This window comes from Eumetopias jubatus, unplaced genomic scaffold, assembly GCF_037043125.1.
Source record: "Eumetopias jubatus isolate StellerSeaLion01/CBP00866 unplaced genomic scaffold, mEumJub1_p1.0 scaffold_1, whole genome shotgun sequence".
NCBI classification, from domain to species: domain Eukaryota; kingdom Metazoa; phylum Chordata; class Mammalia; order Carnivora; family Otariidae; genus Eumetopias; species Eumetopias jubatus.
In genome coordinates, this window is record NW_028274807.1 from 100,638,071 (window position 1) to 100,710,159 (window position 72,089).

General features: G+C 36.1%; 1 non-coding gene and 3 pseudogenes across 1 annotated transcript; 2 read left to right on the forward strand and 2 right to left on the reverse strand.

Moving 5' to 3' along the window:
* The first annotated feature begins 14,113 nt into the window (after positions 1-14,113).
* LOC148165039 (glyceraldehyde-3-phosphate dehydrogenase pseudogene) lies at positions 14,114-16,844 on the forward strand (annotated as a pseudogene).
* A 4,474-nt stretch (positions 16,845-21,318) lies between these two features.
* Positions 21,319-40,224, forward strand: LOC114209025 (large ribosomal subunit protein uL23 pseudogene; annotated as a pseudogene).
* On the reverse strand, positions 29,570-29,672 carry LOC114209178 (small nucleolar RNA SNORA1). The gene has a single exon (XR_003609275.1). It is a non-coding gene; the product is annotated as a small nucleolar RNA SNORA1 (small nucleolar RNA).
* An 8,505-nt stretch (positions 40,225-48,729) lies between the features above and the next one.
* On the reverse strand, positions 48,730-49,606 carry LOC114209065 (ferritin light chain pseudogene; annotated as a pseudogene).
* Between the last annotated feature and the right edge of the window lie 22,483 nt (positions 49,607-72,089).

The following is a 72,089-nucleotide window of genomic DNA, read 5'->3' on the forward strand; positions in this document are numbered from 1 at the left end:
TCTCATTCTCATGCTAGTTTAGAGGAATAGAAGAATGGATGTGTGTTAAGTAAAACTGTTTGTAGGATAGTAATAAAGACACCAGAAATGAAAATTGAGGTACCATAAATCACATATTCTTAAAGAAGTGTGTATTTAAGTTTTATCTTAGTTTTAGAGGAAAATCACTTCAATTTCATACAGTCAATATAATAACAGAATTGGTAAACTCACTACAAAGAAATTAACTTAAAAAAAGATCAAGAAAAAAGAGGTGAATATAAGCTGAAATAAACAAAAACCCAGTCTGTCTTTTATCAATCTTTGTAGCCTTTTAAATGCCAGTTAATAAGCTTTGGTTTATAAAATGTTATTATAAGAACTGGCAGCCTCAAGGGAAATCTTCGCCCCTCCCTTAACTCTCTCAAAGAATCTCAAGTGGGTGTCATTCCCAGAATGAGTTATTACCAGAGATAAATTTTATCTGAGTGACCTGTCTGTGTGACAGGGTAAACATCTAATTCCTAAACATCTGCTCCTTTTATTACTGAAGAAAGAATTGCTTGTGAATTGCCCTCCTCACCTTTGAAGCGCCAGACCACAATCCCATTCCTTAGCTCAGAATAGCATATATACCTCATTTTATCTTTCAGTCTTTGAATCTCTTACATATGGAGTTCTCATACATATAAAATTAAATTTGATTTTCTCCTGATAATCTGTCTCTTGCCAATTTAATTCTTAGACCAGCTAGAAGAAACTCTGAAGGACTTAGGAAGTTTTTTCCTCCCCAACCCTACCATATAACTGAAAATCCAAGAAATGTCAAAGACTAAAAAGTCATTATGTGAATCTACAAGGGAAATAAATTAAAGCCAAAGTTCATCTGACTCTGAGAATTATCATAAAGAGTAACAAAGAATTCAATATCATTGTATATCACAAGCCGAATTTTGTTTCACAATTATGCAATTATTTTGGCAGTATCCTGGCATTGCTAATTTTGGTCTTTGCAAACATAATGGAGCCAAACTTTTTACCACCAAAATTATAATAAAGCATAAATTTTTTAGCTACTTCCTTCATTTATTAAGATTTGAAGAATCCAGAGACTACCATGCACACTTTAATGTGATTGGATTCCTTTATTTTTATCCTTCAGCTCCTAAAAAATGCTTTCAGAGGGTGATCAAATTTGTGTCCTCCCAAGTGAAAATCTCCTTGGTTACTGGAGAACACTGCTTGAACACTATTAGGAAACTAAAATTTGGAACCAAAGACACAGTAGGAAAAAAAAATCACTATATACAAATATTTAAATAGGAGTGGGGGTTAGGAGAAAAAAGCACCACACTAAACAAAGGAAAACTCCACTGTGGAATCTTGCAGTATTAATTAAATACAGATAACTTAATATTCAGGATAACTTCCATTTTCACCAGAAGCGGTTAAATATAAAATGTGTAAATGATGAGCTAAAGTCTTGTGAAGGCTTTTTCCCTTAGGTTTAAGAATGGGTTAAGATTTCCAGCTAGGGAAATTGTATTGTATTATATCTCTGAGTCATGGTAAGAAGTATGAGATGAATTTTTTCATTGAACTTCTGTCAGCTCTAAGCTGAAAAAAGAAATGAACACATCAGTGAACAGGGGGTGGAAGGAGTGGTTATAGTGCATGATAAATGCAGAAAAACACTTTTTCTTCCAGTGTATTGCAGATACTGTTCAGCAGTTTATCTGTACAAAAATAAAATGTGACCCCTTTAAAACAGCCAAGGTCAGTAAGTATTGGTCATGTAAGTTAAAGTTCCCTCAGCCTTTTCAATCTTTTACAAGATTTTTCCCTTCTTCCTAAGAAGAATAAAGACCTTTACAGAGGGTTTTGGAGTCCATTAGAATGTCTCATTCAGCTTTCTAGCTTCTGTGTGTATTTCTACCAAAACTGTTATTAAAGGAAATTTTAAAACACTCTGGATCATTTGGAAAACTAAGGACACCTCAAGCTAAACAACAAACTTATTTGTTACAAATTTTATGTTTCAAGTACTCATGTGGCAACTAAGTAATTTTTTGGTGCTAAGTATATGGACTGACCTCATTTTCTCCATAATTTTCAAATCTCTTCTTAGAGTAAGGAGGGACTCCACAAATATAAGCTGCATGAGGCAGATATACATATTTGAAGGTCCCCTTTTGCTTTTCATTTAATTTATCAAAAAAGTAACTTAAAATTTATATATTTAAATTCAGCAATTGTTAAGCTTGTCTACTTATTATAGCTTGAGATATTAATTTACTATCAGGTCACTGTGCTTGACAAGATAATATAACTAATAGCTTAAAAACACAAGTTCTTTAAGGGAAGGCTCCCCTCCCTCTCTCTCTCTCTCTCTTTCATACTCTCATATTCTGTTGTTTATTGCATGCCTGGAACAACCTGACACATAGAAGGTCTCCAATAAATATTTTTGGGAATGAAAGAATAAATGAAAGAATGATTGACTCAGGCATTAAACCTATACTATACATAGATTCAAAACTAACCTGATAATTTAGTCAAAAGGGAAAAAGGTTATTTCCAGAATATGAAGAAGCCAAAACTCTGACTTGGCCTCCAACCCAAAATTTCACATTTGGCTCATAATATTCCTGAGACTACAAGCTGAATTATTTATTATTTTATTTATTTATTATTTATTTATTTATTTATTTATTTATTTATTTATTTATTTAAATATGAGTTGAAGAGAATGAGAGATATCCACTGAGGACTGAGAAATACCCACTGTGGTCCTTGCACATCTTTGTCCCCTATAGCTGTTGTTTACCTTCCCTGCCTCATCAGCACACATGACCTTAGCGTTGAACTCTCCCTCTCTCTCACCTTTGATAAAACCCAAATAGCCCAAACAATAGTTGCTAATCTGCAAAAATAATTCCTTCCTCTTCTGAGTGTAATCTCTGACCAACGAGTGTCAAAACTAGCCTGAAAGAGTCAGCCATGCCAAGTTAGATTCCTGGCTCCTTTGGAGCTCTCTCATGCCTGGTATTTTCAAATAATGATTTATGCTAATAGTTCTGTGTTTGACTTTCTTCCACAAGAGAATCATCCATTTTAGAGCCAGAGTAAGCCTTAGATATATGTGACTATGTACACTCAACTTATATAGGTCAGTACACTGAGGTCTTAACCTTTGTGAGGAAGGTAAGCCAAGTAAATGTTTTCATGTTTCTCATTCTCTGACCATCAAGCTCTGAATACTTAGTATAAAGTATTGCATACATTTTAAATTACAGAGAAAAACAAAAATTTTACACTTTAGCTTTTTGGTTTTTATTTTCATAAAGAATTTTTTAGTTTATTTATAACTCTTCTCAATTTTTTTATATTTAATTTCATTGTATATATAATTTCATTTTAATATTAGTTTTTTGTTTTGTTTTCTTTAGTTCTGGGCACAAACATGTGAGAATAAATTACTCTTTAAAGGTACCTGTGTCTTGGCTTTTATAAGACCTCCTCATGAAGAGGATGAGCACTTTAGGTGTTCTTTAGATGAGAAGCCTTTGGTGTCCGTTTTTCTAGAAGTATCTCCAGCAATGCTTACAGCCAGTCTAGAGACACATGACATTCATTGACAAACATATTTCTTTACTGACAAAGGAGAAGCTGTACCCTCTGGACTCTGCTTGGTCCACCTTACTGTCTATAATAGGAAGCTGAATCAGGCTTCCCATTAATTCTACTACTGAAGCCAAGACCAAGAGGGTCCCAGGAGGTATCCCCAGATCACAGAGAACAGTCAGCAACAAGAGTGACCTCACCCTTTGGGCCCTGAGCACCTGGAGACCAGGCTACCACCACATACTACCAATCAGAGTATTTTTGAGATTAATCCTTAATTAGTCATTTACCCAGTTACTAAATCTATCGGGTTTTGTTTATGATCCAAAAAATAAACTTCCCTAGTTACTTGTATTTTCCTGAAACTAATCTGTACTTTCTTCTCCCTAAACTCAATCTCGCTCCTTCTAAACCTTTTACCATGCTCCCTAAATCATTCGTTCCATTATAGGAAACATTAAGAACAAACACATCAACAAAAATTGATTTAAAAAAAAAAAAGCAAAACAAAAAACCCTTCATTGACTACTTTACTGAGAATCCCCCCTCCACCTTCTTGACATAACTGGATCTCAGTCCCTACCTAGAGCTACCACTGATTTTCCCAGAGCTTCCCCGAGTGGAAGCTTTTCATGTCACATGACTTAAATATCAAAGGAAAGGTAGCTTCCTACTCTTCCTGAGTGCTTCTGCCAGGCTCTTTCCATATAATGCTCATATTAAAATCTTCCTCCAATGACACTGAGGACAGCCTGAACTTTACCTCATTACTGTCACTACCAACCTCCTGATTATTCCATCTCTTTCAGAGAAAAAAAATTTAGCCCTGGCTTTGGTGCTCCTCTCTACCACAGTTCTACTATTCAATCAGAGATAACCTGAACAATAGTTTTAGCTTCTTAAATTTCTCATTTTCTGTTCCTATTACTTCCTCTATTCCCCTTTAGCCACCTAATCTCATGGCTACACTAAAGCACTTTTGCAAACTCTAAACTGCTCCATTTCTGAAATTTAAATAAGAATAAAAAATACCACTTTCTGAAAACTGTCTCCTATCTCCCTTTAGGTCTCTCTTATAGTCACCCAAAAGACTTTTTCTTCAACCTCACAAAGGCCCCAGATTTTATTTTCCCTGTACCATCTCAATCTCTCAGAACCTTCCTGCATCCACTCTAGCCTCATCAATATCATGATATGTTATTTCAATCCATTCCTTTTTAATGTTAACCATTGCTCTTTGGTATCTTTCTGACCCAGCTACCCAAGAGAATCTAGTTCTGCATCATTTCATCATTCAGTATTTTGTACCTAAGCTTGGGATGTTCAGCAATTGCTGTAAGAAAAAAAAAATACACAATGCTACAGATTAATGTCCTATAAAGTCACAGACAAGTTTAACCAAATCCTTTAAACCAGGAAATAGAAATACTGGGTGTACAAAAACAAGATTTTCCAAGGAATAGTAATGAAAATGTTCTAACAAATAAAGAAACAAAAACCTCTTGTTTTTAAGGAAATCATTTTCCCTGACTTCAACCTTCATATGGATTCTGTTCTAAATAATATAACTGTCAATTATTTATTCTAAATAATATAACTGTTCCAAATAATATTGACCAAATAAAATATAAAACAACAGCAATAATAGCAGCATAGCAATGGCTAATTCTTGGAATTAAACAATAATCATAATGGAATATAATTACTAGGTAACAATAACATGTAGATTTAGAAAGTGGCAAAAGTTGTTAAATTCTTCCAGTGCTTTTTTATTGTTCAGGTGGAAGATAGAGTAATAAATTTTAACCTTCTCATTGTGAAGTTTTCATGTCAGAAATTTAAGAGTAACCACTAAAAGTACAGAATATATAACTTCTGCAAGCAAAATAAAAACTAAAAATTAATAAAACTTGAACCATATGAGAAAAAGAAAAGAAGGAAACATCCAACAAATGCATATTAAATAGGGAAAAGAAGGGGCGCCTGGGTGACTCAGTCATTAAGCATCTGCCTTCGGCTCAGGTCGTGATCCCAGGGTCCTGGGTTAGAGCCCCACATCGGGCTCCCTGCTCAGCAGGAAGTCTGCTTCTCCCTCTCCCACTCCCCCTGCTTGTGTTCCCTCTCTCGCTGTGTCTCTCTCTGATAAATAAATAAGTAAAATCTTTAAAAAAAATAGGGAAAACAAACAAAAATGCTAGAAATAAATCTAAGTATATCACTATATGTATCAATATGGATGAATATTTTTAAACCTATGACAGTAAGGGAAAAAAGGTAGTTACAAACACTACAAATCATATGACATTCTTTATGTAAATTGTAAGCACTCCCTAAACCAAATACACATATATTATAAATAGTATGAAAAATTTTCACAAGAAGCATATATATCATTTGTTGAGTAAAGGAAAGGAAAGTAGATGGGCTATGGAGTAGGGTAGACTTTTATTTGTATCTGTAAACTTTTTTTTAAAATACATCAGACAAATAGGGGAGTGTGCCAGTATTAGTCAAATCTTCAGAAGAATACATTTACAAGTGATATATTATTTTCTTTATAAATACTCCACATATTTTATCATTTTACATTTAAAAACAAAATCATGAGTTTTTTCAACTAATAAATCAATAAAATTAACGTATCGAACCAAAGTTTAATAATAATGTATAGAAGTGTATGATGCAATTCCAAGACAAAAATCAAGACATAAAATTGACTCCAAATAATTTTTCACTAAATATCCAATTTTTGAGATCATCACTGAATCCAAATATTTGGTAATAACAATAATCTTTTATGGACTCAAGTGTACACAGCGTTGCATATTTCTGATGAAATTTATGATCTAGATTTGACTTCCTTAGTTAATAGCCATTTGTAATCATTTATTTAATTCATAAGCATTGTTAAATAATTTGTCATTCCAACTGCTTGCTTTTATTTTGGGGCATTACAAAATAATAACCAAAATAAATTCCTGTTATAACTAATCTCTCAGATTTCAAGATTAATTTGCCTGCCCTAGGTAGGGTTGATAGGGAAAAATGACAACATTTAATATGATGCTCTACTTATCTTTAATAACTCCACCAAAAAAAATAGTAAAATAAGTGGAAAGCCAACTTACAAAATATTTCAGGTGTTAGTCTCCTGAGCACAGGACAGGAAAAGAAAGGCAGAGATAATACATCTGAGGGCCAGGAGACAAGGCCATGGTAATAATCTAGAATGTACATTTAATAGTGTCAAGCAAATAAACTGAGTTCAATTAAAGATAGTTATATTGTTTCCTTCTATTTTTTATAAATGGCAGACTATTTTTATACACGGATAAAACCGACATTTGCTTGACAAAATCTATTTACTAGGTAAACTTAATCTCCTAGTCTTTTAAATCTTTGAAATAAAATACATCACATTAACAGTATCCGAATTAGGGGCACCTGGGTGGTTCAGTTATTAAGCATCTGCCTTCTGCTCAGGTCATGATCCCAGGGTCCTGGGATTGAGCCCCGCATCGAGCCCCGCATGGAGCTTCTCCCTCTCCCAATCCCCCTGCTTGTGTTCCCTCTCTTGCTGTCTCTCTCTCTCTCTCTCTGACAAAATATAAATAAAATCGTTTTTTAAAAAAAAGCAGTATCTAAATTAATAACCAGTATGTCCTTATTTTTTCTCCTTTGTTTAATTCATTTTAAGAGCTAATAGTTAGCTTTTAAAATCATGCATTTAATACTACAAGTATTTCATGGGGTTAATTTGTTTTTAATTTCAAAACATTTTAGCTATCGGGAAAAAAAAGGCATAAAATTGTAGCTTTCAGTGTCTTAAGCAGAAGTTTCATGAATCAAACATACTGGAAGATGAGAAAGTCCTTACAGAATTCCTGGATGAGGCAATAAAAACTTAAATAGTTATGGGACAAGTAGGAAAATGAAATACTACCGTGAACACAAGTAAGAACAATGAAGATGGAGAGGGACTATGATGATAAGGGGGCACAGGTCCTGTCAAAAGGGGCTGCCACAACTTAGTTCCAGCCGACTGCAGCCCTGTTGGAATATGGTTCCAGGGACCCATATGTTCTAATTGCTTTTTTCAAATAATTGCTGACATTCAAATATTGAGGTAAATGTAACAAGCTTTATCCAGTTATAAGGCAACAAGTGTTTATTATTACAAATTTCAAAAACACAGGAAATGTGTTTGTGTGTGTGATTTTTAAACACAGCTTGGGAATAGACATCATATATATGGGTTTTCGTTATAAAATATGTCCTTCATTTTCTGTGGAGTCATTTTAATGTATTACATCAAATTTGGAATGAAGAAATTCAATTCATTTGGCACCTGTATTTTGATCACTTTATTTTCGATACAAAAGTGATAAAACTGTTAAGTTCAAAAGTTCAATAATCTTACAGATCGTATTTGAAGAATATGAAATATTCTGTGTGGTTTTAAGGAAGGCTTCCTGTGCTAGTAGCATTTTTCTGTCTCTCACTTAGTTTCAATCCTGTAGCCTAGACCTGTGGACATAAAGTGCTTAGAATAAGTGTTCACGATTATCTCATCTGTCTGCCTCATACACACTGAAGAAACCCTCTAGGCCAGGATTTGTCCTTTTACTCATGCAGGAGCCACACCTACAATGAGATGGAACATTGTACAAATTGATAGGATTTCATCATTGTTAATCACTGGATTTGTTCTCTGGTTGGAAATAGAACACATAGCATACTCCTAGTAGGTGTCATCTTTGATGGCACCCTTGGGTGGAATGATCCACATAGACAGTATCAAAAAAGCTTACCAGTAGGATTATAAAACTCCACAGGTGACCAACCTGTAGCCCACATTTCCACTTCTTTAGTGTTTACTTTTGATGCTTTAGTTGTGACTAATATCCCTTTGTCAGTCATTTCTGTATAAAAACTTGTTCCCCACTTAGCTCTATTGTATTCAAACAGGTAACATAACCCAAAGGAGATTTGTTTCTGAACAAAATCCTGCAGAAAAAAATGATGTGACTTCTTTGATGCTTTCACTTGAAAGTTATTTTTCCTCATTTTGTGAGGGAAAGTATTATTTGACTGTTAGTATTATACTCCCCTTCACCCTCTTTGGAAACGTTTTTCTTCGCTTTATCTTGGCTACAAATGATCTGGCTAACAGCTGTGTCTAGATAAGGAAAAAATCCCCCCCTCACCCGCATGCTATTCTACTTAACTAAAAATCTTTCTTTTCAATTAATATATGGGTATTAATAACAGATATGTGAGACTCTATAAGCGGGTAATCAACTGAGGGACTATATTGTATACAGTAACTTTCAAATATTTTATAACAACAAAATTTTGAAATCCAGTCTCTGGTAAAGACATAAATGGTGAAAACAGTACTAAACTAAGGGCATGCAGAGGATGCTTCAAGTTCAGGGGCACATCACTAAGTACCGTTCTGACCTTGGGCTTAACCACTCTGAGACTGCACTGTCCTATTCTCCATGATGAGAAGATTAAAACACTTACTGCTCGGACCACACACTTAGGGAAAACATATGTGCAAGTAAGACAAAATACGTGACAGAATTCTGTGATAAAATACTATCTAAACACAATGAATCCCTACTAATGAACGCTAATCTGAGCTCTCCTCATCCAAGCCTTCCTAATCACATCTCTCCTGGAAGGAATTATATTGCCAGAGGCCCCACGTCACAGAATGAATTCTCAAGAACTGAGGCTGGACTTTGAAGCCAGCAAAACTGGCATTCAGCTGTAAAGCACAAAGACACCATGACGTCTGTATCTTGGGCAAGGACAGACACTAGAAGAGTGGCCAGTTCTTATCAAGCAGGAAAGCCCAAAATCAGAGCCTCCAGAAGCACAGCAAAAAAATCAAGAGAAAGTTTTCAGGAGACAGGGCCTCAGGATTTTCTAAGAGCCAAGTGTCCAGCAGGAGGAAATCTTTGTTGGATACTTACAGCAGGGATAGTGAGATGGTGAGAACAATTTGACAAGTTTGATGTAAGACAAGAAAAGGTTCTGGACAGAATTCGGCATTCAGGTCCCAACTCAGTCTCTCCAATATTCTTACACAGTAAATGCAGGTCTACCACTGATTTATCCATTTAGAAAGAAGTATAACCTTTTTGAGCCAATATCAATTTTCCCTATTAATCTGTCGTATGGATTTATGCCTCTGTCAATTCAAACCAATGACAGCTGTGAAAAGACCATGAGAAGGAGGGTTAAAGGGACAGAGTAAAAAAAGTCTTAAAGCTAATTTGTAGTATGTTGGTATTAAAACAAAATATTGTACTCATGGTATTTGTTTACTACTTTCTTTCAATTCTACCTCTTCCATAACTGTACCCCAAAGTGGTCTGTGTGCACAAATAGAAAACAGAGTCCTAGGTTTTAAAATATCATTCAGGTTATTTTTTTAAGGAACGTTTTATTAAATGAAACAGAAGTAAAGCAATAGAACATTTTGATCCATTCAGGCCATAATGTTGAATTTATTTAAAAATAAATTTTCAAATAAGATAGTTCCTTTTTGTTTTTTTTTAAAGATTTTATTTATTTATTCATGAAAGACAGAGAGAGAGAGAGAGAGAGAGAGAGGCAGAGGGAGAAGCAGGCTCCCAAGGAGCAGGGAGCCCGATGCAGGACTCGATCCCAGGACCCTGGGATCATGACCTGAGCTGAAGGCAGACGCTTAACCATCTGAGCCACCCAGGCACCCAATATAGTTCCTTTTTGAAAGAATTGATGTAACTTCTAAAAATGGTGACGCATTAAAAATAAAAACAGAGGTTTATGCCAAAGAAATCATGATAAAATGACTGGAGCAATTTGTTGCAGCCATAGGTTATACTGACATTTTTCTTGGTTCAAAATTTGCCAGGTTATCAAGTTCCTTTTCTTGGGACATTTTATTCTTAAATTCTTTTTCCTCTAAACAATGATATGCCATTAACTCTGATTATCATAGATAAGAGATCCAGATTTTTTTTTACAATATAGCTATCCAATTGTCACCATAACACTAATTGAGCAATTTATATATTTTTCCAATTATTTATTCTGCTATCATTACCATATACATAATCCCCAAATATAATGTCTATTTTTTATCGTATCTTATTCCACTTATTATTCTTACTTTAGTATTACACTTTTGAAAACTGCTTTAGAGTTCATCTAGCATGTACATCAGCACTGTCAAAGAGAAATATAATGTGAGGCACATCTATAACCTTACATTTTCCAATAGCCTTATTTAAAAAATAAAAGGTAAAAAGAAGTTAGAGACATTAATTTTATTTATATATTTTATTTAACTCAATATATCTAAAGCTTTTTCACAGGCAATTACATTGAAACATATAATCAAATATGAAAATGATAGCTAATGAGATATCATATGTTATTTTTTCTTATTAAATATTTGAGATCTAGCATGTAGTTTACACTTAAAGCAGATCTCAATTCAGATCAGCCACAGTTCAACAACTATATGTGGCTAGCGTCTACTACATTCGACAGTCCAGACAGAGACAAGGAAATGCAAAGGAAAACACAGTAATAAAAGTCTTGACAGAATACCATCTTTCTGACAGATATTATAAAGAGTCATATAATAGTAGCCTTTAAGAGCTTTTCAGGATCAGAGTGGCATGCCTCCAGGACTTCTTTGGGGGAAATAACTTTGGATGGGGTAAAACATACCCCCTTACGAGGTAAAAATCAAGCATCTTCTGATGAAGCTACTTCTACTTACTGTTCTTTAAAGCTTAAGTGAACTTCTCTTGAATCAGGCCCAAAAGCATATAAAAAATTTCACAGTTGTCTCATCTAGTAATTACCTAGAAAGTTTGTCGGTATTGTTTCATAAAAATATAAATTGTAATTCTGTATTCTCTGTATTTGTTTTGAAATTAATTTTACTCATCATAGATTTTACTCATCATAGGCATCTTCAGCAGCCTGATTTGATTAATTTTTTTCTAAATAACGTAAATTACTTCCTGCACATCTACCCTATCAGTCCACCCCCTCCCACCCACCCCCGACCCCAACTAGTTCAAACTTTACAGGGAATAATCCTTTTAAAATATTGTCAGATACGGTTACGCTTTTGCTCAAAACCTTGGAAGAAATCTTGCTCATTCACAGTTAAATCCAAAATCTTGACAGTGGCCTACATGACCCACAGAGCTGACCTGTTTTTTAACCTTATCTTCTACCACGCCCTTGACTCTTTTCAACTCCATCCAGACACACCAGCATTATCACCCCTTCTCAGACACAGCACTTAATGCTTCCTCTGGTTAAATGTGTTTCCACAGATCTGCACAGGACTCTGCCCTCAGCTCCTTTAAGTCTTTTCTTCAGTGTCCACTCCTCAGTAGCATCTAATCTGGTAACATTACATCATCTCTGGTCACCACTCATCCCTGTTCTCTATTTTACTCTTCCTCAGACACTTACCACCATCTAAAATAGTCTATTTTTATATTATTGATTTTGTTTGTTGATGTTTCTCTTCCTCTAAAATATAAACTCCAGGAGGGTAGCGGTTATATTCTGTTTGATTTGCTACTATACCCCACTAGCTAGAACAGTTCTACAACGCAGTTTATCAAACTGATAAATGTAAATTTTTGACTAACATATATATTTAAAATAACATGATAGGGGCGCCTGGGTGGCTCAGTCGCTTAAGCGTCTGCCTTCAGCTCAGGTCATGATCCCAGGGTCCTGGGATCGAGCCCCACATCAGGCTCCTGGCTCAGCGTGGAGCCTGCTTCTCCCTCTCCCTCTGCCTCTCCCCCTGCTCATGCTCTCTCTCTCTCTCTCTCTCTCTGTATCTCTGTGTCTGAAATGAATAAATAAAATCTTTAAAAAAATAATAAAAAAATAAAATAACATGATAGAAAATGTATACCACAAATATCATATATTTTTTATTTATCTGATTATATTTATTTTGATGGTCTAAAGAGTAAGAATGCATTTTATACAGTATTTATAGCCAATATTCCAAGGAGCAAAAGCTAAACAAATTAATTAATTAAGCATGATTACACTGTAGACATGCAGCCTCTTAATCCTTTTAGCACTTCATTGTTAGGTGACAGTGACAGGATTTGAAAAAATGAGATAAACATATTATGTCTGTTCACAGTTATAATGGAGAGTTAAAACATTCAAAAGCATTGATGTTAAACTGATTTTAGAGATTTCTGGGACAAAATTTTATGCTTCTTTCCACATTACTATAAAGCAAATGTTAAGTGAAAGAAATCTCAACCTTAAACTGCTGGAAATTATCTAAGGGTGTTTTCTTTCTTTTTCAACAAGCAATTGTTCATATTTTTTAATATGAATAAATAAACCACAATTATCACACTGTCTTTCAAAAAGCCTCTGAAGTTTTGGAGAAATATGAATTTCTACTGCCTAAGTCTTAAGAATCATAAAACAATACTACATACAAATTAAAAGCAGTATTCCCAGAAGGATTGAAATAAATATATCCATAACAATCTGAGAAGTTGAATGTATTTTAGGGGACACTTATAGATTTTATTAAGAGATACCTAATGGTAAATATAACATCAATTAAAAATGAGCTATAATTTTTGAGAATTTATTATGCTAAACACAATGCTAAGGATGTACATTCCAAAAATTCTGAGGACAAACCTGCCCCTTCTGTGATAGTCTGCATTTAATTAAAGAGAACCCCATACATCCAGTTACTTGGCCCCAATGGAATTAGCCATCTCTAGTAAGAGGGAAAATGGCCATCAAAAGATACCAGGTCCTATTTAGCCCTGTTAGCTTATAAGGAAGAAGCATCTTCCTTTTAAGAATCTTGATATGGGGAGATGATACTGGATTATCCAGGTGGGTCCTAAATCCAATCATAGTGTCTTTGTAAGAGGCTGAGGGACATTATATATACATAATGGAGAAGGCAATATGGACATGTAGTCAAAGCTTGGAGTGATTTACCCATAAGCAAAGGAATGTCACCAGAAGCTAGAAGCAAGACAGGGAATCCATCTGTCCTAGAGTCTCTGGAGGAAACGTGGCCCTGTTAATATCTTGATTTCAGCTCAGTGAAATTGATGTTGAACTTCTGGCCTCCAGAACTATGAAGGAAAAAATTTCTATTCTCTTAAGTCAACCAGTTCATGGTAATTTGTAATGGCAGCCTTAGGGAATTAAGACAGATTTTGGTAGGGGAAGGTGAGATGCTGCTGTTACAAATACCTAAAAATGTGGAGTAGCTTTGTAATCGGACAGTGGGCAGAGACTTGGAAAAAATTTGAGGTAGAGGATAGAAAAAGCCTCGACTGCCTTGACCAGAATATGAACAGTAGAAGTATGAATGTGAAAGGTGACTCTGATGAAAGCTCAGAAGAAAATGAGAAATGTGTTATTAGAAGATGGTGATAGGTAATCCTTGTTATTTACTGGCAGAAAATTTGCCTGAATGTGTCCTATAGCTGTGTGGAAAGCAGGATTCATAAGCAAGGAATTTGGATTTTTGAGTGAGGAGATTTCTAAGCAAAGTGTTGAAGGTACAACCTTGTTTCTTCTTGCTGCTTATAGAAAAACACATGCGGAAAGTGAGAAATTGAGGAAAGAATTGTTAAGAAAAAGGGAACCAGCACTTAATGATTTGGGAAATTCTAAGCCTGTTCAGATAGCAAAAGATGCGAAAATTCAGAGACCAGCTGTTAGGAAGTTGTGCTATGCAAACAAGGCCCAGTGTGTGGCTAGAAAAATTTTGCTGAAGATACTAGTTTTGTGACTCATGGATTCACTCAATCATCTCAGCACAAGCCAGGAGTGGAAATGGGATTATCTAGGAAAGATCTGTGGAGGACTCTCTTGCTAATGTTCTGAATCCTCATGAGATTAGCAGAGGACCCAATAGGTTTTTGAAAATGTTATACCTACAGAAACACTCCCAGGTTGGAATGAAAGAGACAGAGACAGGACAAAATGAAGGAAGACTGCCAGAGTTTCCAAATTCTGTAAGTAGAAAATATACTGATAAAACTTCTCATCTGAAATATGTAGTAGCCTTCAAGAAGAAGTGATGATACATTGATGGCAGAGCCATGGTCCCAAAGAATGGAGCTGTGTAGGGCCAAAGGCAGATGCCCAAGCCTAGGAAACAGATCAGAGCCATGGGCCCAGAGGGCAGAACCTACAAACACATGGAATTATTTCTAACCCATAAAACATAATGGGATTTTACATGTTAGATTTCAGTTATTTGAGAACACTGATTTTTTTCCTCCTTATATGTTATCCCTTTGGAATACAAATGAAGATGAAACTTTCCCCAGGATGGAACATAGGCAGAATCTAAATTATGCTGATCTTGCTGATTTAAATAATGCGATTTAAAAATTTTTGAGTTGGTGATATTTAGGTACATTTTGGACTTGTGTTGATGCTGTAACAGGTTGATACTCTAGAAGACACTGGGATGGAATAAATGTATTTTGTACGTGGGATGGATATGAATCTTTGGAGACCAGAGGGAAGCTTGAGGTAGATTGAAATGTCCCCCCAAAGATATCTGCATCTGAATCCCTAATTCCACATTCCCATGCCTGGAGACATTACCCTCTATGGAAAAAAAACAAAAATAAAAAAAGACTTTGAAGATGTGATTTGGTTAAGGATCTTGAGTTATGAATTATCTAGCTGAGCCCTAAGTCCGGTAAAAGTGTCCCTGTAAAGGGAAGCAGAGGGAGACTTGAAACAGTGAAGAGGAAAGGCAATGGGAGGCAGAGATGTAGTAATCAGTCCACAAGCCAAAGAATGTTAGCTGCCACCAGAAACTGGAAAAGCCAAGGAGCCAATTTTCCCCTATAGCATCTGGATAGAACATTAATACCAATGAAATTAAAAACTACCAATTAAAAATTAATATGAATAAAAAAACCCCTCTACATGTCAAAATTTGCAAGGCATTGCTAAAATTCTACTCTTGGGAAATGTTATAGCTCTTAATATATTTATCAAGAATAAGCAAGATCAGAAACTAAAAAATGTGGCTTTCGACATAATTATAAGTAGAGTGCAACAGCAAATTCAAAGAAAGAAGTTCCCAAATTATAAATGTAAGAAGAGGCTTTCTGCTCCCCTCAGTTCTGTAGACAACCTCATCTTCTGGTACAGGGCCAGCTGTGTCTCTGAGACATAATTGTAAAGGTTAGAGTACATAGATTTGGCCCTACTGGGCACCTGGTCACCAGGGCTGCCTTTAACTCTGGCAAAGTGAATATTGTTGCCATCAATGACTATGACCCCTTCATTGACCTCAACTACATGGTCTACATGTTCCAGTATGATTCCACCCAGGGAAAATTCAACAGAACAGTCAAGGCTGAGAATGGGAGACTTGTCATCTATGGAAAGCCCATCTCCATCTTCCAGGGGTGAGATCCCACCAACATTAAATGGGGTGATGCTGGTGCTGAGTATGTTATGGAGTCCATGGGGTCTTCACTACCATGAAGGGGCTGAGGCTCACTTGAAGGGTGGGACCAACGGGTCATCATCTCTGCGTCTTCTGCCGATGGCCCCATGTTTGTGATGAGCATGAACCAGGAGAAGTATGACAACTCCCTCAAGATTATCAGCGATGCCTCCTGTACGACCAACTGCTTGGCCTCTCCAGCCAAAGTCATCCACAACAACTTTGGCATCATGAAGGGATCCATGACCACAGTCCATACCATCGCTGCCATCCAGAAAACCATGGACAACACCTCTGGGAAGCTGTGGTGTGATGGCTGAGGGGCTGCCCAGAACATCATCCCTGCTTCTATAGGTGCTGCCAAGGCTGCAGGCAAAGTCATCCCTGAGCTGAATGGGAAGCTCACTGGCATGGCCTTCTGTGTCCCCACCCCCAATGTGTCAGTCATGGAACCAAACTGCTCCCTGGAGAAAGCTGCCAAATATGATGACATCAAGAAGGTGATAAAGCAGGCATTAGAGGGCCCCCTCAAGGGCATCCCAGGCTACACTGACCAGGTTGTCTCCTGCGACTTTAACAGTGACACCCACTCTTCCACATTCATTGCTGGGGTTGGCATTGCTCTCAATGACCACTTTGTCAAGCTCATTTCTGGTATGACAATGAATTTGGCTACAGCAAACAGGTGGTGGACCTAATGGTCCACCTGGCCCTCAAGGAGTAAGAGCCCCCTGGACCATCAGTCCCAGTGAGAGCAAAAGGAAAGGAGAGGCCCTCAGCTGCTGGAGAGTCCTTGCCCCAACTCATCCCCCAACACACTGAGAATCTCCCAACATCTACACAGTTTCCATCCCAGACCCCCTACAGAAGGGGAGGGGCTTGTGGAGCACTACCTTGTCATGTACCATCAATAAAGTACACTGTACCTAGCTAAAAAAAAAAAAAAAAAAAGAGAGAGAGAGAGAGATGTTAGTAAAATAACACATACTCATGATAGTGAAAATCTAAAAAATTAAAAACTAGTTATTTAAAAAGATAATCAAACATCTAGAGCACTGATAAAAAGAAAAGACAAATGTAAATAAATTTATTCTGAAATAAAAAGGAGAAATATCTACAGATAAAAATAAGATTTAAAACTACTAAAATTATGTTAAAAGTATGAATTTCTGCTTCCAGCCATGATGGAGTAAGAATTACTCCAGACCCATTGTTCCACTATGACCAAAGAAAACTCTAGACAAAATAAATAAAGTTTTTCTTTCAAGCACTTGAAAACAGGCACGCAAATCTATGAAAATGGGAAGGTAGAAAGCAAGTGAGTGACCCATATCATCACTCTGACTTTTCAGCAATTTCTAGACTGTTAGTGCAGGGTTGGTTAAAAAAGACAGAGAGTGTAAACTCAGTGATATTAATGCATTAAAGAGCTGAAGATTGGAGTTCTGGAGGCTGCAGAGGATGAGAGTTGCAGAGTTTCAGAGAGGGAGGGGGCCTTGAAGAAAAAGAGTCTCTGGTATCTGCCTAGACGGCTCCTTGAAACGTTACTGAGTACAAGGTCACCTATCTACAAGGTAAAAACTCTGTGAGGCCAAGCAAAACACAGAGATCATGCTCTCGGTTTAGTAATTTCAAGGGTTCAAACATGTTGGTAGACCTTTGAGTTACCAGTCAGAACTAGGAATCCTCAGCAATCGCCTGAGACATTCATTAGAGACCCATGAGAAGTGATACCTTAGTAATAAGACTGTATTTGAATTAACCCTGGAGTGAAGGCTACTCAAGTTCACCCCAATAAATCTTTAAGATAGGGTCTCTTCAGAGGTCGATGACCCCTGAAGGGATCAAACTGATTCCATAACTTGGCCGTTTGACAAAATAAAACCAAACAATCTATTAAAAAAAGGACAACAATGTACCAATCACCATAATAATAGTTGAAAAGCTTAACACTCCTCTATTAGTAATTAAAGGAACAAGCAAGCATTAAATTTGTAAGGCTATAGAGGACTTGAATAACACCATCAACCTCCTTGGCCTAATTGATATTTATAGAACACTCTACCTAATAACGGCAGGATACACATAAAATATTCAGCAAGATAGATTATATGCTAGGCCATAACACAAGCCTAAAAAATTTTAAAAGTTCACATCATACAGAGTATGTACTCTGAACATACTGGAATTAAGTTAGACATCAAAAAGTAAAGTAAAAAATATCTAGAAATACCCCATACAGTTGGAAATTCCACAATTTTCAAATAATCTACAGATACTATGTATATAGTCAAGGGTATTACGATAGTGTTGTGTGGTGACAGACAATAGCTACCTATGTGGCAAGCACAGTATAATGTATAGAGCTGTCCAGTCACCTGAACGGTGTACACTTGAAACTGAGTAACATTGTGTATCAACTATGCTTTGATAGGGGAAAAAAAAACAGTTTGGTAGCATTCACCAGTGGGAGGAGGGGGAGTCGGATAGAAATTAGATAGTATATGGGAATAAGGGAAAATAAAAATACAGTATATAAAAATTGTTGGGCTATAGCTAAAACAGTGTTTAGAAGGAAGTTTGAATATTTTATTGCTTAAATTATAAAAATAAAAATTTTGAAGTTAATAATCTAATTTTTCAAGCTAAAAAATAAATCCAATTAAAGCCAAGTAAGGAAAATGAGGAAGATAATAAAGAGCAAAAATCAATTAAACAGAAAATGAAACAACAATAAATCAAGGAAATCAAAAGAGCATTGAAAAGATCAGTGACGTTGGTAAACCTCTACTCAGTGTGATCAAGAAAAAGAAGTACACAAATCACCAAAATCATGAGGAAGAAAAAGATAGACACCATTATATATCTTAGAAACATGATAAGCATAAAAAGTAATATAAACCAGTTTATGGCAATAAATTGACAACCTAAATCAAATGGACAAATGGATAAATTCTTTGAAAGAAACAAAATACCTCGTTTGCTTAAGAACAAATAGATATCCTGAATGGCCATATATCTATTAAATAAACTCAATCTGCAGTTAAAAATCTCCCTAGAAAGGTAACTCCAGGCTCAAGTACTTTTATTAGTGAATTCTACCAATCATTTAAGAATGAAAACAATACCAATTCTATACAAACTCTTTAGATAAAAAGAGGGAGTACTCGCCAACTAATTTTATGAGGCTTGCATTTTCCTGTACCAAAACCAATCAAAGATTATATAAACAAAAGAAACCCAAATCAGTTCCTCTCATGAACACAGAAGCAACATTCTTTAAAAAAATATTGACATGTCCAATATAGCAATATATAAAAAGAATAACATATCATGACAAGGAAGAATTTATTCTAAGAATGCAAGGTTATTTCAACATTTTAAGAAATCAATCAATACATTTCTGTATATTAAGAAAATAGGGGAGAGAAAAACCCTGTAATCATTGCCATTGATTTAGAAAAAGGCATTTGACAAAATTCAACAGCAATTCCTGATTAAAAGTTTCAGCACATTAAAAATAGAAGGAAATTCTATCAATCTGATAAAGGACATCTGCAAAAAACTACAGCTCACTTCATATTTAATGAGAAACAAGGAAAAGATGTCTACTCTCACTACTTCTTTTTAAACTTTTACTGGATGTCTTAGCCAATGTAGTAACAGAAAAATATATTAAAAACATATGCAAAGGAAGAAAGAAAATTGTCTTTATTCCTATATGACACAATCATGTACACAGAAAATCCTAAGGATCAAAAATCTACTAGAATAAATATGTGTGTTTAGCAAAATCATTGCCACAAAGTCAATATATATAAATCGTGATGTGTTATCCCTGTAATAAATTATTGGATGCATAAAAGTATTTTTATATTATTTAAAGGAGTATCAAAAGCATGAAATAATTAAAGTTTAACAAAGTAAGTGCAATACCTATACACTGAAAATCACAAAATATTTTTGAGAGAAACTGAAGAGTTAGTAAAGGAAGAGCTGGGCCATATTTATGGGCCGCAATACTGAATATTTTTCTGACCCAATTATTCCCAGAATAATCTATATGTTCAATGCAAACCTAATTAAAATTCATGCAAACTTTTTTTAGTAGAAATTGATGAAAAACTGAAACATATAATAATGCGAATGACCTAGACTACCAAAATAATTTAAAAAAAAAAGTCAAATTTGGAGGACTTAGTATAAAGCTACACTATGGCATATCTATAGATATGAAGATCAATGAAACAGAAAACAGAGTCTTAAAATAATCTAACACAATAGACTGATTTTTGACAAAAGTGTCTACGCAATTCAAGGGAGAAAAAATATTCTGTGCACCTACTGGTGCCGAAACAACCGAATATCCATATGTAATAGAAAATAAATTTCAAGTCTTTTATAACATCATGCACAAAAATTGTCTAAATATGGATCATAGAATTAAACATATGAGCCAAAACTTGAAAGTATTCTAGGGAAAATCCTGAAAACTTTGTGATAAGCAAGAATTTCTTAGGATACAAAATGCATGAATTATAAAGAAAAGCGGATAAATTGGAATTCATGAAGATTAAAAACTTTTCAAATAATACAACTAATTTTGTATATTGAAGAAGAAAATGAAAAGGTAATCAAAGCGCTTGAAGAAAATAATTGTACTACATCTTTCTGACATAGACTTATATACAAAATACATCAGGAATTTTTACAATTCAATAATTAGAGGATGAGCAACCTAACAAAAAAGGGCAAAATATTTGAATAAACACTACACCAAAGAAGATAGAGCGATCACTAAACACATAAAAAATATTCGACATCTTTAGCCATTGGGAAATGCAAATTCAAATAATAATAAAATAACAATACACACCATCAGAATTGAAAACTTTAAAAGCTGGCAACTATTGTTTATAATGCAAAGAGACTAAAATTTTTATACACTGTTGAGGGTGGGGGATATAAAATGGTACATCCACTCGGAAAACAATTTAGCAGTTTCTTAAGAGGTTAAATACACACTTAGAACACACAACCCAGCAGTTCCACTCTGAGAAATTCACCCCAACATAAATAAAAAATGTATACCCAACACTGTTATGAACCAAATGTGTCCCCTGAAAATTGATATGTTAAGTGCTGGTATTTGGAGTTGAGGCCTTTGGGAGATGACGAAGTTTAGATGAAATTTAGAAATGGGGCGCGGAGGGCAGCATTCCCGTGGTCCGGTGAGTGCACTTACAAGAAGTAGAAGACACACCAGAGCTTCCTCTCACTCCACATACTTGCAGCGACGAAAGGACATGTAAGCACCCAGGTAGTGGCTTCTACAAGCCAGGAAAAGGGCCCTCACCTAGAACCAAATCTGTCAGCACCTTGATCTTGGGCTTCCCAGCCTACACAACTATGAGAAATCTTTTCTGTTGTTTAAGGCACCGCGGGTCTATGGTATTTTATTTTAAGACACATGCAAATCTTTATATAGTAATGCACATAGCAGCTTTATTCCTAATAGCCCCAATTTGAACCTTAAATGTCCATCATCAAGAGAGAGGACAAATAAATTGTGCTATATCCATTTAGTGGAATACTTAGTCATAACATAAAAGAAGGTACGTTATAACAATGTGGATAAATTTCAAAATCACTATGCTGAGAGGAAGAAGCCAAATACAAAACAATACATGCTGTACGCAAAAATATGAAATTCTAGAAGAGACAAATGGATTTGGTAGTGACAGGTAACAGTTCAGTGGTGGCCTGGGGCCTGGGCTGGGCTGGGGTGGGAGCTGGGAGGGTTTGACAAGGCAGACTAGGGCCGGCAGGAAAGAATGGATTTGGTTTGAGTGAATCTTGATTATGGATAAGGTAGTACAGTGTGTGTGTGTGTGTGTGTGTGTGTGTGTGTGTGTGCGCGCTAACTCATCAAACTATACACTTGAAATGGATGCATTTATTTTATTTAAATTATACCCGAGCATTAGTATAAAAAATCAAAATTAAAATGTTAGAAAACCAGTATTAAATGGAAAAAATACAAAATGCAAAAAATTTTAAATATAAAAAAGTATAAAAAAGAATAAGAACAGCTAAATAGATTAATAAATAATAAATTGAAATGGTAAGCAAAGACTATCTCACACACCAAAGAGGCCCAGACTTAATTCTATAGATATAAAATTTTCCTGAAAAGTGTAAAGGCGTATGTAATTTCTTTCTTACAGGAGTTGTTACAGCAAATAGTAAAAGAACAAACATTACCTAATTTATTTCACAAAACCATTGCCACCTTGATTAGCAAAGTGGATTGGGAAAGTACAAAGAAAATAAATCACAGGCCTACTTTGTTTGGAATCACAAAAGTAGAAATCCTAAAGAAAGTATCAGCTAACTGATTTCCATCATACCTAACAATAATCATAGAAATAGAAATAAGGGTAGGATGGGGTTTATTATTTGCTCATATTGATAAAGGTGTGGAAAGAGTAAATGTGGTCACTAGTAGGGGGCTTATCAGCAATTTTGTAGATTGTGGTTCAATTTCCCCAAGTACAACCTCACCTCTGACTCAGAACAATAAGGAAGGGCCAGTGTTCCTTCAAGCCAGTCTCCCTTTATTCAGCATGTTGTCTGCATCACATGAAGCCTGCTGGTAAGTGCTGGGCTACTTACTATACAGTCAGGGCTGTCATGTCCTTCCAAGCCTTTTTGGTTGCTACTCTCCAACTGTTCTAGAAGTCCGTTTTATGAGAAAAGGCAACACAACAGTTCTGCGTGCCCAATCAGCTTTGCTCCAACTTCTGCTTAACAGACGGCATTTTCTCCAGCCTATAATGTTGTCAATTATCAGTGGTGGGATGGAAATAGAGTATTTGTTGTCCTTCTTGAAATATGATCAATTCTCACCACTCTGCTGGCAAAAATGAACGGAGCCATCAGTTACCTCGTTTCTTGTTGCACTGCAATGTGCTCATACCTTTTTTTTTTTTTTTTAAGATTTTATTTATTTATTTGACAGAGAGAGAGAAAGCACAAGCAGGGGGAGCAGCAGGCAGAGGGAGAGGAGAAACAGACTCCCCACTGAACAGAGAGCCCGATGCGGGGCTCGATCCCAGGACCCTGGGATCATGATCTGAGCTGAAGGCAGCCGCTTAACCAACTGAGCCACCCAGGCACCCCATACCTTCTTTATATGCTCACCAAATTCCCTTTGCATGCAATATAAGCCATGTGTTTCTGTGAGCATCTGTTATTTGTGGTGCATATTGGAACTCTTTCTTAGTTTCAAAACATATGATGTTATCTCTACTATTTTGCATCTTTTTGCCCATTTCTGTATGTGCTGGGGTGAGTGATGGCATAAATCTCTACTTATGACAGTTTCTTTGCAGTCACTCTATTGATAGATACTTTGTTATTTATGCACTGGTATTTATAACTTTACACTTGGGCTATAGAGAGTGTTTATTCCTCTTAAACTGCTTTTTTTCATACATAGACATAAAAATGTTAATCTATCACCAATAGGTATTTCAATTTAGATTTTTTCCCCCATCATAAAGATGAATGGAACTGAATCACTTACATTCCAAATCAAGTGCAAGCTTTTACAATATAATGATTCAACAATTCTACGCATTCCTGACGTTTGCTCTCTGTGTTTAAGACTGTTTTTTGCCTCTTTTTTGTTGTTTATTCATTTGTTTTGTTTCTTAAATTCACCATATGAGTGAAATCATATAGTATTTGTCTTTCGCTATTTCTTAGCATTATACCCTCTAGGTCCATCCATATTGTTGCTAATGGCAAGATCTCCTTTTTGTGATTAATATTCCAGTGTGTGTGGTGTGTTTGTGATGTGTTTGTGTGTGTGTATATACAGCACTCTTTGATCTATGGATGGACACTTGGGCTGCTTCCATATCTTGGCTATTGTAAATAATGATGCAATAAACATAGGGGTGCATATATCTTTTCAAACTAGTGTTTTTGTTTTCCTTGGGTAAATACCCAGTAGCAGAATTATTGGATCATCTGGTAATTCAATTTTTAACTTTTTGAGGAACTTTCATACTGTCTCCAGAGTGGCTGCACCAGTGTGCATTCCCACCAACAGTGCATGAGTTTCCTTTCTTTCCACATCCTCACCAACACCTGTTATTTCTTGTCTTTTTGATCTTAGCCATTCTGACAGGTGTAAGGTGATATCTCATTATAGTTTTAATTTACATTTCTCTGATGATTAGTGATGTTGAGAAACTTTTTATGTGTCTGTTGGCCATTTCAAAAAATGTCTATTCAGGTCCTCTACCCATTTTTAGTTGGATTATTATTATTATTATTTGTTGTTGTTGTTTGCTCTTGAGTTATATAAGTTCTTTATATAATTTGGATATTAGCCCCTTATCTGGTATATCATTTAAAATATCTTCTATTAAGTGTTTTGTCTTTTTGTTTTGTTGATGATTTCCTTTGCTGTGCAGAAGCCTTTTATTTTGGTATAGTCTGAACAGTTTGGTTTTTGTTTCCCTTGCCTGAGGAGACATTTCTAGAAAAACATTTCTGCAGCCAATGTCAAAGAAATTACTGCCTATGTTTTCTTCTAGGAGTTTCATGGTCTCAGGTCTCACATTTAAATCTTTAATCCATTTTGAGTTTATTTTTGTACATGGCATAAGAAAGTGATCCAGTTTCATTCTTTTGCATGTTGCTGTCCAGTTTTCCTGGGACCATTTGTTGAAGAGACTGTCTTTTCTCCTTTACATATTCTTCCTCATTTGTCATAGATTAATTGACTGGGTTTATTTCTGGGTTCTCTATTCTGCTCTACCAATGTGTCTATTTTTATGCCCATACCACACTGTTCTGATTACCATAGTTTTGTAGTATATCTTGAAATCTGGAATTATGATACCTCCAGCTTTGTTCTTCTCTTTCAACATTGCTTTGGATACTTGGGGTCCTGGGTTCTACACAAATTTTATTTTTATTTCTTCTAGTCCCGTGAAAAATGTTGTTGGTATTTTGATAAGAATTGCACCAAATCTGTGGATTGCTTTTTTATTCTAGTTTTAAACTTGTGTGGACTAGAAACATGAGAGAAGACATTCTGGAAATCTTTCCTTCAATTTACTCCTGTTGCTATTTCACACATTTATTCACCCATACAAATCTCAGTCACAGAGAATATGTTGCATAGCAAGTAACATATCCACTTATGTATATAAAATATTCACATATAATAATCTTTAATATTCTCAGAAGTTTATGTAAATAAAAACAGAATTATTATAAAATAATTTGTAAAAGTCAATGTTTTCAAAAGTGGTAATCAATGTACTGTTCCATTCCTTATTAATGAAAGAATACAATTTATATACTATATTATTAATACTATACCTAAAGAAAATTATTCTTTAACTCCTTGAAATTCTTCAAGTTAAAGGCACTCTAAAGGAAATTTTAAAAACTAAAGACAATATATATGAGTGCTTTAAAACTATTTTTTTAAAAATCCTCTATGCCTGGGGCACCTGGGTGGCTTAGTTGTTAAGCATCTGCCTTCGGCTCAGGTCATGATCCCAGGGTCCTGGGATCAAGCCCTGCATCGGGCTCCCTGCTCGGCGGGAAGCCTGCTTCTCCCTCTCCCACTCCCCCTGCTTATGTTCCCTCTCTCGCTGTGTCTCTCTCTGTCAAATAAATAAATAAAATCTTAAAAAAAAATAATAATCCTCTATGCCTGAGTAAGTCTCTATTTTCTAGAAAGAATGTTAACTTCCTAATGTCTCCTATGAAGATATTAAACCATTGGAAATTAGCATTTTTCTGTAAATTCTTGCTCTCTTAATTGTCTAGAAATTCATTGTTTTAAGGTTTCAAATACATGCCTATTAATTTTATAGCTATTATTTATTATTTTTATATATCATATTTTGAAGTAATAGTATTTTTTTTAATACGACTATAAGGCTGTGACTAATAAATCAAGTTTTTAGTTGTACTTTATAATAGTCCCTTGGATGTATATTTATTATTTGAGGATAAATAACAAACATAATGTAAATATTTCAATGATTAGCATTGCCCCAGAAACTCTAAACATATTGAATAAAATATGTTGTGTTAAACAATGAAATATTTGTGAAGTACATAACAAACTATAATTACATGAAATAAAAACCTCTGAGGGAAATAATATAAACTCTATTGAAAACATTTTTAGAAATAGTAATAATAAATATACATTTGCAATTTAATATTAACCTTAATATTAACTTGACATTGCATATTTTGTATTCTCCTTAGACCCTGGAAATATTCCTTTTCTGTGGATTTACCACACTCCAGAATGCTTCTTTGTTTTGAATCATTTCATCTCAATAAACCAAGGATTTCAATTCATGTAAGAATATACATTATATATCTGTCTTAATAATAATTCAGTGCTACCCATTTGAATATTTACTATCAGAGAATAATTCCTTCTGCATCAGAAATCAGGAACTTGATCTGAAGTTCACCTGCCTTCAAAATATCAAAATACCATCATCTTGTTATACCTTCCAGACAAAAGAAAGGATGGCATATCTTCCTAATGCATTAAGGCAAAGATCATAGGGTTGAGGGACAGAAGTCTTGGATTTGTGCCTGGATATGGCCTTTATTGACTGCCCATATCATCAGGTATCTCTGAGTTTTACCTCTCTCTCCTGGGAGAATGAATGCACAAATGAAATTTACTTGGAAAATGTAAATCATCATCCGTATTGTTTGGTATCTTAACCAGGAACACTTCAATGACGAGTCAGGACTGATTGATTTGTCCTCAAATTCAAACTGATGGTAAGCCAATGTGACATTTTCTCTTTGATTTCCTATTAGTTAAGATCCAATCAGTTAATAGAGGCAGTTACTATGAGCATCTGGTCACAAAGGAAGTCGAAGAAAAGGAAATCAAGAGAGCAGAACTGGTTGGCAGGAGGTGAAACCAAGGAGCTACTGTGAGAAATTCATCCAAATCACGACAGAGAAAAATGTCCTGGCTTTTTCCTTCTTCCCACCTTCCAGCGTTCTGCCATGGACCTCACTGGCACTTGCCAAAAACCAGCCTGGGAACAATGGTGTGAAGCACTCAGTGTTTTGTGATAAAAAGATCAGGGTGGAGGTGGGAATGAATTTGTAAGCAGAGAGGCAAATGATCAGCAGGTATGAGCTTATCTCTAGGATGGCCTTTTCTCAGATGATAATAGGCATTTCCAGAAGGAAAGGTATGTTTACCAAAATAGCACTGATAAAATGCCTGCCCTCCATCACAAATTTCCCTAGTACTTGATCTATTATGCTATGAACACTACTCCCCACTCCAAAATTGTGCTTCAATGGAATGAATAGGTTTTCAGAAGGACAAAATAAGAACTGATTAAAACAGTAATGATCCTTCCCTTCTGTCTTGATATCCCTTTAGCTCTCCCTTTGCAGGAGGACAGGCTATATCCAAATTCAGTTTCCTCTGTCAGGAAGGACTTAGTCATGATCTCTAGGCATGGACATCAGACATTCCCAGACAAAGGCTATAAATATCTGGCATACCAAACCAGTTAGTTGGCTTGGCACCAAGAAGGTTCTAAATTCATCCTGCTACCCACTTCACACAAACACACACGCAAGTTTGCTTTCATGTTTGCTGTGTCAGAATAAGAAAGATGGGAGTATATTAGGTTCCTGAGTCTGCTGTAATAAAGTACCACAGACTGGGTAGCTTGAAATAAAAGAAATTTACTCTCCCACTGTTCATGGAAGTCAGAAGTGTGAAATCAAGGTCTTGGCAGAGCTGTACTTTCTCAGAAGGCTCTAGGGGAGAATCTTTCCTTCCAGAGGGAACTCTTCCAAGCTTTTGGTGCTGCTGGAATTCCTTGGCTTCTTTGTGGCCACATCACTCCAGTCTCTGCCATGGTCTCCAACATTGCTTTCCCCTCGTCTGCCTGTGTGCCCTCTTCCGTTTGTCTCAAATTTCCCTCTACTTTTTCTATTACAAAGGATACTTGACATTGAATTTAGGGTCCACCCTTATAATCCAGGATTATCGAATCTCAAGATCATTAACTTAATCACAACAGAAAAGATCCTCTTTTTTTTTTTTTTTTTCCAAATAAGGTAACATTTGTGAGTTCTAAGGATTTAACCTGGATATCTTTTGAAGGACTACTTTTGTCTTTTCTTTTTTTTCACCTACCATAGTGGGAAAAAATGTCCTTGCATTGCATTGCACTGGAATGTAGATTCACATAGGAACCCCAACAAACCCCAACTTCAACATATTTCTCTGTAGGAAAATGGGAGAATCAAAAGGAATCTGACCTTCTCTTCTCTTGTTGACCTTTAGCCTATATGAATTTCCAAGTCCTTTTTCACAACAAAGCTTACTTCTTTAATGAGAACTATGTGTTGTTTGGGAATTAACAGTGGAGATCAGAAGGGATACCTATTACACTACAACAATGCACTGTAACAGATTAGTTTAGGAGACCTATTTTGAATGGTTATCACACACATATAATAGGATACAAACTTACATTTCTAGAATAACATGACTGTGCAGCCCACAGACCTAGGAAAATGACAGCATGGAAAGAAACACAACACATTCTAACAAAACCTGAATTCTTCAGTGATCTTAAATTGTCCCCTCTACCCCTGCCTACTCATGAGGAAATCACTGCTGCAGGTAGGTTGCAACCACCAATTCCAGGCTTTTCCTAATGCATAAAAACCCAGCAACAGCTGACTTCGTTAGCTCTCTTGGAAGTAAAGAATCACCATTAAGGCACATATATTCCAAATGATTTTTCCTTAGTGAATCATGCATTTATTATAGTTATTTCTTTAAGTTAACAAATTCTTATTTAAGGAATTTTGCATTTGATTCCTTCCACTACCAATCACCACAGTTCTTTCAAAGTCAGAATCAAAATCTTCAAAAGAACTTTTGTTCAATCCACAGTTATCACTGTCAGTCCAGAGTTCTTTCAGTTGGGCTTCTCCCCTTGGATGTGGACATAGCCAAATTCAAAAATCCCCCACCTGTAATCTTTGGGATCCAATTTCTTTATTTTAGGGCCCAAGAATTCAAACTGTAGGAAGTATATTGATTGCTATTTTGGCAAGTGATCTAAAATTATTATTCCTTCATTGTTTCTAATACTGAAAAGTCTTGGGGGCCCGGGTGGCTCAGTTGGTTGAGTGTCTGCTTCGGCTCAGGTTATGATCTCAGGGTCATGAGATTGAGCCCCACATCGGGCTTCATGCTTAGCAGGAGCCTGCTTCTCCCTCTCAGTCAGCCCCGCCTGCTCGTGCTCTCTCTCTCTCTCTCTCTCTAATAAATAAATAAAATCTTAAAAAAAAAAAGAAAGTCTTGTTACTTCCACTCTACTCCATAAGTCTAGCAGAAAATGTTACAGGCCTCATTGTCATCATTGTAACAAGCTTGCTGTGTTGGAAGCATAACCTGTGTCTCAATACAGCCACATTCAGTTAGTTTTATATATAGGCTATATGCAGCATAGAAAACAGAACTTTAATAAAATAAATTAATAATTAATTATATCAAGATTATCCAAAATTATTTAAATGAAATTGAAGACTTGAAAGAAAATTTCTCATAAGTCTGCCAAATGTTTATTACAAATCATGTTTTTGGGGTGCCTGGATGGCTCAATTGGTTAAGCATCTGACTCTTGGTTTTGGCTCAGGTCATGATCTCAGGGTCCTGGGATCGAGCCCCACATCAGGCTCCACACTCAGCCAGGAATCTGCTTGAGGATTTCTCTCCCTCTTCCTCTGCCCCTCCCCCAACTTGCATTTGCTTGCACTCCCTCTAAAGTAAATAAATACATCTTTAAAAAAATGTTTTATTTTAAATTATGTTTTGTTATAAAATGAAAGAGCCTATATTTTCTTAAAAAGAGTAAGCATCATGGAAGATATAATAGAAGAGAAGCATTTCATTTGTTTAGATTGGGATTAGCAATCTATGGCCATTGCCTGTTTTTACATAAGAGCCCATGGAAGAGTTTTGAAATTTCAAAACGGTTAAAATAATCAACAGAAGACAATATCTTACAACACATGAACATTTTAGGAAATGCAAATTTTGGTGCCCATAAATAAGAGTTTCACTGAATACAACTATACTCTACGGTATATCTATGGTTGCTCACATGCCCCAACAAGAGTTGAGTAGTTGTGACAGAAATGATATGGGCTATAGACCCCAAAAGATTAACTGCCTGGCCCTTTATAGGAAAGTTTTTCCAACATCCAGGGTAGATGACTGAACCAAAAAAAAATTATCCCAAACAAAATATATCACGTATCATAATTACTATAATCTCTGTCCCCCTACTGTTTCTACCTATCTCTCTCTCTCTCTCCCTCTTTCTCTCTCTCTCTGTTTGAATTTCTTCTAAGCCTTCAATGACTCACTAATGACTTTAGGAAAACATTTAAATTCTAGGCCAGAACTTCAAAACTCCTAAATCTAACACTAAACAAATTATCCCAGTTGTATCTCTTATGTCCTAAACAACCAAATCCTGACAAGTTGTTTCCATACTCATCATCCTCACAAATCTAGAGGGTTTGTCATCTTATTCCTGCTCCTGAATGAAAGCCTACCCTCTGCCCTCCATCCTTGATTCAAAATCTTCCCTTTCTGTCGAATCATTGTATTTCACTCAAGGATGGAGTACATCTCTCCTCTTCTTTTTTTTAATACTTTTCATTGATGATATCCTGCTATGTATCATATTTGTCTCATTTTTTTTTGCATTAAGGATTCCAAATGTTAAGTAATATTTTGGAATATTTCCCCACTTTTACAATATCCACCCCTAATATACAAATTACTGCATCTCTCTCCTATAATTAGGGGCTATTTCTCGTATAACTTGGATTCTTTAACCTCTCCTCACAGTGTTTTTCAAGTTATAAGAACTTGATTTCTTATTATTGTATCTAGAATATTCTGAAACAAAAGCAGAGATATAGAAATCAATGCATATTTAAAAAACGATTATATGAACCATATATTTATGTTTTATTTTAATTTTTTAAAAGATTTTTATTTATTTATTTGACACAGAGAGAGAGAGAGAGAGCATGCACATGCAAGCAGGCAGAGCAGCAGGCAGATGGAGAGGGAGAAGCAGGCTCCCTGCTGAGCAGAAACCTCAACATGAGGCTCAATTCCAGGACCCTGGAATCATGACCTGAGCCGAAGGCAGACACCTAATTGACTGAGCCACCCAGGTGCCCTATATTTTTGTTTTAAATTTATGAAAGATATATGAGAAACAAAAAGGAGGGAGGGAGAGAGGGAGGGAGGGAGGGATAGAGAGGCACATGGCATTTGAAAGCAACACCAGAACATTCCAACAAAGCCCCTGGTCTGACATCTGCGTTCCAGCCCCAGTATCCAGATATCTGTTGATGAAATGGTAGAATCAGTGCTGTGGCCATCTGTACCAATTAACTGAACACTAATGTTCTTGCTGCAGCTGATGGTTGAGACCTCTGCAGCACGATAAAGTGCCTGGAAATTCTATTTGCCATTTTGTGGAAAGGGGTAGGAAATATTGATCAAGGCTATAACATAAGACCTCATGCAATTCAAAACAATAGAGAGACATTAAGACAACAAATATTTTCAACTAAAGAATAAAGGGGTTCGTTGTGCATCGGCTATGCGTAATTATGAACAGTTGCTACCTTCCTAATTGGATGATTGGGAAATGCTTTTTAGCTGTGGGCATCCAACTGCCAGGGTCGAAATTGTTCACTGTGTACACTGATGTCTGATGAACAGTCTTCATACCCATAGCTCTTGCCCTGTCTAAAAGTACTCACCTTTAGGCTTTCAATAACAAAAGCCAACCAGCATTAATTTACATTATGATGAGAAATGGGAAAGGAGCATGTTGCTAGTAAATGAGAAAATTTTTTCTTAAAACCTGTGACAAATTCGAATCAGCTAAATCACAAAAAAGGTCATCTTGTGCTATTTCCTGAAGCTACAAGTCTCTGAATTTTTATCTACTAATTATATGTAGTTCATACAAAAATGCCTAATTTTGGTTCCAATGAATTTGGAGTTATGTATATTTGCACAAAAATATTTTATTTAACTCAGGATACAATGCTGTCAGGATATTATGTAAGCTGATAAAAATATACTCTGGCATCACTGAAGCAACAACAGCCGAAGGAGCAACTGCCTTTGGAAATTGGAACAAGGCTAGTGATCCAGGGAGAGCACTAGTATTTTCATGGTCCTATAGAACTGGTCTTCATTTTATCTGAAATTATCTGGATACTCCCAGTCAATTTCACACAGTCCACTGTGCAGCATATAGATGCCTGTGTCAGCCATCCCACCTTGGTTTTTTTTTTTTTTTTTGGTTGTTGTTGTTGTTTTTAATAGCAACTTTCTGTGACAAAGTAGATTTTATCCAAAAAAATAGCTATCATACCACAGGGAAAAACGCAACTTTCAGAGTAGGATGAAGAAAGCATTTCTTCCAATGCACTGCTACACTGAAAAAAATTAGGTGAAGATTTAGCTTACCTCTCAGATAATACACTGCAGCCAAATCAGCAGGGAATTTATGTCTGCCAGGGCGTAGTGATAGTGACAGATATAGATACTGCAATCTGGTTTCTTTCTAATTGTTCTGTCATTCAAAACATTTGTGTGAGGATTAAGAAAGAAAAAAAAGATGATACTTAAATATGGGTAAAGCTGAGATAGAAAGTGAAAAGCATCCTTATACCCCAGTTGCCTGGTTCCTACATTCTTGCCTTTGCGTCTATGAATTTCAATATTTGTTAAGTACAACTCTGTTGTGCTATAATAAGAGTCTTTCAAAATACAACGGACTAGAACATGAGTCAAGCCTCCATGTTTTATGATGCTATTTCCCCAGGCAGCCCAGCTTACTGCACCTCATCTTGCCCCAGCGTTAACATTAGAGGGAAATATTAAGAGTTCCATCATTGCCTGAAAAGTGAAATACATCTTTGAAGGCTTCATAGAGGCTAGGAATAGAAATATTATAAAAATGTCACCAGAGAATTAAAAACACATTCCATATTTGCTTTTTAGGTTTAAGAGTAAATGACTGAAAGTCTGTTCTGATGCTAAGTTTCAACAAAACATTATCAGGCAATGGCTTTAGATATAATGTGGCAAGTCATATTATTTTTCTAATTATAATTTGTTAAGCAAAAAACATGGGACATACAAATATAGCAGCAAAAGGATATAGCTAAATCTAAAACTAAATTATTAGAGTAAGTTCTTCATTATTTGATATCCTACTAAATACAATTTTTGTGAACAGCATGTGTACTAAAGCCCTATGTGATAGCAGTAAAACAGCATGGGTAATTGGTCTCCTGCATCAATATCTTAAAGCTATTAAAATTATTATGTATTTTTCAATTTCATGCAAAACTTCAAAATCTCAAAATTAAAACAACATTTTCTGCCTTACTGTAAGGACCATGAGGATATAAACATTTTTTTTTGTATTTGCTACTGATAAAGATGAGTACCCAAAACAGTTCATAAATAGAAAACAAGTGCTCAAAAAATACCTTTAAATAAATAAAATGGTAATTATTTTCAGAAGTAACAATGACAAAAGCATTTTTAAAATTTCTGTGCTTGCCTACCTTTTATTTTTTGCAAATTTATAAAATAAATTTTGGCAATTTCTTTTAAGTGATTTTATTGTTGGTTATATTTCAAAGTATCACACCGATCTTTAAATTGGCAATTTGCTATTGTGGGTTGAATCACATCCCCGTCGAATTCACATGTTGAAGTCTTAACCCTCTGCACCTCAGAATGTGACCTTATTTGGAGATAGGGTCTTCACAGAAGCAATCAATTTAAAATGTCATTAGGGTGCGTTTTAATCTAATATGGCTGGTGTCCTTTTAAAATGGACAGATACACACATAGAAAGAACACCATGGAAAATGAAAGCAGAGATCAGGGTGACGTTTTTATAGCCAAGAGACATCAAGGATGACCAGTAAACTACCAGATGCTGGGGGAGAGGCATGGAACAAACTCGCCCTCAGAGGCCTTAGAAGGAACCAACCCTCTGACATCTTGACTGTGTACTTGTAGCCTCAGGAACCAAGACAATACATTTCTGTTGTTTAAGCCACCCAGTTTGTGGTACTTTGTTACAGCAGCCCTCAAAAACTAATACTAATATTAGCAAACCAGTAATGTGCATAGGTTTGTCTGGTGGTTGTTTCTCAGGAAATACAATAATTATTATTTTTTTAAAACATCTTTTTTTTAAAGATTTTATTTATTTATTTGAGACAGTGAGTGAGTGAGAGAGCAAGAAGGAGCAGGGGAGGAGCAGAGGGAAAGGGAGAAGCAGGCTCCTCGATGAGCAGGGAGCCCATTGAGGGGCTTCATCCCAGGACCCTGGGATCATGACCTGAGCCGAAGACCGACGCTTAACCGACTGAGGCCTCAGGTGCCCGAAGTACAATAATTATTCACAGCATGCCATGAATATTATGTTGTTTAATAAGAAAATATATTTTACTTATATATTTTATATATTATATGTTTGTTTATATATTATATTTACTTATTAAATATATTTATTATGTTGTGTAATAAAATATATTTTACTTAAAAGCACTGTTGTCCTTACCAAAAAAACCAAAAACTTACAAATTAGCTTTTCTTCCATATTTAAAAGAGATGTTTTTCAAACCCTAAGAAGTTTTTCAGTTAATTTTTCAAGAACTACCATGAATAATAATAATATTTTGCAGCTTTCAACGAATATAGCTTATATATCAAATTTACACGTGAAAGAGAAGACATATTTCAAGGACTCTTTAAAATCTCTGGTTAGTTTTGGAAGTCTAACTTGCTCATGAGTTTAATTTTTTTAATCACCACGGGATTGTTAGGCAAATACACAATAAGAATCTTTTGTAAACTGGCAAAAAATATTTTAAGCGTAAAATAAACTAAAATAAATATAAAATAACTATATCTTATATTTATAAAGAATTTTATGATTAAAAAGTAAGTCCTTTAATCTTCAAAACTCTATGGGGCAATATCTTAGGCATTATTTTTGCAAATTTGACCGCATGTCAAATTGACCGATACCTGGAGGAACTAGATATTAGACTGGTGTACAGGACCGAGTTTTGAAGGAAGGGAAAACATAACACAATCTCCTGTTTTTGTGATTATTATTACATATTGCTATCGCATGTAAGTATATACGAAAATAAATCACCCTAGGACTTCAAATCAAACCCCTCCCTAAAGTATTTTAATGAGACTTGGCAGAGATATGTGTCTTCCAACTCTAGCTTTGTTTAAATTTTAAACTCTTCAAGTTAACTACAATTGGAAAATGTTTGCTTACTTTGTTCAAAGGTCTCACAAGCTCAGCAAATCTTTTTAGAACACAAATTCAACTTTCTGCCTTCCTTTCTGTCTCTGCTACACAGTACTTCAAAAGTGTTATTTAACCTTTTACGTTGTCTCTTTTTTAACTACTCATTCTGTGTGTGTGTGTGTGTGTGTGTGTGTTAAATATCTTATCCATGCAAAGTAAAATTTGCCTACACATCTGTAACTGTGATTACTCATAACTTAAATGTCAAATCCAGGGCATGTAACTTAACCTTGAGTTAGAATATGTTTAAAATAAATGACTATCCACTTACAAATTTGAAGAATTAAAGTATGTGTTTGTCATTAATAACTTTGAAAAATATTTGGGAATCCCATGCAGGTGACCTGTCATAGTTAATAATAAGTATGCACTGGTCAAACTATTACCTAAATATTTATTTTTGTTGTTCAAAAATTTGAAGCTATTGCTCATATATGCCTTTTAAGTGGTATTATTTAATACTTAAATGCAAAACTTCACATAAAAAGTAAGAATATAATATTTTGGGGAGTGTCTTATATAACATAAACCATCTCTCATAATGAGAATTTGTATTTTCTTTAATCTCAATTAGAATGAAAAGCCAATTCTCCAAGGTTGAATCTCAGTCAGAGCATGTCTTTTATGACCTCCTGCAATAAGTGAATGTACTGATGAAAATGGAAAACACTAGAATGCCCAGATATAGTCCTCTACACAGGTGAAAAGTAATTTTTCTCCACAACCAAAAGTTTATAAATCACATGTTCTGCAGAAGTTCGCACTTAGTCACTGATGCCAGTGAAAGCTTGACTGCCTCTACAGATAGTTATTCCAGTGATAAAGCAGCTGCTGGGGGCCATCTTGTAGCATTGTTACTGTTAAAATGGCGGCTGACTACCCAAATTTGATTTACAGTGAGAACTCCCATAAGAAAAAACTCTCAAGACTATGGACTCTGAGAACTGAGGGTTCTCAGAGGGGAGGGGGTGGGGGATGGGCTAGCCTGGTGATGGGTATTAAAGAGGGCACATATTGAATGGAGCACTGGGTGTTATACGCAAACAATGAATCATGGAACACCACATCAAAAACTAATGATGTATTGTATGGTGACTAACATAACAAAAGAAAATAAAAAAGAAAAGAAAAAGTTCTCGATAGCTTGGGGCCTTTCTCCGTGCTGCCCCTCCAGCATTAGTGATTCTGGCCACAGTAGACTGGCAACCTCATCACCACATCTGCATAACACTTTAGATTATTGTGGGATGTTCATGCCTTTGTTTTCATTTTACCTAATACGGCATCACAGAAAAACAGAAAGATCTTAGAACTCCTTTCTTTCTCTTTTTTTTTTTTGCTTCCTGTATTTGTTTTTTCCTTTCTGACATTATTAATGCTTCCTATGTACAAGGAACTTGTTTGATATTTAACACTAGTGAACATATGAATAAACATATTAGAGGTTAGCATATAACAGAATCACAAGTAGAAACAGTAACAGAAACATAAGTGAAAAGAATCTCAGTTTATATACCCACAGTACAGGTGTTGCTTTCTCCAGTAGTGAAAGATGTATTCACTTTTCTAAACTTTCTAATTGCAAACTCCTAGTGCTGTCCTGAATAGATATTTTCTTGAAGTTTTAAAGATTACCATAAGCTTATCTAAGTGAATGACATTTTCTACTAAAGAATAATGTTTAATCGGGAATGAGTCTTTTGCTTTGGGAATATTCCCAATTCACTGTAAAGGCAATTTCCTACTTTTAAAATGTAATACCGTTTTGATGTGCAGCAAGCTAGTTTCTCTAATATTAATATTAATGAATTTGAGATCAGTTTTGTACCTGGAAAATCAATAAAAAGCATAAATGCATTTCACTAAGAAGACTACAAGAATACTCTGTAGCTTATAAAAGGTACCTAGAGCCACTGTCTCAAGACCAAAACATGTCAACTGTTAATCTGTTGTACTGTATAAAGTAAGCATTCATAGTCTTTTGTTATTGTTGTTAATAATGTTGCCAATTACAATATTATGATCTTTCTTTGAACACTATAGAATGTGTATACAATACATACTTTACCTATTATAAGTGGACTTTCAGAGAGCAGACGAACACAAACCAACTCAGTAGAAAATCAAAGGTCATTACTTAGGGCTAAACTTTAGGGCTCAAATTTCCCACTGCTGAATGATTTTCTTATACACCTTTCTTTGCAGTAAGAGTACAGTGGTCATATCCTTCTGCTAACCTCTGCTTCCAGGGCTTAATAAAAAGCCTAACTTAGAGTCTGTGTTCAATAAATTTATTTTTTTCAATTAAATCACATGAAATTGGTCATACATAACAAATGTTTGAATGAATAAATGAATTTTGAATCAGTTAAAAAGTCACACTTTGATTAATTTTAGCTTCATCGGTACCATTAATATCACTTCAGTTAACTTAAAAAATGAAGACAATTGAATTAAGTTATATCAATATTAATGATTATTTTATTTCCAAATACATTTAATTATATTTATTATGCACTAAAATCATAATAAAAATGCTATGTGCCTTCAGTTGACAGAAAATAATTTTTAATTTGAATAATGAACTTCTACTTCATTTATCGTCAGTTCATATTTTCTGTGATAAATTTTTTGAAAGCATATGAGCTATAAATGAGATATAGACAACATGTACATTAAATTTTCTTATAAATACAGATATTAATGTTCAAGACATAAGGTCCTGATTAGTTTTTTCATTATTGACTTTCAGAAACATAGAAGCTTTTAATTGGATGATAATGCACAGTGGGAAGGGTTCATTCCTGAAGAAGTGCCTAGAGAATACATCGATGGCATGAATGCATTTCAGGTTTAGTGAGCTGCCTGGAACAGCATTAGAATCAAACACACACAGATCTACCAGCACGAGGCAGGGAGAGGCACAGCCATAAATCAGCCCCTGCAATTATTAAAAGATGATCAGTAGAAATTCCCAAAAGTTTGCAACTAGATTTTGAAATACCAGATCTTGATTAACATTTTAAACAGAATTCTAATATTCTACCATTGCCATCACCATTCAGGAGGATGACTCAGAAAGAAAGCAGACCGTGGGCTGCACAGCTGTGCTTTAATACAGACTGGGAAAGAAAAGAAGGATGAGGTGACCTCCCAAAGTTGCTTGCTAAACTAAAATTCAGCTCAACCCTGAAAAAAAAATTTATTTTACAGCTTGCATCTTGTTAGCTTAATTGAGTTCTTCCTTTATTCCAGATAAGCAACAGAGCTCCTCTCTCTCTTTTTTCCATCAGTAAGTTTCAGAACTTCCAAGTTCCTATTTTATTGCTTATTAAATGTTTGTCAAATGAGGAGCTTGCTCAGGCCTGTTAATTGGTATGGCTTCCCATATCCTGTCACATTGACTTGGCCAGAAACGTAGCAAAATAAAGATCTGCTAATTAGTTGTGTGAGTCTGTTACAAGTGATTTCACAGTGCAAATGTGCACACAAAACATTGAAAATGCTTTCAATTTTCTTCTTCCTTTTTTGAAAATCTTGGTTTTAAAACCTATGCTTAATAGACCCTAGTGACAAAGATATAATACAATAATTTTATGAAGTTTTACCAAAACTGAGATTAAATACATACAGGATATTGAGGAGAATTTATATGATTTAGAAAAGATAGTAACTTAAGCAGAACTATGCAGAGATATAGAATTTTTTAAAAAACATACCAGCTATGTAAGGTGAATTCAAAAGCAATTCATTATGTGAAAAATAAGCAGGGAAATAAAAAGCACTCCTAAGACCTCGGCAAACAATAATAATAATTGAATACCGAAGTTTCAATCCCCAACTTTTTTCCGCAAAGATATAGTGAAATTAGTGATAATGCAGCAGAATGGAATGTGATCCAAAGATCCATTGATTCAATTATCTCTTGCCAGTGTTTATGGCTTCTCTGGGACAGAGGTTCCCAAAATTCTAGTCTCTCGCAGCCGGTGAGTCAATCACAGTGGGCATCAATATGTTGGAGAATCTATTTTTTTTAATAAATAATTTCCTTTTCTGCCCTTTTACGAAGGTGGCGCCGAAGGCTAAGAAGGAAGCCCCTGCCCCTCCCAAAGCCGAAGCCAAAGCAAAGGCTTTGAAGGCCAAGAAAGCGGTGCTGAAAGGCGTCCACAGTCACAAAAAAAAAAAGAAAATCCGCACGTCATCTACGTTCCGACGACCCAAGACACTGCGTCTGCGGAGGCAGCCCAAATATCCTCGAAAGAGCGCCCCCAGGAGAAACAAGCTTGATCACTATGCCATCATCAAGTTCCCCCGACCACTGAGTCAGCCATGAAGAAAATAGAAGACAACAACACACTTGTGTTCATTGTGGATGTCAAGGCCAATAAGCACCAGATCAAACAGGCTGTGAAGAAGCTCTAGGACATTGACGTGGCCAAGGTCAACACTTTGATCAGGCCTGATGGAGAGAAAAAGGCCTATGTTCACCTGGCTCCTGACTATGATGCTTTGGATGTTGCCAACAAAATTGGAATCATCTAAACTGAGTCCAGCTGGCTAAATCTAAATTAAATTTTTTTCACCAAAAAAAAAAAAAAATAATAATAATTTCCTTTTCTTTGAAATAGAAATATATTTTGCATTTTCCTCCTTGATTAAAAAATGCATGTAATCTGCCATACCTTTCTATAGCTGGACTCTAGGAAGAAAAATACAATAAGAACAACTATTAGGCACTTACTGTATGTGAGGCACTACCCTATGAATATTACTATTTTCTTAAAGATTTTATTTATTTATTTATTTGAGAGAGAGAGAGCATGAGTGGGGGTAGGAGCAGGGGGAGGACGAGAGACAAGCAGACTCTGTGCTGAGCGTGGAGCCCAACATGGGGCTTGATCCCAGGACCCTGAGATCATGACCTGAGCTGAAACCAAGAGCTGGATGCTTAACCAACTAAGCCACCCAGGTGCCCCTAAATATTATTATTTAATGTTTTATTAATCACACATTACTGATATAGAACCTAAAATCAGAGAGGATAAGTAAGTTGTCCAAGGTCACGCAGTATAGTAGTATTTGAATCTACACCTGCCTAACTCCAATAATGAGAGCTCATTTTATTGAGAATTTACTATATGCTAGGTGGGTTTCTAAGAATTTTACATACCTAAACACATTAAATCTATACAACAATCCAATGAGATAGGAAATGTTATTGCTTCTATTTCACAGATGAGGAAACAGAGGCACAGGAAGGCAGTGACATGCCCACCTTTATACATTTAGAAGGGCCAGAGCCAACGTATGAACATAGGCAGTCTGGCTAAAGAATCATCTCTGGGCCATCTTGCTCTCTAGTCACTCATGTTTTTACTCCCATGGTATTGTGAAATAATTAAAAATTTAAACTTTTCTGAGATTCAAATGCTTATTTTCAGGAACATTTGATACAGCTGTAGGTAGAGCTATTTATGCAGTATAACTTAAGGGGCTCTCGAAAGACTCAAACTATATAAATCAGATTTTTAGTCTTACCTCCTCAGAAGGCTTCAGAATACAGCAGAAAAAAACACAGGTTTTGGTGCTTATACAAAAGAAAAAAGTTTAAAAATATCTTCCTTCGTCTCCTTCTGCCATAGCTCTACTATAAATTAATTTTTTATCACCTTTTAATATATACATCACTCAAATCTAAGAAGCTCAAAGACAGCGAGGGGAAAAGGGAACTAGATTCCAAGACTTCATATTATTTCATTTAACTATCAACAGTTACTGCTCTCCTCATTCTCCAAATTCTATAAGTGGGTATTTTTACCTTCTGCATTTTACAAATTGTAAAATTAAATATCAAAGAGTTAGATATTTTACCAGATAAAATAGATTAGGTACCCAAACCTGTTTCTTCTTTATACCCAGAAGCCTTCTGAAATGGAGTCGGGACTACCAGCCCGATTCATGTAGGAAATGAGTACAGATACCTTTCTTTTTGTTAAAGTGAAATCTTTAAAATAATGGCAACTTTGATGCTTATAGAGCAGGAGATAACTTTAAAAACAAGCATAATACAGGTTATGAAGTGCCTATTTTCCCATTTATTTAAGATTTGTGTTTACTGAAATTATTTTGTTCAGTGATAGTGTTGCTTAGTCGTATTAGTGCCTTCGTATTTTACATCATCTCATTTAAATTTCACAAAAGCTTGTAGAAAAAACACGATGTAATATTATACCATATTTACAAATGACCTATCTGTGCTGTGTGAAGGGACTCTCTGAGATGATGATAATGTGTATGTGTTGATACAGGTTTGGGTTATACATGAGTATGCATTCTTGAAAAATTTTGTAAATATACAGTTAAAATTTATGCATTTGTCTGTAAAACTTAACTTCATAAGACTGAAAACTACCTACATATAAGTACTAAGCTTTAAATACTGATATACACATGAGAGTATTTAAGGGGAAATGTACTTAAGTCTGCTACTTACTTTGTATATAAAATATCGTGAATTGATGGATGAATTGAGGAAGGGATAGACAAATCTGTGACAAAACAAGCATAGCAAAATGTTAATGGTATCTAGGTGATGAATATGTGGATGATCATCATCAAATGCCTATAACTTTTCTATATATTTTTCTGAGAAAAATTTGGGGAATCCCACTCTTTAATGTGAGAAAATTTAGTATGAGATTTCTCTACTTAAAAATTTATCATCAAATTTTACCTTCAGATGATTGAGATTTGTGATTTCTCAAGAAAACTCTTAGGCAGTGTCTGGGTTCTCTCCTGGTGTTATTTATAAAACAAATACCATTGGCTCCTACTTGTTTAAGCAGTGTTCTAGGTGCTGCAGACACGAGGGGAACTAGAGCCGGCCCAACTGCATAGAACTTACAATCTAGTGCAGGGCATAAATGTTCATACAGGTGCTATGATGAGAGCAATGAGGATGACAGCCTACTCCATCAGACCTCACCTGGCTGACATCTTTAGGAAAGTCTGCCTGGAAGGAGTCTCTGGTCCAAGATGTGCAGCATGAGTAGGAATTTACATGAACAAGGGCACATGTGTCAAGAGCCACGGAACCTGAGCAGCACAGAATATTTGAGGCATTGCAAGAAGGTCAAAGTGACCAGCCTGGCAGAAAGCAAGTGGAAAAAATCTGCCAGATGGAGCTGGAGAAGTGAGGGGGGGGAGGGTGGCCCTTAGGCAATTCTTGCTATTCAGTTTACACTGCCGTATCTGATACTTAAACAGATAGCCTCTGAGAATTTAATATCCAGAGGGATTCCATGGGATTCTGGGAAAATTGCACCACAATGAGTCCACGCTGCTCATACCCCTCCAACTCTAGTTTAATAATTAGTTACTTCTATGGAGATAAGCCATCTCTGGGTCTAAAGGGGGGTGTAGAGGGTTCAAGTGAGAATTTTTGCTCTGCCAGAATCCAGGATGGCAAGAGCTAGTAAGGGATTTTCATTCCTCCTATTCCCAGACCTTGAAATGAGGGAAGAGACTTGCCATTGAGAATTCTGACGTAAGGATTAGTGTGAGATTTAGAAAGAGAGAGAGAGAGAGAAAATATCAATGAATGAGAGTGAATTTTACATGAGAATCTGTGGGCCCCAGAGGGAAAGCCTCCATTCACCTACACTCTGCCTTTGGGAAACTAGGAAAAGGCCTACTTTAGATGGATGATTAGAAATAAAATATGTCCTCTGGGCAGACAGCTTGGTAGCCAGATGGTGCCGATTGTGTAGAAAACTATATACCCCTTCTTCCAGGTGGACATAGCCTGTTTATCATGTGCAGTCGGGGAGCAGAACATGAGTTGGACTTTGGCCTGGAATTTTTTTTTTTCTTTGCAAAACTGATTATAAGTTGCCATCTTGCGCTTAGTGGAAAATAAGCTAAATATCCAAGAGTATCTTTGGGGGTGATCTGGCTATCAGAGAGCCACAGAGAGCTGAAAAGGTCAACAGCTTCAACCTGAATTGTGAGGGCTTGAGGGTGACAGCTTTTGCAGCTGAATCTATGACAGAGAAATGGCAATTTGCATGTCTGTAGGCAGCCTGCCCCCAGGGCGAGATGCTGGTGCTGCCTTTACTTAAAAGATGCCCTCCTGCATGAAGTATCTCAGCAGTGAATCATGAACCCTAGGGAGGAAGCCAAAATAGGAAAGCGAGCTAGCAGACAAATCATAAGGGCTGCTCCAATTAGAATGTAACTGTATGATGAGACAGTTAATGCCCTGAAAAAAAAAGAATCACAAGGTCATTGGCTCAATTGGTATTAAAAAAAAAAAAAACTTTCTGAACATTGAAAACGTTGTTTTAGAATTTATTCTAGAGATAAAAAATATTCTAGAGATGGATTGAAGGAAAAGATGGTCATGTTTGAGCCCTGATTTATAGAATTGAGAGACTGAGGATCTGAGGTGGAGATCACGAAGGGAAAGATTTTGCAGGCAGAATTGAGAAATAAATTCACGAAAATAAAAAGCAAGTGATGGCAGAGAGATAAGACTTAAACAAAAAAGCCCAAGAATAGATAAAAACATTTAAGATGGCAAAGGGGGATATTCTCTGATGGCAAAATGCTTAATTTATGAAGAATATAAACACTGTAACAAATAAACAACAGCTTATTAACATATTAATCCAGATACTATTATAAATGCAGTTAGAACAGGATAAACATGAAATAGTGGGAACATTTTAATAACTGTTTCAAAATCTGACAGAACTAGCAGCTAAAAACAAGCACAGATATAGAGGAATTGAATAAATAAAATCACCAAACTCTACTTAGTAAATCAATAAAACAAAGAATATATATTTTGGTTTGCCATGAAAATATGCCAAATTTTTATTTTTTATTTTTTTTTAAGATTTTATTTTATTTATTTGACAGAGAGATAGAGAGCACAAGTAAGCAGAGAGGCAGGCAGAGAGGGAGAAGCAGGCTCTCTGCTGAGCAGGGAGCCTGACGCGGGGCTTGATCCCAGGACCCCAGGATCATGACCTGAGCCGAAGGCAGCCGCTTAGCCGACTGAGCCACCCAGGCGCCCCGTCATGAAAATATGCCAAATTTTTAAAGAAGACTACGTACTTAGCACAAATAACTACCAAAAAATTTAAAATGTAAAGCCACAGTTCACAAGCATACTCCAAAATTTAGAAATAAAAAGTAAATGTTAACCTCAAACACCTTCTTTGAAAATTAAGAAACATAATCTTAAATATATTGGTTCAAAGAATAAAGTAAAAAACTGAAATTACACATTATCTAGAAAACAATGAGGATAAAATAATCAAAATATTGATTATATAGCAAACTACACCTTCAAAAAAATGTCTACAACATTAAAGACATATTAAAGAAAAGAACTACTCAAACTTAAGATGCTTTTTAAAGTATACACAAAAAGAAATAAAAGAAAGTAGGAAAGAAGAAATGATAAATAAGTTAAAATTAAAGAAATACAAAAACAAAAGAAAGGCCAAAAAAAAAAAAAAGCTGCTACTTTGGTTCTATTTTATTACCTTTTTATTTTATATATTTAGTTTTTATTTGATTTGATTTATTTTATATATCTGAGTCTATATCATTATTATCTCAATAAAGTATATATCAAATAAATAGGGAAACAAACCTAGAGGGCAAAGCATCCAAAATCAGAAATGGAAAGGAGCTCTGGCAACAATACATAATCAATCCACTCACATCATCCCTTAATAATAACATGCCCAGGGCTGGATTATAAAGTTCCATGATCATGCTAACCTCTCTCCATTGACTTCACTACTGGAGACTGATCTAGGCACAGAGGATATTTGCAACCTTTAGGAGACCTGAGGTTAAGGAGTATCCCTACATTTTTGCCTTTCAGGGATTTTCCCCAAATTCTTCCAAGTTTAGAAATCGTTTTAACAAACTAAAAACTGGGTAACTTTACATGCCCTTAAATTTAATTTTGAGAATGAATACTTTATCTTTCTAATGCCTTGTGATGTGTCAAGTGCCCTGCCTTTTAAAAAGTTGCTACTGATACCTTAATCTGTAGAAAATGTATGAGTTTTTCAAAATGCTTTTCACAGGTATTTTCTCATTTCATCTTGACAGCAGCCTTGTGAACCAGGAAACAACCTTGGAACCCTATTTTTTATTTTTCACAGGGAGAAAACAGAGACCCAGCAGAAACCGAAATCGGGAGATTTTTCCATCATAGCACACTTTGCCTCACTTCCTTTTTTTCCCTTACTTCCATCATCATTTTAAATAACTGTGTCATTCTTAGTCTAACCATGTGGGCCTTTAGAGGCTATCCCTGCCACTCACAGCATGACCTATAATCAAGCGATATATATTCGACTATATGTGCCTTATATAGGTTATTTTATCCTGTAATGCTTTGCAAGTTGTTTCCAAATTCCCATTTTCATAACAATGATAAATGTAATTCTCACTATTTGCTTTCTAATTAAATCACAACCTCTGTTTTAACTCATCTCTCTTCATTTCACATTTTGTCCTCTACACATAGACCTAGAATTTCTTGCTATTGATTTATCACATGCATTATTTCTTGCAAGCTGATTTATCACTTTTTAAGACCACACTCTCTGCTTATCTACCCTGCTCCCAATTTTTCAGTAAGATAAACACACACAAGAAAGGATGAGAGAAAGAGAGAGAAATAAGAAGGAAGAAAAAAAGAAAGAAATAAAACTCTTGACAAAACCTTCTCTCAGTCTCTCAGATGAAGTCAATCACTCCATCCTGTGGACTAAACACATTTCTAAAATATCTTTGCAACAGACTTTTTATTTTATAATCTCTTTTCTCTTGAGTTACCCATAAGTTTGTTAAAGGAATACTCATAGCCTCCAACCCCAAGCCAGGGAAGTCACAAAGTTTACAAACTTTTGAGTTTGTAAATCTGTTTGGGTAGATTTTTCTAGGATCTTGGCTGTTAGGAAATCTTGAACTGGTTCTGACTAGCACCAGCTATATACTAATTCCGAAAACTGGTGAAGAGGGAGAACCCCATCTCTCATCTCACATCTCCTTATGGATTGGGGATGGAGATACTTAAAAATGCCTTGCGGTCTGAAGATGAAAGGCAATCCAGAGTGGACAGTTTAAATGGAATGAGCATATTTTTGAGGTCACTCCTGCTAGACAATCCCAGGTAACTTAAGGGCAGCTCTAGATGTGCTACTTCACTAGAATGACATCAACCCAGATTTCAATTTCATACACACATTTCTGATCAAGAACTATTTGGGTGGGATTGCAAACTGAGGAATACAAGAAGAACATAGAACAAAAGCTTGGAAGACAGAAAATCCCAGGTAGATTTGGAGAGTAAAAAGATTCTAACTGCACAAAAGAAAAAGATATTTAATGGGGACTAATTTCTATTTGCTAAGGTAAAAATGATAGATTAGGAAGGGCCATGAATGCTATGAAATAGCACATCAGTAGGGGACTGACAAAACTGCAGCCATTCTTTACGAAGATTATTTAAAAAGTAACATGTATGATAGACTGGGGGATAAGACACAGAGGAAAACCAATTGTGAAGTTACTATAATAAAGCAGTTAAGAGAAACTAGGACAGTTACTAGAAGACTAGAAAAACAAAGATATGTATGAGAAATATTCCAAAGATGGACCCTAGTGGTCTTGCAACAACTCCATGCAGTTACAATCAAACTCCCTCATGTTGCAAAAGAAGTTCCGGAAGAGGTGGGTCTCCACTTTCTTATCCAAAGACCTTCGTTGAATATTCTTGATTAGAAATCTATCACTGGGTGCCTGGGTGGCTCAGTTGGTTAAGCGACTACCTTCGGCTCAGGTCATGATCCCAGAGTCCCGGGATCGAGTCCCACATTGGGCTCCCTGCTCAGCAGGGAGTCTGCTTCTCCCTCTGACCCTCTTCCCTCTCGTGCTCTCTATCTCTCATTCTCTCTCTCTAAAATAAATAAATAAAATCTTTAAAAAAAAAGAAATCTATCACTATTGGAAAGCTGTCAAATCAGTGGTATGCTCTCTGATTTCCAAGTTTAGCAAGTATCACACCTTTATACATATAAGCACCTTTTAAATAATATATCTATTAATTCAATAAATATTTGTCAACTATTTATTACATGCTAATATACTTTTATAGACCCTGGGGATATAGCAGCAGTGAACAAAACAATTATTTTGTGCCATCATTCAGTGTACTTTCTAGGAGAGCAAAACAGATAATACATTTATATATATTTATATATATGTGTATATATATATATCAAATAAAAATAAAATAGTATACTAGATGTTGATAAGAACTAGTGATCACTATCCAATAGTGATAAGAACTATGGAAAAAATAAAGCAGGAAAAGGTGATAGTGTAGGTCAGGGAGGTGGAGAGTTGCTATTTCAAACAGGCCAGGGAAGGCCTCAATCAATGAAAGATGACCTTTAAGTAAGGACGTGAAGGAGAGGAGGAAGTGAACTATGTGGGTGCAGGGGACAAAGGAGTTCCAATAAAGGGACCAGCCAGTACAAAGCCCCTGGACAGAAGTGGACCTACCACATTCAAACAAGTACAGAGACGACAATATGGCTGAAAAAAGGAGGGTAGGAAAAAATATTAGTAGGAGGTGGGGTTAGAGATATCTTAGTTCCAAATCATGTAGGACATTATAGGTCACTGTAAAGCTTGGGGTTCAGCTTTTATTCTGGTGGAGAAGAGATTCCATTAGAGGGTTTTGGGCAGAGGAGGAACTGGATGTGACTTAAGTTCTAAAAGGATGATTCTGTCTGCTGCAGATACTGGATTTTGGGGAGTGGGGTGGAAAGCAGGGAGATTAGCTGGGAGGCTATTGCAAAGATAGGGTAATAAAGGGATGCCATTGACTTAAACCAGGAAAATAGTGGTGGAGGTGATGAGAAATGGTCCAGTTCTATATCTCTGTTGGATAATAGAAAAGAAAAAAAAAAGCAAAATCTCCTTAGCCCCGGTTATTCGTGAGCAATGTTCTTTTAGCTCTAGCTAAATGTTCTTTTAGCAATGTTCTTTTAGCTCTTTTTTTTTTTGCTGCAAAAAGCTTTATTGTTTCCACTTGGTCCACGTCTTGGGAGAGGGCTCCAGGGTGGTTAAAAAGCTGCCTCGTGGCTGCAGGTAGAGGCTGAGGCACAAGCTCTGGCACCAGGGGGCTGTCAGAGGGGCCCCCTCAAAGGCTGCTGGTCTCCAGAGGCTCCTAGTCGTGCTTGAGAGTGAGCCTCTAGAAGAGATACTCGCTCAGTCCAGCCTGGGGGCCGGCCAGCCTGCAGAGGTTAGTCAGGTGGTCGCCCATCTTGATGAGTTTCATCTCCTCATCTAGGAAGTGGTTCTCCAGGAAGTCACAGAGATGGGGGTCTGCGTGGGCAGAACCCAGGGCATGCAGATCCAAAAGGGCCTGGTTCAGGCTTTTCTCCAGAACCAGGGCAGCTTCCATGGCGTCCAGGGTTTTCCCCCACTCATCTTGGGACGGCTTCTGGACGTTCTGGAAGAGGGCGCGGCCGCCACGCTGGTTTTGCATCTTCAAGAGACGCTCGGCGCCCTCGCGCTTCTCCTCAGCCAAGTCGCGGAAGAAGTGGCCCACACCTTCCAGAGCCACATCGTCACGGTCGAAATAGAAGCCCAGAGAGAGGTAGGTGTAGGAGGCCCGCAGATGCATGTTGACCAGGTGGTTGACAGCGGCCTCCACCTCGGTGGAATAATTGTGACGAATCTGGGAGCTCATGGTTGATTGGTGGTAAGGTAAGCTTGAAATTGGCTGTTGGCTGGTCCCGGAGGCAGCGGGTGGCCAAGAAGATGGCTCCCAAGGTTGCGACTGGAAAAGAGGTTGGAGAGTGGTCGTTGGCTGGTTGGAGGGGCGTCCCTGGGTCTGTTCCGTCCAAACACTGTTGAAGCAAGAAACAGATCCGCAGGACCGCCAGGCGCACTGCTTTCTTTTTTTTTAATTTTTAAATATAGATTTATTTTCAATATTCAGGGAGTATATTATTTAGAGAAAGCTTCAGTGATTTTAAGAAAACATTTGAGGACTGCTTACAGTTATTTCTTTTGTCAACAATTCTTTTTGTTCAATTATCATGCCCCAGTAGATTTGTCTATTATGTGTAGAGAATAAAGGATATAGGTATAAAGGTATAAAGAGGAATATTTCGGCCTTAAAATGAATTTTAATTAAAAATTCATTTTAAGACAGATTGTTGAGGGGCGCCTGGGTGGCTCAGTTGGTTAAGCGACTGCTTTCGGCTCAGGTCCCGATCGGATCGAGTCCCGCATCGGGCTCCCTGCTCAGCAGGGAGTCTGCTTCTCCCTCTGACCCTCCCCTCTCTCATGCTCTCTCTCTCTATCTCATTCTCTCTCTCAAATAAATAAATAAATAAAATCTTAAAAAAAAAAAAGACAGATTGTTGGGTCCTAGTCAGTGCTCCACAGTCTCTAAATTTGTTAAGCTTGTACCTAAACATAGATTAACCCTGGCCAAATTGATATCTGCATATCAATCAGTAAGACATCTCCCTTATCCAGGGATACTCCAACATTCATGTGCATATTCAGAGCTTTTCCAGCTGGTTCATCCTTTATGCTTAGAACTCTCTTTTGCCTGTGTTTCACATTTAGTACAGATGCATCTAACTCAAATATGTAAAGAAAATGACAGACTGACATCTAAAGGAATAGTGTCTGTTCTAAAAGTTTCTAAAATGCAAAACCAATTTTTAAGTTTAAAATAAATCTTGCCAAGAGGTTAATATCAAAAATATGTAGGGGTGCCTGGGTGGCTCAGTCGGTTAAGACTCTGACTCTTGGTTTTGGTTCAGGTCATGATCTCAGGCTTGTGAGATCGAGCCCTGCAATGAGTTCCATGCTGGGTGTGGAGCCTGCCTAAGATTCTCTCTCTGCCCCTTCCCTCTTCCTCTTTTAAATATATATATATATTCCTCTTTTAAATATATATATATATTAAATATATATATATAAATATATATATATATATATATATATATAAAACTCCTAAAACTCAATAGCCAAAAAAACAAACAAAAAAGCAAGCAATCTGATTTTAAAACGGGCAGATTTGAATAGACATTTTTCCGAAGACATAAAAGATGGCCAACAGGCCCATGAAAAGATGTCCAACATCACTAATCATCAAGGAAATGCAAATCAAACTAATCAAACTCCTCAAACTAATATGTTATATGTTGATTATATGTCAATTGATGTCACTGATATGAACTGCACATTGTGATTAATGAACAGCAAGCACACATACTTAAAGAGGCAACTAATTCTGTACCACTTCTGGGCTTAAGCAAGAAAAAGCTTAAGAAAAATTAATATTTATAAGGCTAATTTTAAAGTGCAATATTAATATGCATTTTTACATAAAGTGAAAATCTAATAATGTATAAATTTTTCATTGACTTCAGTTGTGTACTTTACTTAAAGGAACAGTTAAGAGACCCTCTTGTACTGATGAATACCAAGGACTTGAGCGAGTTTATTAATTGAAAGCATTTGTTTGAGTTTCAGTTCCAGGTACCAGAGTAAGCACACTCCATCATGTCTTCCCCTCAATGAAGCTATAAAATCTGCGCAGAAGGTATGAAATTGCTATTTGAGGATTCTGAAAATTCAGTAGTAGCAGGTAGATTGGTAAAGAAGATGGCAATGTGAAATATCAAGGAATCAGTGTTAAGGCTATCACTTTTCTTTTTCTCCAGCGTGCCCAGCCTAAAGTCATGTAGCTCTAAACCTGGAAGTGGGTACTGGATGCAGACAGAGAGCTCTAGCAGAGGTTCTCTAGTCCTGATTCCAAACAATCCTGTAGGTGCAGCAGTACCATCTGCACTGGGACCCTGTAGGAACCAAAATTATCAGAGTAGATTCTCCCCGTCCAATCAGTACAACCGTGGTCCCAAAAGCCTGGGCTGAATTATCTTCGAAATTTTTCCTTGCAATTTTTTCTTAGCCTCAGATGTTGGCAAAGCCAGAGAAGTATGTACCAGGGTGGGGCAACCTTTCTGGCAAAAGGTCTGAAAAGGGAAGCCCTAGGGAACCAGAAAGAACTGGGGAAATATCAGAGGGCTCAAGAAAGCAAACCCATAAAGTTACTTATAAAATTCCTGGGCTCCTTTTCCAGAGCTGTACATGCATGATTCTGATCCTAGTCAGCAAACTAAGTCTTTGAGAACTGAAGTAATAGAAAACCTCCCTGGCCCATAAGGGTCACTGAGTGAATAGCTCTGCACTGAGGGAATAGTACTGCACAGGTTTAACTGAACTGACATTGAAACCACAGTCATACTAAATGCCAACTGAGCTAGCATTTGTTTTCTACAAAGATGGGATCATATTTTGCTGTATACTTTGCAAAAATAAAAAATACTTTCTTAATGGTGAATAGCAAAGGCTAACATCATAGTTACTCAGTGACAATGAAGCTGCTATTATTTGGTAAGATTTACTCTGTGACTATAGTAGTTCATAGTGTTCACCTTTTATCTGTTAAAATGTTCACTTTTCCTCATTTATTTTTAAATAAAAATGCATACTTATTAAGCAATATTAGAAAATGTATATATACTTCAAAAAAAGGAAAAATTATCTAAAGATTTCTCACCCATTTGCTTCCAGTCTTATTTTTTCTGTACAAAAGTTTCGCTTATTTTATTATTTCTAAAAATTACTTTTACAGCAAAGATCATTTATAAGTATTTTCTGGTTGATGTTATTTTTATTTTAGATATAATGCCTGTAGAGTATTGCATACAAGTTGTTCCCATTTCAAGTAGTCATGAGAGGAAAAATTTTTTAGCAAATACTTTTTCATATTTGTGCCTCTCTTTACTAACAGATGTATTGAGGCATAATTGACATGCAGTAAGTTGCACCTAAAGTGTACAATTTGGTAAGTTTTAACATATGTATACACTTTTTGTACCACCACCACAATCAAGACAGTGAATATATACAACAGCCCTCCAAACTGTCCCCTTTTAATGCTGCCCTCCTGGTCCTCAGTCCCTTCTCTAGGCAACTAATGATCTGCTTTCTGGTACTACAGATTAGTGTACATTTTCTGGAGTAAGGTATATTTTAAGATAAATTTACAAAATATAATTTACCATGGCATATTTTATCAAATTGGCAATTAAGGAGCTGATAGTATCAAAGTTGTTTTCCAAGAGTCTCTATCAACTCACTTCTCCAACAACTGACCAAAAATGTTTGTTTTTGCACACCCTTGCCAAAACTGTGTTATATTAAACTTATTGAGCTTTTCTGTTCTAAAGGAAAAAATAAAGTTGTTTTGCTATTGTTTTCATTTATTTTCATTGGCTTAAGAGTGAAGAGAGATTTTGTTTCATGCGTATTGGTAACAGATGTTTATACTTGTAAAAATTTCTTGTTCATGTCATTCACTTAGCTTTGTACTGGGATGCACACTTTCTTAATTAATAAGAGCATTTTGATTTTACAAAATTAAGCTCTTTGTTGTTATAGATGTTTTAACTGCTTTTTAAAAATCATTTTTTTTCTTCGACAGAATAAAAATTCTAAGATTAGTATATAATAAAGGTATCATATCAATTCAGTGGGAACAAAAGATCAATTTTTTTCATAAGAAGTTTGGGCATAACTGACATTCATTTTATAAGCAAGCAAATAAACAAGTAGGAAAAGTTCATTCCATAACTACATGGCATCTCCACAAATAAAGTCCAGATGCATCCAAAAAAAAAAAAAGAATCACAAGTGTACTGGAAGAACATTGGTAAATGTGCTTATAATCACAGAGTAGAAGGTTAATCTAAGAAAAAAACACAAAAGTCCTATGATAAAAACCATGCTTATATAAATACTAAACATTTCTGTTTTCAAAAATACTTATAATCTTTAAGTGATCAATACATGCAGTTCATAAATTTGACTAGATCTGGTCATACAAAAATTTACACATACACACAGTGCTATTTTCCTATAATTTTTATATTCTATTTATTCTGCTTGTATATTTAAACGGGATTTTTAGCAATAAATTACAGCAATATATTTTGTGATTAAATCAATATTTACAAAATAAATGATGACTTCACTCTTAGAGCATATTATATAATCTGAAAAAAATCATAATTTTAACTAGAACAAGGCTGATCATTCATGTATTTTCAAGAATTCCTACAAAGCTCTTTGTAGGAATTACTGCTGTTAGAACAATCTTCCAAGGAAGATATTGTTTGACAAATTAATAAGTGAGAAGAGTCAACTAATATTCAAAGCAGAGGTGATAGATGAGCATATATACATTTAAAATTTTTCAATAGTAAATTTAAGATGTGAAATTTATTAACATTTTATCTCAAATATGTTCTCAAAAATATATTCAGTTTTTTAAATTTAATTTTATTATGTTATGTTAATCACCATACATTACATCATTAGTTTTTTATGTTGTAGTCCATGATTCATTGTTTGCATATAATACCCAGTGCTCCACGCAGAATGTGCCCTCTTTAATACCCATCACCAGGCTAACCCATCCCCCCACCCCCTTCCCCTCTAGAACCCTCAGTTTGTTTCTCAGAGTCCATCGTCTCTCATGGTTCGTCTTCCCCTCTGATTTCCCCCCCTTCATTTTTCCCTTCCTACTATCTTCTCTCTCTCTCTCTTTTTTTTTTAACATATTATTTGTTTCAGAGGTACAGGTCTGTGAATGACAAAATTTTAATGTAATATTCTAATTTAAAACTGAATACAGTTTCAGTACAGTACATTTTCAAAATACCTAACAGTATTAAATTAAATTTCACTAAAAAAATTGTCAATGTCTGAAACACCTGGCTGGGAATGACTTATGAATATTTCAGGATATTCTATTAATCACATATCTATTTTCATTATGTATTTCCTATAAATAGTATTCAAAGTAAGCACAACTTGAAACATTTGGCATGGAAAGTCTAGCTAATCAAACCATTTAAAGTCACTTTCATTACTTCTTTAAAAATGCTAACATCTTATTTTGATGTGTAGAGTAAAGGGGTGTTAAAATGCTTAAATTATTATCACAACTAAGATTATGATATGTAGTCCAAATTTAATTAATATTGAGCCCACCATACTCTGGATATAACTTCATTGATTATTCTTGTCCATGCTAAGTGGAGAGACGAAAAGACAGTGCTCTCTTTTGTTTTGTTTTGTTTTTTGTTTTAGAGAGAGAGTGCATGGGTGCACCCATGAGCTGCAGAGGGGACGGGCAGAGGGAGAGGGAGAGAGAAAATTTTAAGCAGGCTCCGCCTGCGCTCATGACCCTGAGATCATGACCTGAGCCAAAATCAAGAGTCTGACACTTAACCAACTGAGCCACCCATGTGCCCCCAGAAGACAGTGCTTTTAAAATTGCTAGGAAAAGCTTCATGATGAAATTGTTAGAGGCATTGTATGTTCCAAGAAACTTGACTCTCTCCATAGTGCTTCCAGTTATGAGAGGATAAAAGGAGCAGTATATGTAGGTGGGGTGGTGGAGTGAGCCTGTATTATTCACAGGGGCCACATTGAAGGCTCTGAATGCAAAGCAAAAAAAAAGTTTTGATTTTTTACCTATAAGGCCGATATATCTTAACATTTTAAAAACCATGCTTTCTATTTTTTTTTTTAAGATTTTATTTATTTATTCATGAGAGACACAGAGAGAGAGAGCGAGAGAGAGGAAGAGGGAGAAGCAGGCTTCCAAGGAGCAGGGAGCCCGATGCGGGACTCGATCCCAGGACTCTGGGATCACGACCCGAGCCGAAGGCAGACGCTCAACCATCTGAGCCACCCAGGCGCCCTGCTTTCTATTTTTTAAGGCTGAATAATATTTCATTGTATAAACTTTTATCTATTCATCTGTAGAAGGATATTTAGATGGTTTTCACATGTTAGCTATTGTGAATTGTGCTGCAATGAACATGGGAGTGCTGGTATCTTTTCAAAATCTTGATTTCAATTATTTTGAATAAATACCCAGAAATGGGGATGCTGGATTATATGGTAGTCCTATGTTTTAATTTTTTGAAGAACTTCCATACTCTTTTTAAGAGCGGTAGTACTATTTTACATTCCTACCCACAGTACACATTTAGTGTTCCAATTTTCCCACATCTTCACCAACACTTGTTGTCTTCTGTTTGTTGGTTTTTAACATAGCCCTCCCAAGGAAATTCTGCAATATGTAACATCATGGATGAATCTTGAAGACATTATGCTAAGTGAAATAAGCCAGTCACACAAAGATATATACTACATGATTCCATTTACATGAGGTATCTAAAGTAGTCAGTCATAGAATTAGCAAGTAGAATGGTGGTTGCCAAGGGTTGGGAGGGAAGGGAGAGAAAGAGAATTACTAATCCATCAGCATAAGTTTTAGTTAAGCAAGATGATTAAATTCTAGAGATCTGCTGTACAATACTGTATAGATAGTCACCAATACTATATGGTACACTTAAATTTTTATTTTATTTGTTTTTTTAAAGATTTAATTTATTTATTTGACAGAGAGAGAGAGAGAGAGAGCACAAGTAGGGGGAGCAGCAGAGGGAGGGGGAAAAGCAGGTTCCCCACTGAGCAGAGAGCCCAACATGGGGCTCGATCCCAGGACCCTGAGATCATGACCTGAGCTGAAGGCAGATGCTTAACTGACTGAGCCACCCAGGCACCCCACACTTAAAATTTTATTAAGAAGGTAAATGCCACTAAATATTTTTATCACAATAAAATTAAATTAAAATTAAGAAAAGAAAAAAAAAGTTTCCTTTGTTTTGTTTTGTTTTGCTTGCCCATCTTCTACATTTCCCTACCAGGCAAAAAAAAATTATGTTTTTTCAGTAGTTTGTATGAAGAAAATAATAGATGTACTGAACATGCTTCTTTATGTTATGTACTGCCAACTCCTTCCGCTGATTTCCTGGGGATGAGACACTTCTCTCCATCTCCCAGAGTTAAGAATCTTTGCTACAGCCTTGGGGATACTATCATTTGTTGAACAGATATTAGGTATTACTATGTACATTTAACTGAGGATTTTGAAGAGGACAGAAATATGAGCAGATAGATGTGGTCAGCATATTTTTCTGGCAGCACTTGATGGAAGGACTACAAGGAAGATCATTAACTGTCACACAGGTACACAGAGGAGAAGAACGAAACAATATGGAAAATACCAGCAATACAAATATAGAAGATATCATGGAAGAAGTAACTGTGATTGAGGATGTTAAAATTGAAAGTCTTGGTCTGGGTATTCAAAACAAAACTTCAAGAGCACGTGTTTTGGTGGTAAAACTATGTTGGGTCTCCAAGAGCAGATGAGTTTCTGAGTGTCACCATATTGCTCTTACTGTGTTACTGGGCTGGTTACAAGTTTGTAACACTGGGTACAGTGAGAAGGAATATAGGTCTTGATTACTCTTTCCAGTTAGTTCTCACAACCCCCTATAACAAGATAAACATTTTATGCATGATCTGGCTTAACTGGAAATGTATCACCTTAGATGAATCAAAGTCCTCATCTGTGTTCCCTGTCCTTCTTAACTGACTGCCTTAACTGACTGCCTCCATTATATGCCTCCATACAGTGCCAGACCTCAGAATTCAGCAGTGACCTGAAAAGGGAGCCTAAAGGGAAGGATGGAAAGGGCTTCACCAGCTGGATGTAGAAAAGGCCATAGGTTCATGGGTAAGCAATTGTCCCCCGGTCTTCCACTACCTGAAGAATAGCCTAACTATCTCCACAATTATTCCTTGAGGCTTCATGATTTCCTTTACTGTATTTTTTACCTGTAAGGATGACTTTGCCATTCATTTGGAGCCATGTGATCACCAGGCAGTATACTGAGGTGATGAGAAGCACTGAAGATTGACTATCTCCTACCTAAACATGTTATTTTTTTGGTTTTTCTACAGCCTAGGAAGTTAAAGAGGAAATGATATTTACCTTGACTAGAGTCTGGTTTATGTTAATATTTCTATTATAAACGCTTTGGGAGGCTATTAAATATGTCATTAAATTTATTAAGGTACAAAGCAAGCAAAAGTTTATATACTTTTGGTTTATAATTTAAAAAAATTTTCCATTTTATATTGTCTTAAATTGATTGATCAATATTTTAGATTTTTTTCATTCACACAAGAAAAATGGTGCTATATTTTAAAGTATACATAGAAATAAAATGCTTTGGGACAATATCACAAATCTGTATAATAACCTTGGGTGAAATACTACTTTTAATTTCCCTTAAAATCATAGTGAGCTACTTTAGAATTTATAATATTGATAAGTTTGCTTAAAGGACAGAAAGAAGGTATATAGGGGAAAGTACCTTGCCACATGAAGTCTTTATCCTGAGTGATTCTACGTATATATGCTTAAAAAGAAACTTAGAGATCCATCTTAATCTCTCCTAGCCTTGATTCTTCCATGTATAAAATGAGAATGATAATGGTACTCCAAAAAGCATAGCTATTATGTTCTCTTACACATATTTTTTTTGGTATGAGGAAGCATGTAAAAGTGATAACTGAAAATCAGTGAATTAGCTCTAGGTATTATGTTCTGATTTTGAAAGTCTAGAAATTACAAGAATATATAGTCAATTTGGGTCATGTACATAACTGGTACAAATATCCTTCCCTTTCCAATCATGAAAAAAATAGGATACAGAAGTTTAATATATGAGAAATAAATATATCCTTTTTAGTAACACATTTCTATTATTTTACTTCTATAACTTTTTAAAGGTACTTATTCCTCCTAACAGGGACTTTTTAAATGATCTGGGACAATAAGGTCACCAAATTTGGAAAAAAGTTTGTATTTGCCTGTTTGATCAATAGGGTTTTCTTTTTTTTTTTAAGATTTTATTTATTTATTTGAAAGAGAGAGAATGAGAGATAGAGAGCACGAGAGGGAAGAGGGTCAGAGGGAGAAGCAGACTCCCTGCCGAGCAGGAAGCCTCATGCAGGACTCGATCCCGGGACTCCAGAATCATGACCTGAGCCGAAGGCAGTCGCTTAACCAACTGAGCCACCCAGGCGCCCCAATAGGGTTTTCTGAAAACAGCTTCTGGTTCTAAGCATTTTACAGCTTTCAATCAGCTGTAGAAATAACCACTGTATCATGGCACAGTCAGATATATTAACATGGTCACAGAGATCTAAAAGGAATTAAGACACAAGCTAGCATTTATGAAATGTACGAGTTCTACACAATGACATTATATTTTAAAAGTAAGGTAAAACTTTGAAGTATACAAAATATATTTACCGAAAAAATAGTAGTTTGTAATCATTAATCTCAAGTGTTTTACTCCAGTTTCCTTTATGAAAACCAGTAAGTATGAAACCAGTAAGTATAAAAATACATAATCATTTTCCTTAAAGAATTTAAACAGTTACTAATAAACAAGGCTAAAAGCACATAAAAGGAGCATGCATTGTAAACCATATCTATGTGACATAAATATTTTAGAAACTGAACTGTAAGCTTTTCGAAATTGCATTGCCGAGATGAGTAACCTGTGGCATCTGAAGCTATTTTGAGTGGCTTTACAGTGAGTGTTCAAATTAAAGTACATAAAAATGTTGAGGCACGTATTCAATGGCAGCTCAATTCTCTTGTCATCCTCATAAAGAGAGAGGGACAACAGCCTCCGTCTTGGGTAGTTAAGCTGGGAGCAGTGCAGAGAGAAATGGAGAGAGAAAAAGCAATATTAAGAACAATAACAAAACTGTGTTGGGCTTTTGAGTCCAAGGTCACCATCCCTAAGGCTTTTTTTCCAGCTATTACTCTGATTCCCAAACTCCTCCAAATATCTCCCAGCTCTGCCTCTTGGAACATGATCATGGCAGTGAGATGAGAACAGGGAGGAAGGCTCATGCCCATTTTCAGGTCTCTCATTCTACTTGTGACAAGCACTACCTACACCTAAAAGGAAATCAGGTGTGATTCTTTGCAATTGTATGGATTTTATCCAGAGTTGAGGGAGGAGAGGGGCATTGCATCATCTCTGTTCCAAGCAAGGTATGTGAAAACCACTATCTGACCAAGTTGTTTTCAGAGCTGCTACAGTTTGCCTCCCTCACAAGGTGGTTGTGAAAATTAAAAAGCATATAAGGAAACATTTGGCAACTATAAAATAATCTACAAATAAAAGGAACTCTCCATCACAAGAATGTTGTCAGTGAAAATTCTCAAAAATTTCCTTTCAGGTGGTATTACCTCCTGTAAACGACATGATAAAATCCCCCTTAGCCACCAAAGTCGTAAATAAATTTGTGGAATTATTAGCCCTAGAATTGTAAATGGTTGGGTAATAAAGACGGAAGTGTTGGACCAAATCTTGAATATCTGCCTTAGATTAGGTAGGGATAAAGAGTATGAAATACTTGCGTACACACTATGAATTTTAAGAACCGCGGTTAGCCTCAGTTAGATTTATAAATAAAGGAAAAGATTATACTTCATCTTTGGGGTAGTTTTTAGCAAAATCTGTTTCTGGCTGTGCTCATACCTTTTCTTTTTTTTTTTAATTTAATTTAATTTTATTATGTTACGTTAGTCACCATACAGTACATCATTAGTTTTTTGATGTAGTGATCCACGATTCATTGTGTGCTAATACTTTTTCAACCGAAGGAAGGAGGTGCTGTCTCTCTCCTAACCAGACGATTTCCTATGCTCCACAGGACTCAGTTTACCCAGAAGAGCATCTTCTACCCTCGCCCTCATTTAGTATGTGCCAACACAATAGCTGACCTCAGCCAGGGGCCTCCCCCTGTCCTGCATTTTCCACTTACCCCTCCTTTTAGGTTGACTTCCTTATGTCTATGGAAGGAAACAAAATAGACCTTTGTATACAGGTGTTATACTTTTATATAAATATAAATGCTAAGGACTTGAAAATCAGATTTCTAGACAAAAAGACAACTTAATTATTCAGTAACACAACCATGTTTATTGTATCTAGATTGTTTTCACTGAGACACTCACCAGCCTAGATTAACTTTACCTCTTTTTTTCCATATCATTTTTACCTCAGAGCTGAACACAATTTTGATGGCTAAATTGGTGTTTCAGGCCATATAAAGGGCACCTTATCATATTAGAGACTTTCATTCTGTTTTAGGACTTTTTCTTTATTTACTTATAAAATCATAATTATATCCGACCCATATACAACTACTTTCAAACAAATAAACCGGTCACAAATTAGCTATTTTATCTTTATAGTTTGTGTTTCAATATAGAATGAGTCAAGTTCATAGGGTGAAGCAGGAGTGGGTCTGAGTGTGTGTGGCTTGTATGTGTGGATGTGTTTTCATGTGTTCAGGGACAATACTGCCAGATTAAGGTATACCAGAAGGCAAATATGTTAAAAATAGTTTTCTATTTCTTTCACAAATTTTAACCTCTGGCTAACAAGGGAAAAGTAAAATCAAGTAAAATAATAAGGAAAGGAAAGTCATGAAGAGGTTAGCTATCCCCAAAGAAGAAATGATAAGTTCAGGTGCCACTACTTGTAATCAAGAATCCCCGAAGTATCACGCACAGTCACTAACCTATTCAGCAACTCATTTTAAAAATAAAAGGTAACTCTTACTGTCCAAGACTTTCCACCACAGCCCTCTCCCCAACACACAGACACACACTGTTTTTTTATACTTACAGCCACCCTGGGGTAAACAAGGAGCCAGGGAGGAAGAGAATATTCTGGGTTTTATATCCTACGTAGCCTTTACTGACAGCATGGTGCACCCCAGGATCCTTGGAGGAGGCAATGCCTCAAGCCCATCTTAGGGAAATAGAAATTCATTAAATTTTATGTAGCCTGAATGTCTTTCCACAGAATCTTTTCAACTACTTCTTATTTCACCTCTTTCCCACAGCCAGATACAAGTGATGGGGGCTGGAAATTATTGAGAAAGATAGCCATCTCCCTCCAGTTGAGAGATATTTGTTCTCAAGGATCTCCTCAGGTAAGGTGGTAGTGCTTTGCTATGCAGAGAACCGCCGTGCTGAGCACATAGCATTTGCAGTCCCTCTCCTGACCCACGATGCTGCTGATGCGTGAAGACCAGCCGCAGCCAGCCAGCCCCCACACTGCAGTGAAGACATAGGCACAAGACTTAATAAGGCCGATGTAGAAAAATGGGATAGGTGAAGAAATTCAGTAGTATTTACCTCTTCTAATGCTCGACTCTTTAAAAGCAATCATTTTTTGCTTGATTATTTTGAAACAACCAACACATGTTGACACAACCCTTCTGATAACAGTCAATTTAATATAGTAGGAAAGAATGGCCTTGTGAAAGCGTTAAATTTAAGAACTTGTTTCTTATTCATGAATTGCCAAGAGCTGTTCCTTTATACCTTATTAACAGATGTCTATGATTAGATGTTACCTTTATAATAAGACAAAATACAGATCTATGTTCAAATTGCAATATATGTTCATTTCTAAGGGAGCATCCGTTTTGTTTTGTTTTTTTTTGCGATCTCATTCTTTTTTTTTTAACATTAGGGCTCATGTGGCATTACCGCAACATACTGTAGTAGGCAATATAGTTTTGGCTTTTTTATTATTATTATGTTATGTTAATCACCATACATTACATCATTAGTTTTTGATGTAGTGTTCCATGATCCATTGTTTGCGTATAACACCCAGGGCTCCACGCAGACCAGGGCTCCACGCAGAATATGCCCTCTTTAATACCCATCACCAGGCTAACCCATCCCCCCACCCCCTCCCCTCTAGAACCCTCAGTTTGTTTCTCAAAGTCCATCGTCTCTCATGGTTCATCTCCCCCTCCGATTTCCCCCTTCATTCTTCCCCTCCTGCTATCTTCTTCTTCTTTTTTTTTTCCAACATATAATGTATTATTTGTTTCAGACGTACAGATCTGTGATTCAACAGTCTTACACAATTCACAGCGCTCATCAGTTCTGTTTCCCCAATTTTGAGTTTCCAGAATGTTAATAATATTATATATAATAAGTATACTGAGAGAGAGTTATTAGAAATGTTATGAAAAACTGGGTATCTTAGGCCATTCGGAGATGATAAGTGATCCCACTGTTTTAAATACCATTCTTCCATGGGTCTTCAAATTTATGGGAAAAAAATCAGAGAATTTAATATAAAGAAATCATGGATATGGCTGAGTCCTGAGAGAATGAGCATGTGCTTATCATAACAATCGATGGATGTTGTCATGTGCACAAGGTGGTTACCAGCATTGACTCCCAGATGCAGGAAGTTTGTGCCAGACTTGGCCTGGACCCCAGAGTCTCTAACCCTCTGTGTAAGCTCTGTCCAGCCCCCAACTCCTGCTCTCGGTGCAGAGCCCACCCCATCCCACACCCTTAGTGTGGGATGAGGTTAGTTCGGGGATAAGGTGAGGCTGATAATAATAAAGGCTGAAAGCTTAATAGTGCCTTTTTTAAGGCATGTCAGAAACACCTTGCATCAAAATTTCACCTCAAAGAGCATGTCAGAAAGCTTCTAGCATCAAATTGCTTTTGTCAAAGAAGTTGCATAGGTTGAAAGGGCGCTATCAAAATGCCATGTACACATCTAACTTTTCCTAGCCCAGTCCCAAAAGAAGACCAAGATGTCCTAAGATGAATGAGAACTGAAGACATCACTGAAAGGCCCCAGAGAAGAACAGAGTGGGGATATTATGGAGGGAGAGCGAGAGAGGGTAGAAGAGTAAAAAAATAAGCAAGCTAGGCAAGCTAAACAATACCTCAATCCTTTTTGTTCTTTTACCAATAAACTGATAAAGGACTCACCCCAAAAGTATTTAAATATCCCTTTCATCAAAACTTCAGTTTAAGTTCTCACAAAGATTAGCATTAGTCACTTGACACAATAGTAAGGTTTTTTCCAACCATCTTAAAATATGGCTTCCCACCAAAGTGGCAACTCAAATACATACCAAGCACAGAAATAAAGTGCTTAATAAGGATGAAATGTAATGCAATTTTCTGTAAAAGCCAAATCCCATTTTAAGAAAATCTTAATGGTCATGGGGATAATTTATTTTTTTCAATAATAATATATTTTGTGAGTGGTTCAGTTTGAAGTAAGGATAACCAAGGGCATTATTTTCCTGTCAGAGACAAGATAGAATAGCTAACAGACCTCTCTTCATTTATAATTTCTCTATCTCATAAATGAATAAAATCCTGACTTCTAACTTGGATTTTAATTTTATTATTATTTTTTATTTTAACCTCCTCTAGATGCCACATGGCATATGTTATTTGAAGACTGAAACATTGTTCTAAGAAGTAAAATATTATATATGGCTTTTGGGGAGGGGATGCTGACGTTTTGGTGAAGTCACTAGTTCAGAGTTCCTTGCATGAGGAACATTTTAAAAAGACTTTACGAATATAGTTAACATCAACATGGGGTCTCTTTGTCAATGTGTGCATACAATCCTACCTGTGCGTAAGGTACTTTGACCTTTATTTATGACGGTACAGTTTTCTGTCTGTCCCTAAAAATTCCATGCCAGATTCCAGTATGATTAGGCTCTGTGGTCTCCTTCCCTCTAGGGCTTCTAAGCTTCTTTCTTATTCTCATCACTGATAGCTAAGAATAATACAGTCCCCAAAATAGGACAGTTATTACTGTAACCATTATATTTTTGGAGGTTGTACTTTTATTTTATATTCCTTATTTTTTTCTCATTTCCCAATTTCTTCATTTTTGGTTGTTATTCATATTCAATGTTGATCCAAGTTGATCCCACACTGACAGCTTATATTAAAGTTTTCAGATAAAGGAACGGTACACTCATATTCAGTAATGAAGTGGTTGGACATATTTGGACCTGCTCCCTAATCTCACCATCACTTCAGTTCTGGCAACTGAAGTTATGAGTCCTCCTTAGCTGTATCAGCTGTGGTGGGTAATACAACTTCTGAACTTTAACACAATTTCACTGATTGAGCACATTGACAGGAAAGCTGTGAACATCTACACACTGACCATTATGTTTTAAGGAAATCCTGCCAACTCAATATCAGATGGTTTAGCTGGGCATCCATAATTGTAGGGGGAAAAACAAAGAAATAAATATTTTATTTGTCTTTCAAATATCTGAGATAAATAACACTTTTTCAAGAAAAAATAAACTGCTACTTTATTCAGGCCTGGATTATAAGAAGCAAAAGAAATAAAGAATAATAATGTCACCACTTGTAATCTGTTTCCCCAAGCTACTTACAGACTCCACATAATTTTAAGAGTCTTTTGCTTTTCATTTGCTTTCATTTTTGTTTTTGGTGTCTGCCACGCAGCTTTTTGTTCACACAACAAAAGGTATGGAAGAAGGATGAAATGTATTTTTGACAAAATAGGTGCCAAAAAATATAAACAATATGTGACTGATCTATAGCTACTGGTGGAAAAGAGATGAGAAAATCATTCCCTTGCCCCTGGGTTTCCTGAGAATATACAGAAATGAAGAAAAAAAACCCCACTTCTTATACAGAGGTCTCAAATGAGATAGTCACTGTTTAACAAAATTATGGTATGAAAGATGATATGACATACATTTTTATGAAAAACGTGTCAGTTTTTTCTTTAAAATATTTGAGTACAAAGGGCCACTAAAAAACTTAAGAAGTTTATGCTTCTAAATTGTGTTTTAACTGAAGAGATTGAGAAAACAATGACAAAACCTAAAGAAAAATTAAACACAGTTAAATATAGCTCAGTGCCTCTCCCAACACACACAAACACACACACACACACACACACACACACACACACACACAACCCCACATATACTCATATACCCACATGCAGACACATCCATGCACAAACACATGCACACATCCCAACTCACACACATAGCTCCAAAGAGCTTCACAAACTTGTAGCAGAAAATATTTCAGCAAAAATGGCTAACAGAGGGCTATAATTACATAATGGTGAGTTAATTACTTTGGGGAATATTCCTGTTTCTTACAAAAGCAAATTTATATTTACATTTATCAGTTCAAGAATATTTAAATTATTTTCCTAATCAAGTTAGAGTTGTTTAATATTAAAATTATATCTGGCTCTTTTCACATCACCTGGCTCAATTTGCTCCTCATTTTATAAATGTAGAACGAACAGTCTAGAAAAGGTAAGTGGATTTTTGACATTCACTGGTAGAAACAGGACAGGAATCTTGGACTGCTCATCTTTAGTCTTATGCTGTTTCTTCTAAACATTGCTACCCTAAGGTTCCTGAATGGCTCAGTGGGTTAAGTGTCTCATTCTTGATTTTGGCTCAGGTCATGATCTCAGGGTCACGAGATTGAGCACCTCGATAGGCTCTGCCCTCAGTGGGGAGTCTGTTTAAGATTCTCTCTCTCTCCCTCTCCCCCTGTCCCTCCCAGCCCCACTCTCCCCCCCCCTCTAAAATAAATAAATACATCTTTTAAAAAATTTCTTTAAAAATAAACATTGCTACCTCAGTCCCTCCCCCAGCTGTCAATTTTGGTTACATATTTCAGTAAGATATATGACCTTTCCTTCTTTAGAAATTTAGAGCTTAATTAATTAGCTAGTGTAGTTTGTGCAGAGAACAGCAGGTATATCAGGTCCCTCCTCAAGCTCCATTTTATCAGTTCCATCATTTTCTTTACTATGTGGGCTTCAATTTCACTGGAATTTAAGATATAGCAGGAGATCTTTTGTGACCTTCCTCCTAATCTGTTTATAACTATGCTCTTGAAGTTAGTTTTTTTTAATTACATAGATACTTGATTGATCTTATCATGTGACTAATGAAACTTTTTAAAGACTGTCATTGGCGACTGTGGAAAGGGGTTTGGGGGATGGGCAAGAGAGGTGAAGGGGATTAAGAGGTAAAAATTTCTCGTTATAAAATACATCATGGGATGAAAAGTACAGCATAGGGAATATAGTCAATAATATTGTTATAATGTATGGTGACAGATGGTGACTACACTTATCATGGTAAGTACTGGGTAATGGATAGAATTGGAGGATCACTATGTCATATACCTAAAATTAATATATCATTGTATGTCAACTACACTACAATTTTATTTAAAAAAAAAAGCTCATCATTGGCTACTGTATAAAGTCTAAATCTCCACCGTTCAAAGCACACTACAATCTGACCCCAAAGTAATATACTACTTAATTTTTATACACTTAGCTTAGCCAAAATTACCTATTTTTGGCTTTCCTTTTTGTACACATTGTACACGTCCTTACCCAGGACTTTGAACTGTACTGCTTCTACTCCCTGGAGCTATAATCACAATTTTTGGAACGCTTCGTGTGTGCCACAGTGTTAAAGAACTTTACATCCATTAACTCCTTAATTTCCACAGCAGCCTCAACGGAGAGTATTGCATTTCTATTGTATTACTGAACCCACTGTATAAATGAGAAGACAGGCTCAGACAAATTTAGCAGTCTGCTTCTGATGATAACAGTGAGTAGTCGGTTAAACTGGACTTCCACACCGGACTGTCTGCCCCCTAAGCCCAGACGCTTTTCCGCAGCTCTTCCCCATGAGCCATACGCACACACATACGTACACAAACATGCGAGACCCAAGGCTCATGTCAGACTCTAGAGTGGTGACTGAGACCTAGTCTCCCTTATCTCTTCAACTTCTGACGTTGTCAAGCGTGTATTAACCATCCTGCTGACTTTGTGTGTGTCAGTATTTCACTTCAGCATCATATGGCAGGCAGCATCATTTCACATCCTCGCCACCTTTTTTTGACAAACAACTTATTCTCCTGCCTAGATTGTAATCTTGCTGAAAATTTTCTGTTTTCTTTTTAAATAGTAGCTGGCACCTTATTTTCTTTTCCAATATAATCACTCTACATGTAACACAAGGTCCCATCAAATACAGCCAGAGGGCAAATGATTCAAAAAGTATAAATTACTGTGATTTTAAAACACATAACTAAGAGTCATAACCACTTGGGACCTCTGCTTATTCTCTATATTCATAAATAATATAATAATGTAATAAAATATAATTTTGTTAGGATGAAATAGTAATTGTGAGGATAGCTATTACTTATTAAGTAAACACTAAATGACAAACACTCCTGAGATTAATTTCTTATAACCACCTATGAGCAATTATGCTCATTTTGCAACAAGAGGAAATCAGGGATCAGAAAGCATGGGTGAAATATTTCAGGCTCTGGAAGTGAGTAAGAAAGCTGGGATTCAAACTCGTATGCACTGGCTCTTTTTGCCATAACATCTAAAAAGATAGCAAATGTTAAATTGCTTTGTTTATTGCAAATAGTAATGAAGTATCTCCTTGATTCTGAAACAGAATAAATTAGAGAAAATATGATTGAGTTAAGACTTTTCCTAAGGGGGAAAGGATAAACTGTACATGTATACCTGATTTCTTAAGTATTGATTTTTAAATTGTCAGGATGAAAAGAAAAATATATATATTTTTTAATAATTGAGGAAATAAGTAGTTATAGCTGCCAATCAAACTATCTTCTTGAGGAACAGGACTTTGTTTTACTCATCTTTGAGTTCTCGTTATTTTCTTTTGGCCCTCATACAGCAGAGACTCGAGAACGAAAAAAAAATAAGTGAATGGAAATAGTTCTACCCTTTCTAGCTCTGAAACTGAAACAATACTATGCTTATGGCTCAAATAAACAGATAATATGATCTATATCCTGATGTTTCTGTAGTCCTCATAACCATGGTGAACTGTGTTAAATCCCTCTGGTGCCCTAATTTATCAGCATATACTATTTACATAACACAGATTAGTCAGGCTGAATTCTAATACGTTATCTAAATAACTTTATTTCTGATTTCTGGGTGACATCAGCTGCTTCTATAGAAATAGTATATAATATGACTTAGATCAAAGTCATTTTGAATTTTTCACTCTAACTTGTTGACTCAAGATTAATACAGTTGGTACCGTTAAAGATATAATGCATGTACAATATCGATCAGAAGGAGAACTTATATTATTAGTGTGGGGAAAAAGAAATCAATGTTAATTAGCAGAAAAGTCAAATATGAAATAATATATGAAATCGGGAGAATGTGCTAAAGTTACTAAGACCTTGTAAATAAACAAAATAAGCAATTCAAGAACTGCAGCAACTGTACCTTATTTTAACAGTGTGGGATCAGAATGCAAGTGGGGTTTTTGTAAGCATTATTTAAATTCTAGAGAATGTGAGGCCGCCCCTCCTGGCTGCCATGGCAATAGGGTTCCTCTCATATAGTAATATTATTATAAGGAAAGCCACACGCAAATTTAATAAATAGTATTTAGAGAGAGAACTGTGGGCTGTCCTAGTCCTATCATGGGAAAAGTCTGGAGAGAAATCTGACACGGAATGTGCTAGGAAAAGAGTAAGGATATGATGGTATTAATTTGAAATATTTATAAAAGATTAGGAAGTTAGATTTAGTTTTTATGTTAGAGTCTTTTGCGATGGCACAATCTGTTTCTCCTACTTAAACAGTAGTCAAGGTCAGTGTAGATAATTAATTATGTAGCTGCAGATCCACTGTGTGTAACCCATTCTGTCCACTGACAACAATGTTTAGAAGGAAACATAGACTTAGTAAGTTACAGAAATACAATGTCTTTATGATCTGTGCCAACTGGTGTGTAATCAGAGCAACAGTATTAGATGCTTACTAAAATTGCTCTCCTACTCCTAATTATTACCCAGGAGAATTGTGTGTACCAGAAGGAATGAGTGGGGAGGGTAGGAAGCAATCAGCTTTGAGGATCTGCAGAAAATTAGGACATTTTGAACAAAAGTACCATATATATGCTATCCTCATTTAATGCTTAGATATATTCGGTGATACTCTGAAGTCATCATACGTTTTTCTGTTTTAGGTGCTTGGATTGTACATCTTAAGGTATAATATGCTCTTCTGAATTGCAGTGTCCACCTTATATTCATTAAGTGTCACACAATGACTAAAAAGCACTCAGTCAGGTGTTTCAAGATATCAACAACTGCAGTAGAAAAGTGTTACGTATCTTTCACACACCAAGTAGAATCAGCATGGGCTTGGAACTCAGGTAAACCTCCCTGGAGTCACTGCTTTACTCTTTTTGGAGGAGTGACTTATTTTTTTTTTTATTCATGAAAAATGCCATCACTGTCTTACTGATCTCACTACCAATTTTAATTAAAAAAAACAGATATTAAGATGCTTTACATTTTGAAAACATTGTTTTGTGAGTGTGGGATTCTTGCAGCATTCCTAACCATCGTGTGGTACATTTTCCTTTTCTCTCCTGAGTGGATCTGCAAGAGTTAGGAGAGGAAGAATAAGAGGCATGCTTAATTGGGTCCCAGAGTCAACAGTATTGTGACATCCTTTTTTTTTTTTTTTAAGTAGGATCCATGCCCAGCATGGAGCCCAACTTGAGCCTTGAACTAATGACCCTGAGATCAAGACCTGAGCTGAGATCAAGAGTCGGATGCTTAACCAACCAACCAGGTGCCCCCATTTTTATAAAGGTGCTAAATAAATCTCCTGACAAAGAATGTGTGTGTGTGTGCATGTGTGTGTGTGTGTGTGTGTGTGTGTGTGTGTGTTATAGGTGTGTAGTAAAGAAACTGAGAACTCCCTGATTGCCAAAATATCTTAATAGACCCTGGTTGAGATTCCATTTCGAGAAGCAACACATTAAATCTTAGATACTGTCATGTTAGTAGTTCCTCGTTCCCAATATGCAACAAGAAAGAAAATCACAAGTACAGCCCTACAATCACATGGCAGTACTCAGTTGAAAAGTGCTCATCCTGGGGATTCAGAATGCTTACAATATTCTTTTACCTAATTTATTCTATTACCTATAAAAGTAAAAAACAAAAATAAAGAAGTAAATCATTACAGAAAATTCTGAGGCACCTCAGAAAAAAGATCCATAAATGAAGAAAGATTATAAGACCCAGTTAAGGGGTGCCTGGGTGGCTCAGTCATTGGGCATCTGCCTTCGGCTCAGGTCATGATCCCGGGGTCCTGGGATCGAGCCCCGCATCAGGCTCCCTGCTCAGCGGGAAGCCTGCTTCTCCCTCTCCCGCTCCCCCTGCTTGTGTTCCCTCTCTGGCCGTGTCTCTCTGTCAAACAAATAAATAAAATCTTAAAAAAAAAAAAAGACCTAGTTAAGCTTTCATTTTCTTGCTTCATATCAATCTACACTTTTACTTAAATTTAATAACTCAGGACCATCATTAAAGCCAAGCTACAGGATCCAGACCCTCCCTTCCCTAGTAATATTATCAATAATAACAAGATCCAGAATATGGCAGAGAGATTTGCACACAATTATGGTATTCTTACCGAAATTATTTTCTTTTATACATATATACATAAAGAAAGAAGGGGGGAGTGTATCAATCACAAAAAACAAAAACATGTTCTTAATAGAAGCCAATACTCTATTAAGTGTGGCAGCATGTATAATTATTTATGTTTATGATTGTAAGATATTGGCTTGCCTTTGAATTTCATTATTGAATCACATCTGTATGTAGGATAAAAATTCAAATTCATTGGGAAATTTTGAGTTGTGTATAGCATTATGCCTCTTAGCTAAACTTTGTTTCAAGTAGCTCATTAAAATTATGTTTATATTGGAGGGAATAAAATCACAAGTCAGAACAAAATACTGATTTATCCTAGTCATGTCTTAACACAGCCGGTCCATCCCACCAGAAATGTTCACTGGTATGTTTTTACAAATCCCCTGAAGATTGGACAGTTATAAAGTCACTGTAAAATGCCTCTTTCTATAAAGAACTATAAACACAGCAACGTGTGTGCCCAGTAAGGTCTGCCTTATTCACCCACCTCCAAGAGCCAAGCTCTTTTGTGGGTTGCTTCAGAACTCAAAAACTGAAACGATAGCAGAAATTCACAATCCAACCTTCCAGAGTTTCTTTTTGGTTCTTTTTAATCGTATTTCTTCAGACTCTGATTGCCCCACTGTGATCTTACCACTAAAGTGAGCAAGTCTTATTCCTTTCTTTCATAAACGCTTTCCTTCATTCAGAAGCACTTTCTCAAGTCTTCCACTGTCATAATCCTGACAGCCTGCAGGGGTTCACAACAGTTCTTTCTCTAACTTGGATCATGTTCTTGGCTTCCCTGAACCCATTTTTATTTGTAAGCTGTAAGGTGAACATTCTTTCTATTATCCTTTGATTTTGAAAGCCCTTGTGTTCGCCACAGGTCCTGAACACAAATCTAAGTGTTCTGTTGCTTAGCAGTATATACTGTATAAAACATATATAAATAACAGGTTTCTCAATGCTGATGAAA